Genomic DNA, 64,085 nt, shown 5'->3' with positions numbered 1-64,085 from the left:
TTAAGTCACATTTCAAATTACAAATATATGCATATTTTATATATATACGTGATGCATACATGTATGTGTACGTACATTGTTTTATAATTGATATCTTCGTTCTGTAACCGATACACTATTGGATTCGTCATAATAAATGTATACGTATATGTACATTCATTTATTCTTGATACTTTCCTATAATTAATATATTTACTTGATTCGTTGTAACATACATATATGAGTATTTTCATGTACATTATATTTATATTTGTACATTGAAATACAATTAAAATTTGTTAAGTTCATTTATATCCCATTCAACGGATTATGTATATATACGTATGTACGTTCATAAACAGGAAAGCATGCAGAACGAAAAAAAAAACGAGTAAGACCAACTGCATTCGGCTGCAAGCGGAGTTTGAAGAGGGGAGAAGCACGCGTCCGCCACGCTCCCCGTGTACACACCTGGGACCAGTTGGCTAGCGAGAGGAATCTCTTCCACCCTAGACACAAACAATGTCCAATTATTAACAAATTATGATCGCGAAATTGGAAATCTTCTGGAAATACAAAAACTCTCTTATTTCGGATGGACCCGTGTCATCCAATCTACTGCATCTCCTTCGTGTTTTTAAGTTCCTTTATTTAACAGAATCATGGAAAGCTTCTCAAACATTGAATATTAGTTGGAAAATTAATACTGATGTTATTAACAGAGTTTAAATTTGTTTCTTCTTCTTGCTCCTTGTGGAAAGCTTGTTAAATCGAACATCGAGTATTAGTTGGAAAATTAATACTGATGATAGTAGAAAAGTTTAAATCTGTTCCTTCTTCTTACTTCTTGTAGAAAGCTTCTTATTGTTAGATCAAATATCGAATATTAGTTGGAACACTTAATACCGAATATTATTAGAAAAGTTTAGATTGGTTCCTTCTTCATGTTTCTTATGAGACAGATTTAAATTTTGCATGAGTGTTGAATAGATCAATTGATATTTATTCGAGTTAATCTTCGGCAACCTGTAGTGATAAATATACTATAAGTTTAAAAGTCTTCTAGAATTTACTTTTTAACTAAGGATCAGCTTAAAATGACATCAGAAAGTTTTTCCTCTTAAAGAAGTTTATAGTTGAAGCCACTGGTAAAAAAAATGTTAAGTTTGAGAGATATTTTAAGCAATAGTCTGTAATGAAGAAGATGCTCAAATTATTAATTTTGTTACCACTTTATCCTGACACTTTCCTAAGCAGGATTGCGAAAGGGATCAAAATATGTAAACAAAATATACATTTCCCGTAACAAAAAAATAAATGAATTTGCATAAACATCCGCAGGCTAGACGAAGTGTCATCTTTAACACGTAGACACCTTGCAATCGCATTCGGTTTATTCGTTTAATTACTTCTTCTCGCGGAAGTAATTACACGTAACACAGTTATTGAATTACGAATGTGGCGAGGCGTTTTACCGTTTTATTTGTATATGTATTTAATAAGGCTTGAGAGAACTCGTACGAGGTCGGCGGAAGGGAAGTAAAATTACTCGAGCGCATGTCCCTTCAGCTTCGTTCAAAAAGCAACCATTCGAAGTTCCTTCCTCGCAACAGGTTTCGAGACTATTAAGTTTAATTATTACTGTCCTCCGAAGATATATTTCGTCAAAAAATACCGTACGATAGTGACAATGTACGATGATAAATTACGCGTACTTTCGCCAAATGACAACTTTCACGTGAATGAATTCTCAGTAACTCTACGATGATGCTTATATTCGAGTAACAATTTTTTCCAACGCTCGCGATGTCCAAACTATACTATTAAGGCAGGTATTCTAAACGATTATAATTAAGTAGGGACATCTGATTTTTTTGAATAATAGGTGTGTACTCGTCGATGGTCGATTCTTTCGAAAATATGCTATTTATGGAACATAATTATCACTAGTGCGTTAGAATGAAATATATAAGATTAAATAAAGGATTAGTTCTATAAAATATTCTGTCGAAGAAGTAAACAAAATATAAACATTTAAGATTATAATACATTACAAAATACAGCTAAGAAATGTGAATCTCTGAAATGTGTTTTTTAAGAAAGGTGAAGCAACATGTAGTAGTTCTAAAAATTAAGAGAAACATACAACACCATAAATTGACAGTGTACCTGTGTTTTTTAATGTTGCATATATCATACAATTCGAAGTTACATGTACCATATATGACGTTTAATTATTTAATTATCATTAATTAAAATATATCATAAATCAATTTTCTGGATATAATACATATGGACTTATTTATTTAAGGAATGAACATTTTACTACTTGAAATTTTATCTTACTATTTTTTAAATCAAATGTTAAACTAACAGTCTTTAGTTTCATCAAAATCCTGTTTGTATGTTGAAATGTAATTTAAACTTCATATCAAATTATTATATAATTATTTTTAATTAATATATATATGTGTGCGCGTGTGTAAATAAATTTAAAAAATTCAAATCATTATCATATGTATATACATGAAATAATTTTAATAAAATTCGTTCATACATATAAAACGAATCAAGTGAATATATTAATTATAAAAGAAAGATATTAAGAATAAATTAATGTATATACGTATACATTAATGTATATTGAAATATGATATAAAATGCCAACAAATATATATAACCGGTTGATTCACATTGTCATTTTGATATATTAAGAACAAGAATGAAAATAAAACGCATATATTTGCTTGTTTATCAATGTCCCTAAAGTGAAGTGCAAAAGGTAATCAATTTGGCGTGAAAGTACCTCATAAAATAAGTGGTACCTTGCCACAATGTATGTAAACGAGCGTCCTCATTTCGGTGGCTGTATCAAGAAGAGAAATCGACAAATGGACCGATAATTGAACGTCTAACTAAACCAAAAGCCGACAGGAAACTGGGACAAAGTGAAAAAGATCGAATGTCGTTAAAGTCGCATTAGCCATGGGTCTTCCGGTCCATTTGTTTGAGAATACACATTATGTACATGTATGCGCTTATTTTCGATGAATAGCGGTGTTGAACGTAGTCATTGAATTACGTCGAACAACCGTATAAACATTTTAGAACACTTAGGCGAAAATATAATTTTACCGATACAATTTGTGCTGGCACAATTTAGTAATACATAGTAATTTAAAAAAAAAATTAATACATTTTTAACAAAGCGACGTTTTAGAAATTTAAATAATAAACAATTTAAGACATCACGTAATTCAGATTCGAATAAGTTCTATCGCTTAATTTTGTTCTAATCCCATCTAAAAACTTTATGTAGTTTTGTAAAGTTATTATCGAAGTCTTTCTCGACCAAGCAGCTACGTTGAAAAATGAACAAAAATAAGCGGCAGCCTGGTGCCGGTTTTGGCGCTCTCTAAAACGCCTGTGCCGATGATCGTATTCGAGATAACCCGGTTAACCCCTCTAGCCCATTATTATAATATTTGCCAAACCAAAATATAATAATTGCTTATTTACTCAAACCCAATTACCACAACATCCATGCAACACCCATGGGTTTCTCGTACTACGTGACGAGAGATATCTACAGACTTATTACCATCTATAACACTCAGGTACCAAGCCAGCCACCCATCCCAGCATCCTACACCCTTTATCTTACATATACATGTGCGTATCTACCCAGACACCTTCAACACCGCGCTGGAGACCATAACATTTGATTAGGTTTAAATAATCAGGGAAAATAAATCCGGAGTTAAATATTCTTCCAGTGAATAAGTAACTCGATAATTTCCACTAAACAATCATTGCTAAATAAACTGTTCCAGATAGTGCAGTGAAATAAATGTTATCGGTACCACAGGTTTATTACATCATAATAAAAATTTTACATGATAAAATTGTTGTTATAAGATTATGGATAAAAATTACTTTTTATGATTGGAGATGATTAAACGTAGAACATATAAGAATTGTATTACAAAATAAATATTGTTACATGTGTTACAGAAAAGCATTTGAGCTTGAATTGATTTTTTTTTTTAACAGTCTTATGGTTTCCACAATTTTAGAAGACCATCTTCGCTATAAGAACATAAAAGGTTCTGGTGAGGATGATGCGTCAAACCTATTACATCTTTCTCATGTATCTGAAACATACAAACTATACAATAACACCAAAACGATATAGAGTAAATTGTTCTACATACAAAGAATAGAATCGCTTGGAAACAATATTTGTTTCACTTACAATTCGTTTTATATTAGTATGCGAATGAAAACAATTTTTAATAACTTTTAAATTAAAAATTAGTTGAACATAACGTGTACAAATATGAAATTCTTACATTAAGAGTTCTTTCAAGTTTTCCTGATGATGTAGAAAAACAATAAAGCACGAGATCTTCGCCAACGCAGTAAATAAATTCACCGCGTGGACTTACTACTGTACACACAAAGTCACCTCCCTCTCGTTTACCGCTAGAAAACGATCTTACAATTTGTCCTTGCATATTCATAATAACGACTGTATTTGAACGATTACACACGACGAAATGTTCAGGATTGCGAGGCAGAAGATGTATACTATTTACAGTTAAATCTGCGGCTCCTAAAGATTTATACGTGCCTATGCATTCTGTTGTTTTCAAACTCCAAACTTTTACAGTCCCATCCGAAGATGCGCTAATCAATATAATTAACAAATTTAATACAGGCTTCTAAAATGAAATTATTCAAACATTAAATTCGTAACTGTGTGTACCTTATTATATTATGTCCATCTGGTGCAAAGACTACTTCGTTTACAAAAGAAGCATGCCCTCGAAATTCTTTTAACGTTTTTCCAGATTTAAGTCCATGTATCCTATGTTATAAATGTGGCGTATAATATAACACTGATGAAAACAGATCTTTATTGTAATTATTATTTTCACATACCGTATAGTGGTATCAAACGATGTGGACAGAATTTGACTATTATCTCTACTAAACTGAAGACATGTAACACCTTTTGAATGTGCTTTCTCAAATCTTCTCAAACATTGTCCACTTTGTACTCTCCACACTTTTATTTTTCCATCTTGTCCACCACCAGCTAACATTTCACTGTCACGGCTAAAAGCCATCGATAATACTGCTTGTTCCATCATCATAAAATTATCTTGAGCTTGATATTTTAGATCTTTCCTAATTTTACCAGTTGTAAAATTCCAGACTTCGATAAATCCATCTACAGAACCGGTAACTAAATATTGACCATCCGGCGAGAAACGTGCACATTCTACATGCGACTTTTGTCCAAATTTAATTTGTTTCGAAAGTTGTGTAGGATATTTCTCATCTTCCTGATCTCGCACTGCTGCTTTTCCTCTAAACAAATCTATCGTAGTACCAGGTGGCAATAAACCCTGATGTTGTTGCCATTTTAATGCCTGTCCTAATAGCGCAAGTAACCTACTAGAAGGTACTACAGACACTTCACCGGCAAGAGCTGTAGCTATATAAGCCCTTCGCTTTTCCTTTGTGCTTCCATCAGGATATGCTTCGCGAGGGTCAAAATATGAGCGTGCAAGTAAATTTTCTAAATGAATATATCTTTCAGGTTCTTGTTGTTTCATCATAATCATGGGGTCTGTTTGACGCAATAATGAACGGGCTGCTCCTAATTCTCGTAATTCAATTAATTCCAAAACGACCTACAAACCATTAGAGGTATAATATACCATGAAATCTGAACAAATTTTAAAAAGTAAAATATATTACTTTGCGTAAATTCTTATCATGGTACACATTTTGTAAATACAATAGCAAACCTGTTCATACAAATCGATAAGCTTTTTATCTGGTAATTTTAATGATTGTATAGCCTTTAATACAGTATCCCAATGTCCATTATTTATATCCGCTACAAAACCATCTACACTGTCCACTGTATTCAACGACACCCCTGTCTCTTCCTTTAAATATAAACATTGATTGATTTTAATTATAAAACAAAACAAACATTACATACTATTTCTAATTCAACAGTTATATACATACAAATTGCTAAAAATTACCTGTAATGTTTGTAATGTTTTAACGAGATTCGATTCTTTGAGATACTGTTGTATTAAACGAATTACACTGAAAACAAATGGTACAATATGACTAATGAGAATTAATATAACTAATTTTATTTATAAATATAAAGTAATTACTCAGCAGATTCAATTTCAATCGACATTTTTTATAATATCCAGGATGGTAAAGCGTACGAAGGTAAATATTTATATTTAAGAGAGAAATAACATTTGCTAAGGTTATGTCGACAAACGATGAAGTATTATCATTTTCATCACAGTGAGGGTGCTGATAATGGTTTTAAAAACTAGTGATTTATCTAGTGACATGATATAGTAACTTTCATAAAGTTTGTTCTAAATCCGCCAAAAGGCGATAAAAATAATGTTATAAATTTTACTGATACATAAGTTTTGAACACTATAAATATATAACACTTATTTAATTAACTACATCTTTTTAAATTTTTGATTACAATTTTTCATAAAATATAATTTTGAAAACGCTACTCTATTATATAGGTTATAGCATTTGGTTATGTCAGTTATATTTAATTTATTCAAATCTCCATACCTACATATATTTTGTATACAAATTATTTGCATATTTCATAAAGATTTATTTTTTACAATAATTCAAATTTGTACGCTTACAGAAGTTTGTCTAAAGTTAATATTGTTCTAAGACAAAACTATTACATTTGTATTCATTTAAAAATTGTTATGTACAAAATGTCTTCAGCCTAATTACTGTATAATCGAATTGTATAATAAAGAAAACTGTTTACGATTGGTTTAACTGATGATTACTTGAATTAAATACCTAAAGTTTCATTAATAATTATATTGAAGTATGTAAACTAAAACATAATTTCAGTATACACACTTTAACATATAAAACTAGCATTCAAATTCATAATTAAAAGAAATCGATACATGGAAGTATGAAACATTATAAGAGGGAAATGTTTATTTTTAAATTATAATTATTCATATTATGTTTGGTATGTTATTTAACCACAGAATCTATTATATTAAATATTTAGTTATAATATGCAATACATACGTACATTTTTTCTTGAAAAAATTCATTTTATTTTGTTTTCATAAAAAAAAAATATAGATAGAGATTAAAGGTGATCGACCATGAACTCCATTTGCTGAGTTATCTATATATTTCAACAATTAATAATTCAATACTTTATTAAGTGTATAATTATCATATATTTTATTGCAAATATCTGTCAATATTGAGTATTATTTTAAACAATATTATAATATTATTACGTACTTCAATTTTTTAAAAATGGAAGGGAAGATGTTTACCATTATTCTCTTTATTCTTCATATCTGCATTGCTGGTAAGATATTAAATAGCTCCAAATACAATAAAATTATTTAGTAGTAACCATTGTTAAATATCATTGTCCATTTTATGCTGTCTTCATGTCCATTGTTATATGTGTTCATTACTTATTGATAATGGTTTTCGAGTTATAGATTATGAATTCAAAATTAATTTTAGCTATAGTTGTTAAAGAAAATAACGTCTTTTTGAGAATATTTTCCTTTTTCATTAAAAGCAACATAAACATTGTGATGGAACACCTTATATAAGATAAAATTTGGTTATCCATTCTCTAAAGTACAAAATATTAATATTTATGCATACAGAGTCATTTAAAATTTACAATGCACTTATTATAAATTATTTATTATATTATAATTTATGCATGTAAACTATTAGCTTCACTATTGTTAAAGTCACTTTCACGATTTGCAGCTACAGTTGAAAATTGCCCTACAATAATTAGACGGAGCATATGGGGTAGGAGAGGAACAACAGATGTGAATTACTTGATTCTTCCCATTCCTTACGTTGTAATTCATCATACAGCTACTCCAGAATGTGACACCAAGGCTACATGTAGCGCGAGAGTTCAAGCTATTGCCTCTTATCATATGGATGATCTTGGATGGACTGACATTGGATATTCTTAAGTATCTTTTGTGATATATAGTATAAAAAAGAAACACATGTATTATTTCCTGAGATAGAGCATAATACTATTTGTATCACAATTTAAATAGTAATACATTAAAAGTAATCAATGATTAATAACTCAACTATTATGCCAATTTAATTTCAAAAAATCTTTCAGTAAATTTATGAATTATAAATGTACAAAACGATATATTTTCTTAATTCATTAAACAGATTCTTAATTGGTGGCGATGGAAACATATATGAAGGTGCTGGATGGAACCAAGAAGGAGCTCATACTTATGGATATAATAAAAGGTCCATTGGAATTGCCTTCATAGGAAATTTTCATGGTATTTCATAAAATATTTAAGGTTGGTTCTTATTTTAGGTTACTCTACTCTGTTCAATAATTTTTTTTAATTTTAGAAAAACTTGCAAGCGACAAGATGATGGAAGCAGCACACAAATTGATTCTTTGCGGCAAATCACAAGGAATACTTAGAGAAAATGTTCGTGTAATCGGAGCCAGACAAGTTGTGAACATTATAAGTCCTGGACTTGAACTCATGGGACAAATTCAAAATTGGCCAGAATGGGTTGATACACCTTAACTTAACTTTTCGTACATCACTTTTACGTACTAATTATTTATCAGTAGTAGAGTTACAATATCTTAGTACTTAGTAATGTAATAAATAAGTAGTAAAGTTACATTACATAACCTCAATTTAAGATACTTTTAAATCATTATCATTTGTTCGTAATGATCTGGTTAAGATGAGACCGGCAAATAAACAATGCTATATTCAAAGTAAATTGTAATTACGTATTATTTTCCCCTTCCAACTCCCAATTGAAAGGCTCCTAACTGTAGGCAACTTTATACTCACACGAGTTATAAGTGTTACAGTTATAACTTGTAACTGTAACTGTAAAATGTACTTTAACTCCAGGTTTCTAATAATTATATCTTGGATACTTAAAGTAAGCTCTAAGGATTATATTTTTGATCTAAAACATAATCTTTTACATTCTACACTTCGTTTCTTTTTCCCCACTTTTACTACATAATAATTCGTGATTCTGTCACATAAAAATTAACTTTTCTATGTTTACTTATTTCATATATATTTTTTTTCATCACTTTTCTAATAAAAGTAATAAAATGTTCTTTTCCCGTTAAAATCACGATTAAAATGTACGTAATTTTGATTGACTTTGTAGAACTCAGAAATTTTCTATTTTTACTTAGGACGAACAAACTATGATAACTATTTGACTTATTAAAAAATAATAATGAAATATACGCGATAGTTATTGGGATCGAAAAAATCCAGTTTGCCATTTCTGTTTAGAACGTAAGTTATAATGAATGAATAAATGAATGAAGGCAAATAGGTAGCCAGTTCGAACACTCAGTCTCCAGACATAGACCATTGTATTAGGTTGTCCCGAAAGTTTCTTTCGCGAGTTGCACTCAATTATTTTATGTGGTCGTGTTTCTATAAATAGACAATCTAATTTCATAGATATTCGTGATGTAACAGTAATGGAGCAAAATGAATCGTGCACAATTCAGTAATGTAACATAAAATATTAAATATTGTGCATATATTACTTATTAATAAAGCGAAAGAAACTTTTGGGACAACCTAATACTTGGGCCCATACGTGTGGCATTATACTATGTGAGATGGAGATAGGCCGGCCTCATTCGCAAAACGTAATAATCTGCCTACCCCTAACTCGACTAAATTAGTAGATTCCAGGTGTTGGGCCCTGAAAATCTCTAATCTGGTGTCCTCTAGCTCCTTGCACCGTCTTATCACATGCAGCGGGGTTTCATATTCCTCCCCGCACCTAAAGCAGGTTGGGTTAACCCGTAGTCCTAATCTTGTATCTTCTAAGTATCTTTCGGTGTGTGACCCCTCTATAACTTTTATTAGGTCATATAGGACCGTTTCACGTAAATTATAATACTCGTTCGATTTTTTGTTATAAAATAATAATAAAGTACATATAACTTTCATTAATTTTGAAATAATATATTTAGGAATAGAAAATGCTTCGTTCTAAACAAGACTGTGCGTCATTTTTGCACGAGCACAAACAAATAAATTCTTGCAGTTATTCTCTCAAAACAAAAAAGAAATAGAAAAAAGTAGCCCATCCTTCGAGATGTAAAAACGTCTATAAAAAAAAATTTATTGGAATACGTTCTCGAGATACGACGAAACAAACATTCTAGAAATACTTAATTCGATTTAGATACTTTATAAGCTACACATCGAAAACGAAATCACCTAATCATTTGTTACAGTAATTAACAATATATATATATATATATTGTATATATATTGTATATATATTGTATATATTTCAATTAACAATATATATATTGTTAATTGAAATTAAAAATATTCTCAATCCCCCATTTCAAATATGTCTTTATTTTCCCTCGATTTTAAAATGTGGGCCGAATGTTCGGAAGCAATAAATTTCTTTGAATCCAGAGTATATTTTATGCAAAATCAGAATCCAGCAGTGCTAGCACGCTGATAAAAAAAGAGGATGACGATATTTATCTCTGCCCTCAGAAAAACGCAAACCAGTTGTGTTTTAAGAGACCTGGAATGTAACTGGCCTACCTTGAAAACTGACGCGTATTCGTTTAAATATATTGACCCCTGCTTTGTTCCAAATTAATTGGAATAATGTTATATTAAATGAAACTAGTATTTCCCATTATCTACGTCGCGTTCGAAATCCCATATAAATTAGTAAACGTTTATTTACACGTACATGTATATATGTATATGTATACAGGGTGTCCCAAAAATGTTGTAACACCTTGAAAGAGGTGATTCGGGAGGTGATTTGAAACAACTTTTTCCTTAGCGAAAATGTTGTCTGAGGTTTCGTTAAGGAGATATTAACAGAAAACGTCGACCAATCAGAGCGCGCGTATGCCGTTAGAGCGGCCGCGGTAGCGAAGGCTACGCGCTGAGCGGCCGCGCTCGTACGTGAACAAGTGACTCGACGTGCATCGAAGGACATTGACGCGGCCGCTCAGCGCGTAGCCGTCGCTACCGCGGCCGTTCCAACGGTATACGCGCCCTCTGATTGGTCGACGTTTTTCGTTAATATCTCCTTAACGAAGCCTCGAACAACATTTTCGCTAAGGAAAAAGTTGTTCCAAATCACCTCCCGAACCACCCGTTTCAATGTTACAACATTATTGGGACACCCTGTACATGCCTATGGACACATACCTCACGGATACACAGGACAAAGCTCTTGAAACTGCACACCTGAATTACTCTATTTTTACAGACAACAAAGATGCACGTATATATGTCGAGAAGTGCATCACGCGTTACGATTCCTGTGGCTTCATGTGCCAGCCTCAAGGGCATTTCAAAGTTACCAACTTCTTCTCAGTGAAAGAGTACGTGTGTTTATTTGTCCTTTCATGAAAATTCGTAAAGCAAATGTAATGACCTATGAGCAACAATTCAGATATGTTATTTTAAGTATCTCGCCCCTTATATGTACATAATGAACTGTGTTTAAAAAGAACTGAAATAATGAAATAAGCAAAGTATTTTTAAACATCGTTTAAAAAATAATTGCTTATTAAATTACGAAATAGAAATATTCCAAGCGGAAAGGACTCTGAATGTTGGTTAAATATGTATGATGAATATGTATCGAGCAGGCTATATAAAATTACCAAATTTTATTCTTTAATCGATTCTGTTAATCTAACTGATTTAAGTACTTTTAGTAAATTACTAGTCTACGTCGTGGTACTCAAGAGTCTTCTACTTGTCTCCAACAACTTTGCAATGTATTTGAGGCTTCCACTTAAAACAAAAACAGATGTTTTTTTTTTAATATTTAATGTCTTTAATAGCTATAAACGAGTAATTTAGGTATGCTGTTTCAAGTACCTCGGATTGTGTATAAGCATAATGGACACTATTTAAAAAGAAATTAAATAATGAAATAAATAAAATGTAGCCAACATTAAAATCACACCTTAATTTTCAATTTGTATTGGAATAATCTTTAAACAATTTTTTTGTGGCATATAATAGACCTAACTAACTTGTCTACTGTGGGGCATGTGTTCAGGACAATATGGCATGCACAAAATTTGTTATACGAAGAATAGAAAACGATTTAATTGTGTTTGAGAACTTAAAGAAATAATTTTTAATTAAATTAGGAAATATTGCAAGTAAAAAGTGATTTGAATGTTCGCTAAATGTTTCATAAATGTTGTTGAGCTGCCCATATAGAATTTCCAAATTTTATTCTTTTATCTGTTTTTTTGTTGTTGTTATTCCAATTGATTCTTAAGCTGCGTGGTCTCGGCGCTTCTTTGTCATTTTTTGTGCTTGAAGACGCGTATATAAACCCCATCCCGACCGATCAGATCTCAGTTTTCACAGTCACCATGCTACGACCAGTGCACTTGGTGAGTTTGGGTTTGTTTAAATAATCTGAACGTAATAACGTCGTGAAGCCTTTTTCTTTTCTTAAATATTTTATTAGATCGAAATGTTATTATTGTGAAAATGTATTTATCCTGCCATTCTTTTTAATATTATTTATTTTTATGCTGTTAAAACGACTGTGAAATGTTAGACAAGCTAACTATTTCTTAGGCATTCGATCTTGAAAATTGTGGATTAAATGAACTGTACAATAATATAAATATTCAAACTTAGAAAATCGAACAAGGAAATATATTGAAAATATGGAAAACGCGATTACATATAATATATATAACCATCCTACGACCGCCATATTTGAAAAATTCCACGTATGAAATATAGTTTTGTCCAGGGACAAATTTGCAGCATAGCCTGTATGAATAGTAAATTAGTTGTTTGATATAAAATTAAGAAAAATTTAGAACTTCACAGAATAATTAAAATTTTGTTGTATAATTCAGATAAAATTATTAAAAGAAATTATTATTGTTCTTTTTTAGAGCGCCCAAGATTTCTACTAACCGAAATTAATCAAATATTTTCTTAAGAGGGATTTTAAAATGTATTAAAAAATAGTTTTCCCATTTCCATAATTGTGTAAAGATATTTTACCCATTTCTACAAGTATTTTTTAATTGCTCTAAAAAGTTAAATAATAATTACAGTAAAATATTATAATGTAACTACTCAAGTCATACAATTTTCTATTGGACAATTCAAAAATTAAGAAACGAGTTTTTGGGACCTAAAGCGTCATTAGTTCTACTAGGATAGAACGACCCAGTTGTATTACGCGAATTTTGTTTTGTGATATCTACTATTTACTACACGGATAAGTTTCAAAAAGTGTAAAAAGTAATGGAAAAGTACTTTACAAAAAGTACATTTTGGAGAAAAATGTGTGCTACAATGTACCAAAATACTGTTTCATTTCGTTATACAAAGTGTCGATAAATGTAGTTCAAGTTATTAATATAAATCAACAATACTAACGAAACAAATTTTAAAGTTTGAGTTGACTTCAGCGACAGTTGCGGAAAAAGTAGGAAGCTCCGGGACAAGGGTAGATAGATCGAGATAGATCTTGTCTCTGAAGTCAACTCGGAGTTTTGCTCGGTCTCCTACGCACCCTTAAAGAGAATGTTGAAGAACGTAAATTTTTATTTTAAATTACAGTAAATTCTAGTTTTGTATCGAGTTTGAATTGATAATACTCTAATGTGAATGTGCCTGGCAGTGTACCTTTTTGTTTTGTGTGTTAACTGTGGTTTTGAATTCTGGGGTTTATTATAGTCTGATCAGCAGCAGCTCACGCAGCAATTCTCAAAGCCTCCATGTAAATGGAAACGCACAAATAAATAACGAGAATGTTTGCTTGTAAGAAAGATGATTCGAACTCTAACGCGACGCGATTCAAACACATGTGGTGCCGTCGAAGCGAGACTAGCGAATGAAAGAGGGAGAAATGGAGCTAGGGTGACGCCACCATGGCGGGGATGGTTCCCCGCTCCGTGAACGCAAACTTTGTTTGCACTTTTAGCGCGATAATTTGAAAGCTGTTTCAAAATACATGTGTTTTAATAATTAATATATAAAATTGTTTTTGTCTCTGTTTTTCTTACTTAGGCTCTTCTCCTCCTGATGGTGGTGTTGGTAGCAACATTGGAGGAAAAACCTAACAATGAGCCCGCTCAAGCGGAAATTGAACCACCCGCAAACAAGGTCAACGATTTAGATGCTGATGCGAGCGGCTGGGGGTAAATCTAAATAAAATAATTTAACAAAAAGTCATAGAAGTTTTTAATTTCAATAAATATGATAATAATTGTAAAAGGAAATCTGCGTATTTTAATTCGTGTCAATTAATACTCTCTTAAAATAAATAATACATATACTTTAGTAGACTCTTTTAGCAAACAAAAATTATGATTGGAATTAAAATTTATTTAAATAGTTTTTCTTTTAATTTAGAACAGAATTTGTTTATTCATGCACTTATTAACAATTTGTTTAAGATATTCCACACCGTGGCGTTATGGATGGAGAAATGGTGGCTGGGGTGGATGGAGAAGCGGTTGGGGCTTGGGAGGAAGAGTATGGACTGGAAGAGGTGGTTGGTGGTAAAACCATACCAAATTTACAAATCCATCAACAAACATCTAAAAATTATCATGTTTTATAACTTTTGTGTGTTTTAACAACCATGTACTTCATTTTGTGATTCGTCATTGTAAATCAATTTGATTGAAAAATTCATTTCTATACAATACTTAAAACAGATAATTTGAATAATCTTGTTTTGAAGCTAAATAAAATTACATTATTCAGAAAAACAAAAATAACGACCAAAATATAATTCTTCCTTCTCCTATACTTAGTTCTTAGAAATAGTCCTATGTACAAAAAGTAACGACATTGAAAGCCTATTACGTCTACATAAGCGAAATAAAAACTATTATTATTATACACAACAATTTTATACAAATTCTGTTATTTCAGAAGTTCTATCTTAAACATACAACTACTAGAATGAGTAATTGAATGAATCTTCATGCAGATGACATTAAGGCACAAAACATCAGAGTCATGGCGGCTGCACTACCGGCATTCGTAGACATTGCGCGAGGTGCGGATCACTATTTCAACTCAGACCCACACATAGTATACTTTCAGAGCGACCACATTGACTCATCTTGGACCGCCATACCAGTTACTTCTCATATGTTAGGGATGCCATGGCTTCTTGAATATATTATGATGTATTTACCAACCACGGTATGGGCAGGTCGATCGAATTATGTATGGAAGTCTAAGTACTTTCACTACTCTACAAAAACTTTCAAGAATAGACTAGCCGTGCAGCCATCAGCAATACCTGCAGCACACAATGTACACGTTGGGGGTTGCCTCAATATTATGTTGGTGTGTGTGGACGAAACAGCATCGCACAATGACGAGTACATTACCATACCTAATGCCACATTCATACCAGTTTACCTTGGAAATAAAAAGAGATACCATTGTTACGAGTCGAGAGGCTTGTTTCGGCCGCGTTGCCGAGGATAGTTATCGTTTGGACAATTTTGTTAACAGGGATGTGCTTTCGTGGACCCACCAACGTATAGCTAACGTAGGGTTGCCACTAGGAGGTTGGAAAGTTGTCGTGGACGCGCCAGCGTATGGTTAACGAAGGGTTGCCACTAGGAGGTTGGATGTCGTGGACGCGCCTACGTATGGCTAACGTAGGGTTGCCACTAGGATTCGTTAGTTGGGGCCTCGTAACTTCTACTATGCAATACACCACGAGCGGTAAAGGTGTATTGCTGTGGGTCTTCTTAATTTAATAATTCAATAGGATAGGTACTCAACGAAAATAGTTAGGATTAGTAAGTAACCTAGTTTCTTAGTAAAAACTTTATCGAAGGGCCGCGGCCACATCCGCTCGAAAGGGCAAATGTCACGGAGGAGAGGTTTGATGAAAATAACGAAACAGAGTGAAGTCTCTGTACGTAACACCATACAGAGGCTCAAGTCTTGGCTCATATAGTAAACTTTACACAATACATCTTAGCTAGGACTACAACACAGGTGTATGCTGAATCCGCTCGGTTGATGTGTAACGCGGTTGACAGTATGGGAAAACTCCTATCACAAGACGAAGCAATGAGGAATGAAGCAATGGCTGCATCTCTATCTGCGGAACTTAGTTCGATGATATATAAGTCCACTTCTAAACGTTAATACAGACACTCCGAAATATCAAAATGATTTAATAGGAGCATGGACATTCGGTGCTTCCACCATGCCCGATAGCAATTTGTCAACAAGGGATGCTTGGGAGGGAACAGAAGAGGACAGAACTGCACGGATACAGTCTCTTTTTAATGGGTTCAATTTTTCAGCCCTTTCTCCCCATAGGTACTTAACATCCATAACTCCGGATTCTTTGGCTGGACAACATCTAGCATCTGGGACACTGGACTATAAGTCGATTAATCGATTAATCAGCCAAGACTATAATTCTGTGATTTTTTTTAAATTTTGTTTATTAATTAGTAACGTATAAAGTTTAAGTTTAAGTTACGTTTACGAACATTAAATTCCGTTGTTACAACCGAAACATTCAGTGTTACGATTATTTCGTTTACGCCAACTACTCTTCCCGACAGATCTTCTTCGGACAAGAAGAACCAACTTAATTTTTACATTTTTCAATCCGAACTCCAAACAGAATGAGTATGTCTAATCTTAATTAAAACATGTCGTTAATTTATTTCTCCTAAAATTATAATACCATGTTTGAGATAAAATATTTTGTTTGTATGATTATTAACGCCCATTATTGTAAACGACCACGAATATTAGTAAGAAAAAATATATAAACTACAAAATACGAAATTGAGCAAAATTTATTATTTTCTTAACTGAACAATTTCAGTGTACTTTATACAAAGCTCCTGTATAATGTAATAAATATATACTAAACAATATTTTGCTTACAATAATGTCGAGTACTAATTAAGGAATGAAATAGAATGTTCATGGCTTTAAATTCAGTTTAACTGCTTCCTGGCGTATAACTGAAATAAGTTCCTGATTTATTAAAAATATAAACCTGAGACCTGCAATCTAAAAATGAAGATATAAAAATTTGTCCTGTTAAAGAAGCGCTATCATGATTAATATATATTAATCTCTTATTGAAAAATAAAATTTTAATACCTCGATTACACTATTATTGTTAAGCTTCATTTTATTTCCGGCAAGAATTGGCCTACTGTCTACAAAAATTGGTCGCTTTCCTTCCGAAGAAAGAAAAAAGTCCCCATTATTTCTTAGACGAATAGTTCCTTGTCTGCGTGAAACTTTCCAGGCTGGTCCTTCTAATGTCAAATCTACATCCACATTGTGGTCTTTTGTCGAACGACCTACAGTAATCTAAACGAATAAATAAATACTTAAACATAGAAATACTGAAAACGGAAATTTCATTTAGTATACATTATTCTACTTAATAATTATCTACAAAATTACCTCTCGTGATCTCATTAAATATCGAACAAGTCTTCCTCTAAGTATTGCCAAGGTTTGATTATCAAAATCTGGTGGATTCACTCCTGTTACACTATCAACTAGAACCTGCCATCTACACAATTCATTTTCCAACACTTTTATCTCTCTCTTATTTCTTCTATCTACTGTAACAAGTTCTGCATCTACAAACTCATCTTTTTGTTCGAGTAACTCTGTATCATTGATCATTTCTTCTGCATCAGAAAAATTAAGAACATGTTCACCGCGCGGCAAACTTTGCGCAGTTTGATCAGGAAGAAGATGATACTGTTTCATTAATTGCCAATGACTTAACAAAGCTTTCGCAGTTCTAGCAGAATAAAATGTATGTGCATTTGCTTCAAACAGTTCCTGAAATACTTCCAAAGTTGGTTGAGAAGTCTGCAAAGAAATGAAAAATACCATGTATAACAAAATAAAAGAAGAGTTAAAATATTATAATGACAATAATAATCAAATAGAGTATATATTGTGATTATTAATAAAGAAAATTTTCTTAATTTAATTACCGATTTTATAGTGCCAAGGAGATCTTCTTCTGCTTTGCTATATAAAGTTCTGGCTTGTACACTCGCAATCAATTCTGGATGTAAATTACGCATAGCTTGCACTGCTACTCTCGAAACTGCACTATCATATAGTAAAGCATACCATCTTTGTTGTATTTCTTGTAATGTAAAACGGCAAGAGAATTTTGTACCTCTGTGGACCTATACCATACCAATATGTTTTGTATACTATTATAACATTATACACAGAATTAATATAAAAAGTAACTCTGACCAATGTCTGATCAAAGTAAATAGTTCAAATTTGTTTAATTATTCAAATTCTTCTAATTTAATGAACCAGTATTTATCATACTTCTGCAATTTGTCTTTAATTTTAATACTACCAAATCATTTTAAAGAGCTAAATTGCTATTCTAGACATTTGTAAGAAAATTCTAACAAATACCATTCTTAAATCGTTTGTTTGTTGTACACCAGTGATTAATGCTAAATCATCTGTAGGTTTCCACCTTCCCAGATCTTTTGTAGCATTTACAGAATGCGAATGGTTTTTATTCTTCTTGTTTTTTCTTCCTGGTGCATTTGATCCACCAGGTCTACTTGTTCGTCGATTACATCTATCCGATTGAGAGACATTTGCAGAAATTGGTATAGGACTTGGAACATTTTGTTGCGGAACACATTCCATTGGAGTGGTAGAAATTGAAATAGTTCTAGATCTAGAGGCAGACTTTGCACTTGTAGCTGGCGGTTGTAAGTTAAATGTTGTTTCAACAAGCTCATCGTCAAATTTCCTACGTTTAATTGTGCGTGAAGAGCTACAATTATAATAATAATTAAATATAATTGTAAATCTTGATAACTTTACATTCCATTACATTTAGAATTAGAATTAGATTTTCATGGAAGTTTCCTCTTTTACAAACATTGCTATTGAAAATAACAGCGTTACTGATTTCTTAATATTAATAAACTAACTCGCACCACTATATATAGTTCGAAAACAGTTATTCTATTTGTATACAATAACGTACAATGTGAAAAAATAATTTATTTACAAAAAACTAATAAAGATTGATAAGCACCTTCTACGTTTTGTCGATAACGCATCCAAATTTGTGGATTCAATGGGTATGTTTAAAAATCCATCATTACCGTGAGGAAATCCATGATTTAGACTCGAAGGAGTTGGAATATCCATACTTTTATAGGTTAGCTGAACGCAAATAAAAAATTACAACCCTGCATAAGTAATTCACGTCATTATACAGTCAATTGTAGAATAATTACAATAATTTAACAAACATAAATTCTCAACCGAATTTTATTAATACTTGAATTCAGTTTAAATAAACAAATATTTCGACACTTAATGCATTCCAAACCATGCATACAGTATAATCATCATAGATACGTTTCTCTCTAAATTTTAATGGACCTTCAACAAAGTGCCTAGTGGCGTGAATCAGAATTAAATAATGGCGTTCAAATAAGAGGGATATTCAAAGAGAACATTTGGATCAATTTGAATAGATAACTGTTAACCAAATATTAAAACAAATCAAACAACATGTTAAAATTGTAAATATTATGGTTAACATTTTCAAGGCATTGATTCACTTGTGACTTCATAAATTGCATTGAGTTAATAATTTATTAATACAACATTCTTTATTCAAAGTTTTAATTATGTAAAATGTAAATAAGGTTAGATCAAAAGAAAATAAATATATTTCAAAATTACTCTGACTTTATTCTTTTAATACTAAAAAGTCATGAAAATCGTAGCTATTACCAAATATTATTACCATGGTTACAGTTTTGTTTGTCTGTATTACATTTCTTACTTTGTAATATTAACCATACTCTGCATAGTTTCCTTTAAACAAAGGTAATGTATTTATGTAAAAAATAGATCATACTTTGCATATTAAGATTTACTGATTTGTCAAAATAAAATATTTCCTAACAAAACAATGTGTGATATGATTTATATTAATTCCATTTCAATCATAATTTAATAAGTAAAAATAGTACTTTTGTTTATATATAGTATATAGTAGAAAAAGAATTATTATTAGTGTTTATAATGAAATAGTTTTATGAATATAATGATTAATAAACAAAACGAGCTAGCATTTTATTATATAAAATCATTTTCTGTAAAGAAATGTTAATGTATCTTATCGATTTACTACCATAATTTATGCCATTATTATGTATTGTATACAATGTATCTAATATTCTTTATATGTTGATTTGTAGAATCATGAATATAAAGAAACATGATAAAGATTTTACTCAAATACCATGGATACCAACAGTCAAATCTGTACAGGAATCATCAGAATTATTACCTTGTCAACAAGTAACAAAAAAGCAGAAATGTTCAAGAGATCATTCATGGACAAAAATCACATCAAAGAAACATTTAAATAGATATATAAAATTGTCAGAAGATGTTGGAAGTACATTTACATCTACAATATACCAACTTCAGAAAAAGAATTCAATAAAACAAAAAAAGCTCTTAAAGGAGAGGTCTTTTACATTTGAACACAATCTTACATACCCACCTTGGGAATATTATAAAAATTATAAAGAAAATGTACAACGAAGAACTACAAAAGAGAGTATGCAATGGTTACCAAATAATATTGTTAGTTTGAGAGATTTAGCTGATGGTACATGGCTATGGAAAAAAGCTCAAGAACAAGTTACTAAAATTTTTAAAAAAGATGGGAAGCTTAAAAAATTGAAGGAAATGAAGCAAGAAAGAGGCTTTTTACCAGAAAAGAGGGTAATGTATTTTTATTATTCATATAAACAAAATTTTAAAAAAGTATCCTATTTGAAGTACTATTGAAGTACTACAAAGGCAGAAACAATATAAAGAAGTAACAAGGTTCTATATCATTGTGTTTCTATTACAATAAATTGTAGTTTTGTATTGAGTTTAAGTTGGTTATATTGTAATGCCAATATGGCTGGTAATACTGATCTAAAAGAAATAAAATTTATGTTATCTTGTTTTATAAATATGTATTTTTTTACAACATCAGTTGGAATTCAAATTACAGATTTATCGACAAATTGAAGCAGAAATTCCGATATCGATAGAGGAACAAAGAGATATTTTATTTAAAGAAATTAATGAAAGACAAAAACTATTAGCTACAAGAGAAGATAATGAGATAATTTGTTTAAGTAACGGGGGAATTACCGACGATGAATTAAGTTATTATGACATTAATCAACTTGAAAAAGCAAAGAAATATATTACTGGTAGATTGCGAAATCGAGAAAAGTAAATATACAAATAATCATGCTACTTTTAAATATCTTCTACTTACTATGTAGTCTTACTGTTGTATTAAAAATGTCTATTTTCAGTTTTGATGAACACATAGAACAGTTGAAATTAGAAATTATTGATATTTATAAACAATATCTTCAGTATACTATACTTGATTGTATTATTTTGGATATTGATGAAGGAAGAAGGTTACGCATTGAACAATCACCTGTGGAATACCCAGTTTTAATTATACGTGCACCTCTTCCTTGGCATCAATCTAAATTATTAGCTGAACATTTCATGCTACATAATCTATTTATTGGGAATGAAATACTGATAGATATTCAAGATTTATATTTCTTTAAGTAAGATATGTATTCTACCGTCAATTATCTCTAAAGAACTAATTTTCAACACTACTTTCAAAAAGCAAAGTACAGTGATATCATAAGTTGCAGCAATTTGTGTTCATTGAGTTGCAGGAAGATTACCTCCATCATTTTCTGGAATTATTGGCATGGAGCAGCTATTGTGGCAACAGTGATTTGTGTGATAAAGATATGAAAGTAAAATTTGTATATCCTTTACTTTATCATTATAAGGCTACTCTAATCGGATTTATGAGGACCTTACAGTGACATTGACACTCAACATAACATACTTTAATGCTTTTAAGATAGGTGAGGAATATACAAAGTAAATTATATATTATTTTCTATTTCTTCTCTTTCAAGTTGCAAGAGTTGAGTTCCAATTGTTATATAACTTTACAGACATCACTGTACTTTGGAAAAAAAATAGTACTATATCTCACTTCCTCAAAAATTTCAATATTAAGATATTTTTTAATGAAAGAAGACTACAGTCTTTAATTTTCCAGATATCAAGATATGATGATATTCAGCATTGAAGACATAGGAAATCTTCCTATTTCAGCATTTGACATAGAAAGTAAAGTAAATTTATTATGCGATAAAGCAATGAATAAACTTATTAAAGAATGGTTGGCTGATATTGCTGAAATTTTTCTGGAAAAAAAGTGTACTTGGTCTTGCTTAGTTGAGGAGCACTATAATGCATCTACAGCATTGATCGAAAGATACTTTTTAAGTGTAAATACTCTTTTATCTAAACAATTACGAATGATAGTAATGAAGACACTGAATCATATCAGAGAATTTTTTATGGAATACAGCAATGGAAATAATTTCGAAGGTGATTATAAAGATCTCATGTTCTTCAAGTAAGTGATTTCTTGTCTTTAGTTGGCCTTCACTTTTTTTCCAAATGATATTTACTACCGGCATATTGCAGGCCACCTTTTCTAACAATAATAGTTGAACCAGAACTTGGTACACCTTATTTACATTGCAAACCAAGTATTCCAGAAGTACGTATGATAATTTCCCAATGCATTGATAAAATCATCACAGTTGCAACATTAATTCCAAAAATTGAGACTATGTTATTTCCTGAATTAGAGAAGAAGGATTTCTTGTTTTCTGTATCACGGAATGAACAGGAGGTGAAAACAATATTAATATAAGTGTTAATATACCTATTAGTTATTCTTAATGTAAATAATATGATTTGATAAATAGTATAGTGTAATTAAACACTAAAAGTAGTTATGAAGAAAATAATTTGCAATACTTTAATATGTAATTCCCCAATTACTTTAATAAATGTCACAGGTTTTACGGATAATCACTGATATATTAGATGTTATCAGTGCTCATATCATGGGTCCACAAATTTATTTAAAGTGTTATGAAAATTTATTGTACATTATAGACGGACAAGCAAAAAAAAGTTTAGATAAATTTTTTATGACGGAACCAATGCCATTTCTACGCGAATTCGAGCAAAAAATAAAGGGTTACGATATGCTTAGAAAAGAAATTACTATATTTCGTAATAAGGTAAGTGTACAAATGAAAACTGTTTGGGTTACTGTGTCATATGTTGATTAGAATGGTTTATTTTAGGTTCCTCTCAATATGATAGAAATCGATTGTACATTTGTAAACGATGCGCTAAGACAAGTTCTTTATGATCTTCGCACGCAAATTTGTGATTTCTTTGCAAATGAGTTGCGTTCAAATAATCGTGATTTGTGCTCAAACTTTGACACGATAGCAGAAAATATTTCAAAAATGCCCGAAAAAACGCAAGAAGTCGTCGAATTGTATAGCTACTTATGCGAAAGTCGAGATTCGACTATGTTCAATATGAAGAGACAATTGGCACGTTCTATCGAATTACTGTTATTCCTTTTTGATTACCAACCACCGACGAACGAGGACATTCAATTAAACTCTCGCACCATTACATGGCCGAAAGAAATGGAAACTGTTATGGAGTTAGCCAATACGAGACTAAATATGAGAAAAGAATTCCTTGAAGAACTCCTGCGTATAAAGAAAGACACTTTCGAACAAAAAATACACAACATGCAATTAGCAATCGATCAATTTAAAAAGAAGGATCCACCGGTGTTAACAATCGAAGAGATGACGGAAGTGACAAAGGAAGCCGAGGAACTTTCTAAAGGAATGGAGGAAATCAGGAAGGAAGCCGAAGAGATTAACGAAGAAGAGTCTTTATTAGATATTGAATTAAGCCCGTATTTACCTTTGCCCGCCATGTCTGCTATGGTTAATATGTTAGATACCGTTTGGCATACCGCGTTAGATTTTCATACCAATTTCGATAAATGGTACTACGGTCCTTTCGCGGGCCTTAATGCGGAGGAAATCAACGAAACAACTGAAAATACTTGGCGAACTTTGTATAGATTGTCACGGCAACTAACCGATGTTCCTGGCGCAAGACGAATCGTAGAAATGGTTCGTGGGAAGGTAGAAAAGTTCAAGCAACTTGTACCAGTGTTACAAATCATATGTACACCTGGATTGCAAAAACGCCATTGGGAACAAATCGGTAAAATAGTTAACGTGGACATAGTGCTTACGGATACCAGCAACCTTTCCGACATGATAGAGTTTGGGTTACCGATTCATATAAATAAACTCGAAGAAATAGCATCTGCTGCCGTCAAAGAACACGCTCTGCAGCAAAATTTAATAAAGATGAAGGAAGAGTGGTCTGAGATAGCGTTCGAATTAACGCCGTACCGCGAGACAGGCGTCTTCATTTTAACAGCTGTGGACGACATTCAAGTGTTACTGGACGATCATACTTTGAAGGCTCAGACCATGCGAAGCTCCCCTTTTGTGAAAGCTTTCGATTGGGAAATGCAAGAATGGGAAGACAAGTTACTATTGATGCAGGACATTATTGATCAATGGCTTACGTGTCAAGCAACGTGGATGTACTTAGAGCCGATTTTTAGTAGCGAAGATATTATGCGTCAAATGCCAACCGAAGCAAATAATTTCCGAAGAATGGACAAGATTTGGCGTGCCATTATGACATACGTCGTCAATAACAAACGGGTACTCGATGCAACTTCTCTGCCAAAGATGCTGGAGCAGTTTAAGCTTTGCAATACATTGTTAGACGAAATTCAGAAAGGTTTGAACGATTATCTTGAGAAGAAACGCTTGTTCTTCCCAAGATTCTTTTTCTTGTCAAACGACGAACTTCTTGAGATACTCTCTGAAACTAAAGATCCTCAAAGGGTGCAACCACACTTGAAGAAATGTTTCGAAGGAATAAACAAATTACGGTTTACCAGCGAAGAAGAAATTATTGGAATGTTGTCAGACCAAGATGAATACGTTCCTTTCAGTGGAAAGATCTATCCAGCCGATGCTAAAGGTATGGTCGAAAGATGGTTGAGCCAAGTTGAGAAACTTATGGTGACTTCTCTTCGCGATATCGCTGAGGAAAGCATCATTGCATATTTCACGACTGTTAGAGAAGAATGGATATTCTCTTGGCCTAGTCAAATAGTCATTTGTGGTAGTCAGACCCACTGGACTAGCGAAGTTTGCGAGTCGTTCGAAAATCATTCTACTTCAGAATATTTGGAAAAGTGCAATTCTCAAATAGAGAATGCTGTTACCCTGGTAAGAGGTAAATTAGACCCAGGTGCAAGAATAACGATAAATGCTTTGATCGTAATGGATGTGCATGCACGAGACGTCGTTCGGTTACTCATCGATAAGAAGGTGACCAACGTAATGGATTTCGATTGGATATCACAGCTAAGATATTATTGGTTGGATAATAGCATTACCGTGTCAATTATTACAACAAACGTAGCATATGCTTTTGAATATCTTGGAAATACGGCAAGACTGGTGATAACACCGTTGACCGATCGATGTTACAGAACTTTAATGGGTGCATTAAAATTAAATTTTGGTGGTTCACCCGAGGGTCCAGCAGGGACTGGTAAAACAGAAACTGCAAAAGATCTTGCGAAAGCTGTTGCCAAGCAATGTGTAGTATTTAACTGCTCGGACGGCCTCGACTACTTGGCGATGGGTAAATTTTTCAAAGGCCTCGCACAGTCTGGTGCCTGGTCTTGCTTCGACGAGTTTAATAGAATAGAATTAGAAGTACTTTCTGTAATTGCCCAGCAGATTTTATCAATACAGATGGCTATAAGCATGAAATTAGAGAAATTCCTGTTCGAAGGCACAGAAATAAAATTGGACCCCACGTGCTATATTATTATAACGATGAATCCCGGTTACGCTGGTCGTCAAGAACTACCCGATAATTTGAAAGTTTTGTTTCGTTCCGTAGCAATGATGGTACCGGACTACGCAATGATAGGAGAAATCACTTTATATTCCTATGGATTCATAGACGCCAAAAATTTAGCTGAAAAAATAGTTCATACATATAAACTGTGCTCCGAACAATTAAGCTCGCAGAATCATTACGATTATGGTATGCGAGCTGTGAAGACTGTACTGGTTGCCGCTGGAAATTTGAAATTAAAGTATCCAACGCAAAACGAGTCTATGTTAGTTCTTCGAGCTATCATCGATGTGAATCTTCCGAAATTCTTGGCGCAGGACGTTCCCCTGTTCAATGGAATCTACACAGACCTTTTCCCGGGTATTGAATTACCACAACCGGATCGCGATGAACTGATAGATTTGCTAAAGATTGTTTTAGAAAAACGAAATCTAATAGCTACAGATTGGTATATAGAGAAGATAGTTCAAATTTATGAGATGCTATTGGTACGCCACGGATTGATGATCGTTGGACGCACGTTAAGTGGAAAAACGCAGGCGTATCAAGTTTTAGCGGATTCGCTGGGCGATTTAGCTGGCAAAAGACGAGCTGTTATGAGAGAGTTTCATACTGTTTATAAAATAATCAATCCGAAAGCTATCACTCTGGATCAGCTTTATGGTAATTTCGATCCAGTGTCCCACGAATGGAGCGATGGTGTTTTGGCTAATATTTTCCGAGAATTTGCACAATCTTTCTCGGTAGATCGTAAATGGATTGTGTTTGATGGCCCTGTTGACGCAATATGGATTGAGAGTATGAATACCGTGCTCGATGACAATAAAAAACTTTGTTTGATGTCAGGAGAAATTATATCAATGTCAAACAAAATGAATATGATATTTGAACCGGCTGACTTAGAGCATGCTTCGCCAGCTACTGTTAGCAGATGTGGAATGATTTATATGGAACCATCTCAGCTTGGCTGGAATCCATTATTTGAAGCCTATAAAAGATATCTTAAAAACAAGTTACTTTTCGAGCAGTGTGAACTTGTCATAGAATTGGTCGACTGGTTAACAGAGGCAGTTCTGTTTTTCATGAAACGCTATTGTAAAACATTCATAGAAATGTCTGAGCTTCATATGTTTCTGGTAAATAAGTAATACATTTTTAGTATCATTCTTAAGTAATTATTACACATATTATCGATTCTTTTTCAATTCTTTTTTTATTTTTTGTTTTTTAGATAAAAGTTTAATTTAATAATTGTTACTTGAACTTGTTATTTTAGTCTTTTACAAGACTTCTCACAACAATGTTGGATGAAGAGACACAAGTCAGTACGGTATGGCTTCAATGCATTTTGCTATTCAGTATAGTTTGGGGGATGTGCTCAACATTAACGGGTGAGAGCAGAAAGATTTTCGATGTTTATTTAAGAAAATTATTACTTGGTAACGATGATGAACATCCCAGACCGAAAGCATTTAAATTGTCAAAACAACAGCTTTTCCCTGATAAGGGTACTGTCTATGATTACGTATATGACAAAAGAAATAATGGTTGTTGGATATCGTGGACAGACCCAACCCTACAGGTATTATTTAGGAATTTCAAAAATATTGTAATCTTTTGATCTAAACCAAATGTCAGTAATGAAAGTGCTTAATGATTAATTTTATAATATTAACATACTCTTCTATCGAATATGATGAAGAACAAAAGTTTAAAAAATCATTTTTGTTATTCTATTTATTATTTTCTATTATTATTATAAATTACATTTTTCTTGATATATCTTTTTATTCCTTAATAAAATAATAATATATCACTGTACATTTATGTACTTACGTGTTTGTATTATTGTAAACTTAAAATAACACAGGTTTGGCATTTGTTTTCATGTTTTAGATGTCTTTATTAAGTGACGTGAAATCTAGCCGACTGATCATACCAACTACCGAAGTAATCATCCAGAATTTCTTCTTAACGAACCTGCTTTATAGAACGATACCTGTCTTATTTGTGGGACCTACCGGTACTGGGAAGTCCGTTGTCATTTTAGATTATCTGGAATCATTAAACAGAGACAAATACATAGAAAATGTTATAAACTTCAGTGCTTGTACTACTGCTTTTCAAACTCAAGAAATGGTGATGTCCAGATTGGATCGTAGAAGGAAGGGGGTTTACGGTCCGCCGATGGGGAAGAAATGTATACTTTTCGTCGATGACCTAAGCGTGCCACAGAAAGAAATCTACGGCGCTCAGCCACCAATAGAACTTATTCGTCAATGGATTGACCATGGGCATTGGTTCGACATACACGACACGACAATGTTACACTTGGTGGACATGTTCTTAATTTGTGCCATGCTGCCACCCGGAGGAAGTTCGAACGAAGTCACACCTAGGTTGACTCGACACATGCATATAATTGGCATCGATTTGTTTCAAGAAACGACAATGATGCAAATTTTCTCCGCGATCCTCGAATCGCATTTTGCGAAAGGTTTTCTTCCAGAAGTCTCGAGATTGGGAAAAATGGTCGTGCAAGCTACCATGGACATATATTTTGCTGCTATTAAAAATTTTTTGCCTACCCCAGCGAAAAGTCATTATACCTTCAATTTACGCGATTTTAATCGTGTTATCAAAGGTATACTTCTGGTGCCAGCTTCCAGAATGCAGGATCCGGACAAGTTGATCAGACTATGGATTCATGAAGTATATAGAGTGTTCCATGATAGATTAGTGGATGACATCGATCAGGAGGTTTTATTTAAAATGGTCCAGTTCACGTGCTACGATCAATTGCGACAACCATTGGAAAAAGTACTCGCTCGACTGTTAAAAGACGGAGAGAAAGAAATCAACAGTTCTCATATTCACGATTTGTTCTTTGGTAATTATATTGAGCCCGATGCTGACCCGAAAATATATGATGAAGTGACAGATCTAGAAGATTTAAGACAAAAAATGGATTATTACTTAATGGAGTATAACATGCTCTCAAAGACACCGATGTCTTTAGTCCTGTTTAGATATGCCGTCGATCATATTTCTCGTATTTCGCGAATACTGTTACAAGAAAGTGGTCACGCGCTTCTAGTAGGGATAGGCGGATCGGGTAGAAGCTCTTGCGCCAAGTTAGCAACCAGTATGTGCGAATATCTGATTTATCAAATAGAAATGACGAGAACCTATGGATTCACCGAATGGCGAGAAGACATGAAGAATTTATTGCTACGCGTAGGTTGCGATGGAAAGTCCACTGTCTTTCTTTTCGGCGATCATCAGATCAAACAAGAAACTTTCGTCGAAGATGTAAATATGATTCTAAACACTGCTGACATACCTAATTTATACAACACCGAGGAGATGGCTGAGATTTTAGATAAAATGACGAATCTTGGACGCGAGGCTGGTGGGAAAAGAGGTGAAATCACGCCAATGATTCTTTATAGCTTATTTCTCGAAAGAATCGTAAAGAATTTACACTTGATTATAACTATGTCACCAATAGGGAACGCGTTCAGAAATCGTTTGAGAATGTTCCCTTCTCTAATTAATTGTTGTACCATTGATTGGTACACCGTCTGGCCAGAAGACGCTTTAGAAAGGGTAGCACGAACGTCGTTACAAAATTTAAACATCGATCTGGACTTACGAGAAAAATGTGTCCATATTTCTAAGAACTTCCACACAAGCATTACTCGGGCTAGCGACGATTATTTTAAGACTCAAGGTAGGAGATATTATACGACACCAACCAGTTTCTTGCAGCTAATCAAATTGCTGTGTACATTGTACGATCAGAAAATTGATGAAATTACTTTGCAGCAAAATCGATACGAGACAGGTTTAGAGAAATTAGATTTCGCAGCAGGTGAGATAGCTGTAATGAAAGAAGAATTGCAAGCGTTACAACCGAAATTGTTGGCCCAATCCGAATTGAGTAATAAACTGATGATCAAGATAGAACAGGACACCATTAACATAGAAGCAAGGAAAGAAGTCGTCGCCGCCGAAGAAGCTTTAGCAAATGAAGCGGCAGCTGCCGCGCAAGCTATAAAAGACGACTGTGAAAGTGACTTGGCTGAGGCTACACCCGCATTGGAAGCTGCTTTAGCGGCACTGGACACCTTGAAACCAGCTGACATCACTATCGTACGGTCCATGAAAAGTCCACCAGCGGGCGTGAGATTGGTAATGGAAGCTGTTTGCGTTTTGAAAGGAGTGAAACCTGAGAAAGTCCAAGACCCAGCAACTGGTCAGGTTACGGAAGACTATTGGCCGGCCTCCATAAGAGTGCTTGGCGACATGAAATTCCTCGAGAGTTTGAAAAACTTCGATAAAGACAACATACCGCCGGCATACATGAAACGGATCCGCGAAAAATTTATAAACGACAGAAGTTTCCAGCCTGAAGCCATTAAAAAGGTTTCCACTGCTTGCGAGGGTCTCTGCAAGTGGGTGCGAGCCATCGAGGTGTACGATCGCGTGATTAAAGTTGTCAAACCGAAACAAGCGATGCTCGCGGAAGCGGAAGCTGCTCTCGCCGCGCAAATGGAAGCGCTGAACGCTAAAAGAGCCCTTCTTCAGGAAGTTACTCAGAAGTTGCAGTCTCTGAATGACGAATTCGCTGAATGCATGAGGGAAAAGAAGAAACTCGAAGACCAGATCGCCTATTGCATGCAGAAACTGGAAAGAGCGGAAAAGCTGCTAGGTGGCTTAAGCGGAGAAAAAAATAGATGGAGTAATACGGCCGTTGCACTAGGCGAAAGTCTATATAACGTTATCGGAGACGTTTTATTGTCTTCGGGTGTGGTTGCTTATTTGGGAGCTTTCACTATAGAATATAGAAATAGTTTAATCGCACAATGGCATTCCTCTTGTATGAAAGCTGGGATCCCCTGTGGAGCAAAATTTAGTTTGATAGATGTTTTAGGGAGACAAGTGGAAATCAGAGCGTGGACGATTTATGGTTTACCAGCGGATAATTATTCCGTGGAGAATGGCATAATCGTGAAAAACGCTGAGCGATGGCCGCTTATGATCGATCCGCAAAATCAGGCAAATAAGTGGGTGAAGAATATGGAAAGGGAAAACAAGTTGATAGTCATTAAGCTCTCTGATCCAAATTACGTGAAAATTGTGGAGACTTCCATACAGCTCGGTATTCCTATTTTGTTGGAAAATATTTTGGAAGAAATAGATGCGATATTAGAACCCGTGCTTCTCAAAAACGTCTACAAGGAACGTGGTATTTTGTATATGAAATTCGGAGAAAATGTCATTGAATACAATTCCGATTTTCGATTCTATATCACGACACGTTTACGAAATCCACATTATTTGCCAGAGGTAGTGGTGAAAGTGACGTTGCTGAATTTTATGATTACTCCCCAAGGACTCGAAGATCAGTTATTAGGTATCGTTGTTGCCAAAGAATTACCTGTTCTCGAGGAAAGGAAAAATCAATTGATCGTCGAAGAAGCGAACAACAGGAAGGTACTAGAAGAAATCGAAAATAAAATTTTGGAGGTTTTATCCGCATCAGAAGGTAACATTCTCGAGGATGAAACGGCGATTACAATATTATCGACTTCGAAGATACTATCAGAAGATATTCAGGCAAAGCAAAAGATAGCTGCTAAAACAGCGATAGAAATTGATCACGCTCGTAATGGATATAAACCTGTCTCGGAGCATGGTTCTGTTCTTTTCTTTTGCATTTCCGAATTGACAAATATCGATCCTATGTATCAATATTCTTTAGTATGGTTCATTCACCTTTATGTAATGGCGATAGCCAATAGCGAACAGTCTAAAGTTCTAACGAGTCGAATAAAAAGCTTGAACGAGTATTTTACCGCTAGTATTTACAGAAATGTATGCCGTTCTTTATTCGAGAAGGACAAACTAATATTTTCTTTCGTTTTGTGCATTGGTTTATTACGCGCTGCTGCAAAAGTAGACGAAGATCTTTGGACATTTTTATTAACAGGCGGTGTAGCTTTGGAAAATCCATATCCCAATCCTGACCCGTCTTGGTTGACGGAGAGGTCTTGGTCTGACGTAGTTAAAGCTACCAACTTGCGTGGACTTGAGAAATTGAAAGAATCCTTTCAGATGCGCACGTCACAGTGGAAGACCTATTATGACTTGTCGAATCCTCAAGAAAATCCTTTTCCGCACCCGTTTGAGCAGGAAACCGAAAGTCTAAAGAAGCTTGTAATACTCAAGTGTATAAGGCCGGACAAAATCGTGGTTGCTGTGCGGATGTTCGTTATACATCATATTGGAAAATTTTTCGTAGAACCTCCAACGTTTGATCTTCAAGCGTCTTACAACGATTCCAGCAATGTAACCCCTCTCATTTTTATTCTTTCACCTGGGTCCGACCCAATGGCAGGATTAATAAGATTCGCAGAGAATTACGGAATATCCAAAAAGAATCTCATGACAATATCGCTTGGACAAGGCCAGGGTCCTATAGCAGCAAATATGATAAACACAGGAATTGCAAGCGGCGAGTGGGTGGTACTTCAGAATTGTCATTTGGCGGTTTCCTGGATGAATGAACTAGATAGAATCTGTGACGAAATTATCTTACCGGAAACTACGCATCTTAAATTCCGATTATGGTTGACCAGTTATCCATCGAATGACTTTCCAATTTCCATTTTGCAAAATGGAGTGAAGATGACCAACGAGCCTCCGAAGGGGTTGAAGAATAATTTATTAAGAAGCTATCTAAACGATCCAATATCAGACACGACATTCTATAACAGCTGCAGCAAGATATTTGCTTGGAGAAGCCTCCTTTTTTCTTTATGCTTCTTTCATGCAGTCATTCAAGAGAGACGGAATTTCGGACCATTAGGTTGGAACATACCTTATGAATTTAATGAATCAGACTTGCGCATAAGTATTTTACAATTGCAGGTAATACTCGACAAACAAATTATTAGTTTGCTATTCATATTTAAATACATGTAACGAAAGCATATAATTCTATATTTAAGTAGATTCCATAAAATAGCTTTTATAACATTATTAAATAATAATATCTTTCTTAACATTAAATAAATTATGTCTTTAGCTTTTCTTAAATGAGTATGAAGAAGTACCTTTTGATGCTCTTCTCTATTTGACGGGCGAATGCAATTACGGCGGTCGTGTAACCGATGACAAAGACAGACGTTTGTTAAATTCATTGCTTCAACAATTTTACAATCCTGATGTTATCACCAACCCAGAGTAAGTTTTAATCAATTCTACTACATTAATTAGTGAAATATGTATTTGTGTGTTTGAAGCATCTAATTTCTAATTTTTATATTAATAATATTGTTTAATATAGGTACTGTTTTTCACCAAGTTGTACGTATCGCATGCCACCAAGTACAAATCACCAAGGGTGTTTAGAATATATTCGTAGCTTGCCAATGGACCAGCTACCGGAGGTTTATGGTTTGCATGAAAACGCAGATATAACAAAAGATAATCAAGAATCAATGCAATTACTCGAAGGTGCTCTGGTGACTCAAACGCATATCATTGGAGTTGGAGTTGAGAAAGACATTGATGCGGTGGTCTTTAATTTATGCGATGATATTTCGTCAAAAATGCGGCCAGCGTTTAATGTTTTAGAAGTATCCAAGAAGTATCCAGTACTTTATATGAATAGTATGAACACAGTCCTTCGACAAGAACTTATTAGATTTAACGAGCTTATTAAAGTAATCAAGGATACTCTAGCAAATGTACAAAAAGCCATCAAGGGTTTAGTTCTAATGTCTCCTGAATTAGAAGAAGTATTCTTGAGCATGAGTATTGGCAAAGTACCTGAGGCTTGGAATAAAAAATCGTATCCCTCGTTAAAGCCATTAGGAAGCTACGTTAATGATTTAATAGATAGGCTGGAATTTTTCCAAAATTGGATAGATAATGATGCGCCAAATGTGTTTTGGATATCTGGCTTCTTTTTTACTCAATCTTTTCTTACGGGTGTTTTACAAAACTATGCACGCAAACAAAGGATTCCAATTGACCATTTAGATTTCGAATTCGAGCTAACTGCATTTGAAACTAATGTTAATACTGCCCCATCCCATGGAGTATATATAAAGGTAATTTCTGCGGTATGTTCTTTTATGTTACTATGAAGAATAACTATATTTTATCCATTAATCCAAAGCCATTAGAAAAAATAGATGATCTTTAAAAACTCTCTTCTACCTTCAATAACAGATATTTAAGATATTAATATTTACAGTTCCATAATCCTGTTTATCTGGTCGATAAGATATCGTTCTAATCAAATCCCACAATAATCTTTTGCATCAATTTTACTTTCCTTTATATAGGTTTCTCACTTAACTTAAGCACGATAAATATGTGGTGCTTTTAACGTTTTCAACAAATTTTTTAGGAGAAATTATATATTTTGACGGGACATTGTAACCTGAAACATAAGTAATGTGTTTTACAGTTATTGTTTAACATTAATTTTTTAATGTTTGGTAGGAAGGGCTTAAGTAAGCATTAGCTTTTTCTCGAGGGAAGCAACAAATATTACTAAAATTTCAACAAATCCTGTAATCTATGAAATATAATAAAATAAATTGTTAACATTGTAAATTTATAAAATGAACTATTTTTCATATGTAGTTGTGGTCATCTTAAAATCACTGATTTATTTTTATTTAATTCCGTTTTATCAAACATCAAAGAAGTACAATTAGCTAGATCAGTGGGAAAATGTTATTTTAACAAGAGCTGACGCGAACAAAATATGGTTTCAAAGTTCCACGAGAAAAGTAAAAATACCACGCATTAAATACAACAAATGCAATATTCACGATAAATGTAATATATGTAAACAGTTTTTTTTTAATATTATATTAACACAAATTATTGTATAAACAGCAGTAAAAAATATTCTTTTTAAATTTCAGGGTTTATTTTTGGAAGGCGCACGATGGAATAGAGAATTGAAACGAATCGACGAATCGAAACCAAAAATAATGTTTGATGTTCTACCTGTAATATGGCTGCAGCCAGGTATAAAAACTGAGTTTGTTGTTAAACTCGTATATCATTGTCCTGTATATAAGACAAGCGCAAGACGTGGTGTTTTGGCAACAACCGGTCATTCTTCAAATTTTGTATTATACATTATGCTTCCGACGCACATTGACGAATCCCATTGGATCAAGAGAGGAACAGCATCCTTGTGTCAACTAGATGATTAAACTATTGGAATATATTGCGATGATTACGGTAGACGTAAATTCAGCAGGCCATTGAAAGCTATCGAGGCAGTAACCCCTCATACCGGTTATCTACTCTGATACTCTATTTCCCGTCTCTTCAGACAAACTTGCGAACACGCGTTCTCTATCTCTTAAGTATATCAATACTTAATAAAACTCCGGCCCATATCAAGTTAATCAAACATTAACACACTCTTGATTCCTGGTGCAAAAGATCTTTTGTCCTAATTTAGTATGAATATATTTTCTACGCAATTTTATTATTTTGTATTACTTTTAACAAAAATTGTATAAAAAAATAATGATTATATTAAAAATACAAAGCGGTATTAATAAAACTTTATAAAAAACTGGATGATTGTAAATTTAGTGATGTAGGCGCTGAGCGAGGCACGTTTAGGTTTGACGCTACAAAATTGTACTCTCGACTTAAATGAAATTAATGGAAAAAATCCTTGTTCGAGCAAGTACATGTGTACAAAAGGTTATTAAAAACTGTAAGACCTTACTATTAGAAGCATTTTAATTCTTCGTTTGCATAATATGCTTCTTTTGCCTTTTAAGAGTTCACGGACCCCCGGGTGCCCGAGGTCCTTGCGTGAATAGGCTGAAAAGTAATGCACACGGTCGAATATCTTGAAAATGAGAAACAAAAAAAGAATGAAAATCAACTGATTGACTGTAAAACGGTATATTTATTTTTTTACATGACCTCCTTTCGATTCAGTACATTTTCCCTATATTGGAAACAGGACTAGGAAAGAAGACAAAGTTACATATTGTCAAATGTGTATTTACATTGTTATGGCTATTATTTAAGAAGTCTTCGTTTCATTTCTTTATCAGCGTTGGGTTAAGATCTCTTAGACCTCTAAACTACAAATTTTATTCAAACAATAGGTAACAAATATAACCAACGTATAACCATTTTTTTCATAACCCTTATTGATTTTTATTTAACGAATAACGAATAAACAGTTCTTTGACTTTTATTCGTTGGTCGAAAGTTGTATCAAGATACAACAAAGGAAAAGAAGTTCAAGAAGATTTAATTTGTTTTTACAAGCATTAATATTTAAACATTTGTTGTGCATAATTTCTTGGAGATAAGTCTAAAACATCAGTAAATTTTATGTTTTCGAAAACATCCTGTTCAGTTACCATGAGTAGTATTGATGAAATACCTTAAAAATGTATTCGTGTAAAAATCTAACACAAACGACGTTTTGAAACATTTTAATACCCGTTGGAACTCGTAAGGAATTGATTTCATCATAGGTCAAACTGACTCTGCGTTCGCATTTGTATTTAAGTATCGTAGTCAACATTTCGAGACGTAATGTTTGGGGGCCACTTGTCTTAAAATCAGGACTTTAATCCATCCTTGTTTTCGAGCTATTCGAGCGAATGCACTACTTTTACTTTCCGTAAGAGTTGGTCTCACTTGGTCTTTGAAGAGGAATGATCAGGACCATAAGTGCCATAACACTCATCAGGACTGAAGCCTGCATTCCCCTCAGGAGGATCGCTTCTGAGACCAATTCTTCAAAGTAGTATGATACAGTATGATACATTGCATTGCACTAATGTTTCTTGTCAACTTATTGTAATATAATACTTAATCTTTCGGTTTCGATCACATTTCATTATCAACATTATATTTTAAGAAATTGGAACAACATATAACACTTTCACGTAACCGAAGAGCTTAAAATACATATTTTCGTAGAAAAGATATAAAAATATGTCTTCTCGACAACGAGACGAGCATTTTCTATTTCTTCACGCGTCGAGCATACAAATACTGAGCAATATTAAAGCTCCTTGTACTTTATAATTTTGAATTTATTATATATCGGAATATTTTTTTAGAAGGACAAATATCACAATTAGTTTGACAATATTTTAGTTTCTATTGCTCTTTCGTTTCGTTATTTTAATACACATATGTACAATAATAACACTCTCATTATTTTAAACAATATTACCTTTAGTACCTCTCCCTTAATGAATGAAGTAAATTCTACATAGTATTGAGTATTTTACTCTAACCCTTGATTTACGCGGTGCTTGTTCTACACGATATCGCTTTTTCGCGGTTTTTTAAAAATAAAAACTGTCAAAAACGAAAATTTACGCCGCGCGCATATTTGTTCAGTGAATTCTTATGACATCATGTTCTGAGGAACTAATCTTCCGTGTAAATCCGGGGATAGGTGATCAATTTGATAAATTGTTTTCCGGCGTAATCGGCAAATTTCGTTGCTTAATCCGCAACAAGCGTTGGATCGACTTCCGACGGTGTTTCAGTTCGTTCTTTTTTCATGAGATATTGAACAAAACAAAACGCAACCGTACCGATAACGATCGCTATCGTCAATATAAGAAGCTGTATGTAAAGGCTCGCCTCGCTACTGTAAGCAAAACTTACCGCAGCTGCCACCGATTGGCAAAATTTAAACAGTGCAAAAGCTGAAGCGCTCCTTTTTACAAACAGTGATCCTAGTACCGCGTACACTTGAGTATTAAAGCAAGCATCACCGAAACCTAATGCGAGACTTCCGGCCATTGCTAAAATTGGCGAAGGTTGGATATATCCTAAATTGTCGGTGTCCTTAAATGGCGAGTCGTTCGGTAAATTTAAAAATATGGTGATAAAGGCAAACAAATGTACGCAGAAACCTATGATCACGACTGTCCATGTGCCGAACAGACGAGACACTTTAGACGCAAAAATACCAAACAGAGCGCCGCCGAAGACTTCTCCAATTCCAATGAAAATTCCAGAAAGGCCAACTAACCCTTTACGCGGTTTACCCATTGCTGTAGTGAATCCGATACACGACGAGTAGACCCCCGAATAAAACGTTAATACGAGACCAGTGTACACGAACGTCAAAGACAATAAAAGCATCTTCGACGTGAGGAAGAGACTAAATGCATCGGTGAACGCATGCCAAGCGACTAGCAACGGTTTCTCTTTTGTCGGTTCAGGCATGTGAAGTTCCTTGTCAGCGCTGGAAACACCTTCAGCTTCTCCCAATTCTAGCCTCTGAGGTATCCTCCTCAGAACAGCCAGAACGCATGTGCCTCCAATTGATAAACCGGTAAGTACACCGAAGACAATTCTTCTCGTCGAGCGATCGATTTCGGACTCGGTAAACATAAAGTAGACGAAAAGGTTACCGATGAACATCGAGGTCTGAAAAATCGCCCAAAATATTCCTGCGTTCCTGGACATCGTCTCGGAGTTACTGTTCTCGGTTAAATATTGTCCGTGTCCTGTCCATATTAAAGCGGCACCGAGACCTAGAAGACATGATGTGCCGTAGAGGAGAGCATTGTGTGGCCAGAGGAAAGACGCTATGAAAATGACGTAGCAGACAGCGCCAGTAAGTATGGCAACCCGTGGTCCTGTCACGGAGATGTAAGACGGTGCTAACCAGTTGCAAGAGGCAAACACGGCATAAACTATCGCTAAGCTAGTGTAAGCCTCGCCGGTGAAATTTGGATCTTCGTTCCGAATACTTTGCAGCACGGTTTTCTACACAGAGAAGAAATCTAATGTAATATTAAATTAAATACCCAATAAAAATGATTGTTAGATTGGATGCATCCAGAAGTGCACCGCTCCCGAAGCCACTTTGTGAGCGCTCACAAAGCTGCTAAGGAAGCACTGATCTTCTGAATGCATCCATTACGCATTGAGCTCTATCCTAACTGGAGTGCGAACTGTGAGATAGAAGCCGGTCCGAGAGAGATGCAAGATGAGTGGTTCCAGTGGTACTATCCTATAGCAAATTTATGTGTGGAGGGAGAACAGACTCCTCTTTGTTTGAATTTCGTGGCACTAGGAATTATTTACAGATTAATTATGTACAGATTTGAACTTTATTTCCTTTTTATTTATATATAAAACAATAGAAACATTAATAATAATGACATAATAAGGAAATAGTATACATAATTTACATACCATAATTTAGATCATACAAATACAGAGTGTCCCAAAAATGTGTAACACCTTGAAAGGGGTAGTTCAGGAGGTGATTTGAAACAACTTTTTCCTTAGCGAAAATGTTGTCCAAGGTTTCGTTAAGGAAATATTAAGCGAAACCCCCTGACCAATCAGAACGCGAGTATGCCGGTTGAGCGTAGGCTATGCGTTAGGCGGCCGCGCTCAACGCTACCACGGCCGCTCCAACGGTATACGCGCGCTCTGATTGGTCGGTGTTTTTTAATAATATCTGCTTAACGAAGTCTCGGACAACATTTTCGCTAAGGAAAAAGTTGTTTGAAATCACCTTCCGAACACTTCCTGGGACACTCTGTATATACAATTTGGTACAGAGCTAAATTTTATTATTTGTCACAATTCAATTTATATTGTATTTATCCAATTTTATGCGGAAAAGAATCTGAAAATAGAATTATTACAGCTATGTAATGCTCAGCGATGCTCGGGTAGGTTATGTTACGGCGTACGTTTGTTCCCCCTCTACAAATAAATTTGCTATAGGATAATACAGGAACCACCCATTTTGCATTTCTCTCGGACCTCCGTCGCCTCTACTTCTTCCTACAGGAGTTCACACTCCAGTTAGGATAGAGCTCAATGCCATTACGCACCATTACGCTTCTAAGCACTTCGCTGCGAAGCAGTGATGACCAAGACCCTAGGTTTCGAATAAATCTGAAGTTTGCCGATATGTTTATCTCGTTTCCTCTTTCAAACATTTTCCAAAGAAGGAAACTAGACAAACACATCGGCAAATTTCAAATTTATTCGAAGCCTAGGGTTTTGCCCATCTCTGTTGCGAAGCATATATAAGATTGTCTCAAAAGTTTCTTTCGTGATTTACACTCGGTTGTTTTGTAGGCATTGTTTATAGGCATAACTCATTAATTATTTTGTATGAGGGCAATTACTTAACAAGATTACAATAAATCACATTAACGCAGAAACACCTTGGGCAGGGCGCCATTAGAAAACCATTTCTTTAATTTGTTTAGAACCACCCCTAATCTGAAAATACAGGGAGACGAACATCAAAGATTCCGAGAAGAGTTTCCCCTGTCTAAAATTACTCTGTCTTCGTCGTTTCTCAAAGAATGTTTTAGAGATCGTTTAATTTTATCCGAAATAGATCAAGAAGTGTTAGTGAATAACAAAGTTGAGCCAACTGCTACGCTTTCTAATCACTTTCTATTCATGTGTACTTCTTATTTTACGATATTCCTAATGATAAACGTTATTCAGAGTTTACAAAGACTTATATTATTGTTGACACACAGTGGATAAAAAATTAAAAATAGAATTCTAAACATCAAATATTTTCAGATACAATATAGAACTCGAGATCATCAACGAAGGACTCAATCATCCACAATTATTACATATTATTAAACATGTAGGAAAACAATTTGACACTGAATTCGTTATATAATAATTAATTCGAAACGAATATATATTTTTAATAGTTCTGTGATGTATTGACAATGTGATATAGATATCAAGCGATATAAAATCTACTTTCAGTATTTTCGTAATTGATATTTCAGTAGTTGTTTCATTATCTGGAATAGATCTTTAATTTTATGTCTTGACGTAACGTATTTCGATATATATATATATATGTCGTATTTGGTTAGGATGGGTTTGTAAATAGAGATAAAATAATTACTTTTCAAGGTTAATTTTATTAGAATAATTGTCCAAAATGCTCTCACATTGCTGCATAACACAACTCTGCTGTAAACTGCACTAGTCAAGTGTATGTATGTCCGACAGGATTTTCGAATTTGTTTCTCTCGATAACGGAAGATGATACAATAAAATTTTGTTGTATATTTTCGATTTGTTTTTGCACGAAGAACTACCATCTGACAGGTATATAACTTGAGAAAACAGAATTGATAGATAACTCTTTAGTGGTGAGTAAGTCACCAATTTTAATTAACTGGATTTTATCAAAAATTACATTATATATTAATTATTCGTTTACGGTAAATAAAAAAATTAACCACGTTTATTAGAGAGATAAATAACTTTGATAAAACCTAAATAACAAGCAATGAAAGACCATTGAATTCTTTGTATCGATTGATATTCATATACAAAGGGAGAAAACTATCTTTAAAATTGTGGACGAAATTATTTAACTAATTTAATGTGCAATAACTAACAAGGGAACATCGCGAACTGATACATCCGATTTTTATGAAACTTTGCATAAATGTTTAATAGATCTATGTCAGAAGACAGGTGTAATTCGTTCGTGCCAGTTTTTCATTTTGTAAGTTCCCTTGTAAGAGATGTAAACAAATATTATGAATATGAAAAAAATAGTTGGTTTTAACAAATTTTTTAACGAACTCTTGTAATCTATTGCTAGGGTCTGAAGAAAAATTTATAAAATTATAGATGATGCCATTATAGCCAAATGGATCGCTTTTTTCTAAATATTTTTTTATAAAACACGCTTTTAGTGGTTGAAAAATAGGAAATCTAAACAATAAATTAGATTAATAAAGACACAGTTTCCCAAGTTTTTGATTTGTTTAAGTATGATAAAGAATAAACTTTTCTTAGCACTTTGCTAACCACATAATTTTCATGAACTATAGACAATAACATAGATTAACTTAATGGTATCTTGAAAATCCATTGTATCCATGTAATTGTAATTAAATGAAGCAAAACTTAAAATACATTTCTTATTGTTTCTAGAATAATGTTTGTGACATTGATGTACAAGTTTTCACATCAACATATCAACAGGCCCAGCAAATAAACCATGCTGTGTACAGGCATTTAATAACACATATCTTAGTAATGTTTATTAGAGTATCCAAAGCATAGTAATTCGTAATATATATTTCAAATGTCTCAACCCACTTTCTGGGTTTTCTTCGGGAACTCAACAGAAACAATGTATATAAACCATAATATTAAAAACACTAATGGATAAACAATATTGATAACAACATGGTTAGAGACAGTATTTTATATTCAACTCTTGTAATCTATTGTATAATTAGTCTATTTGAGTCACTACATATAAACTCTTTGTTCAACTAAGGTCATCCTTGGTGTTGAAATATTCATGATTTACTACAAGCGTTTTGATTCCTTGTATCTAATTATCAAGCAACCAAATAACATGATATAAAAATGTAAAATATTTGTACATAAACATCACATACATTATTATAAAGATAATAAAGAATATACTTTGAGTTTGATTATATAGCATTAGATGAATATGCAATAATTTGAAAAACATTCTTAGAATGTTTAAGCTTGTCCTTTTCCTTCACACGGAAGTGGGAGTTTTGGGAAATACTTTTATAAATTCTATCGAAGGATCATTATTGTCTATAGCTACTTATTTCTGTACATGCTATGAACTAATTCAAGGAGCAGATTAAAAATTACAAGCCACCTCAATATTATAGGAGAATAACAATTTTTAATATTCATTTCATCTTCAACAACTGCAACTAACAATTTTTAATATTCATTTAATCTTAAATGGCTGCAAATTTATTTTATAGAAACATGTTCAAATTAATTAAAACAAGGAATGTTTAGTATATTTTCAATATGAAAGTATTTTCTATTAAATTTGTTATCTTTTTAGATGTTCCTTTGATATTTGTACATATTCTGAAACAAAATATTAAACTTAAAGTTTACTATAATAAGTTTAGATAATATTTATCTTATATGTTTTATAATTTTATTTCCAATATACATAAACAATTAATGTACAACACAATTAAATATTATATACATACAATAGTATACTTAATTTGTTTCGTTTTCACTGAAATTCATTTAATATTAAAACACGTAATATATGTAAATATGTAGACATGTGCGTAAAAGAATCCAACCAATATATCATATGCGTATCTTATCGGGAAAAAATTTGAATAAAATTTCGTAGATCGGTAAAAAGCAGAAAAAGTTAAACTTTTACATTTTAAACATTTTTAATTATTAAGTGTTCACACAAACTGTCGAACAGGTGTTCGATATTTCTCGATTCCCTACTTATCTACGAAATTATTCAAAATCAGTGCCTGACATTTCACGTGGATTGTTTGTCAAAAACTCGTATCAGTGTAGTGTTGTCCTCGCACTCACCTCAATATTGCCCATTGTCTGAAATGCTGTAAATACCAGCATGAAGCCCCAACTCAATATTAACACATTTACCATATTCCTATCTATCGTCATGATGAGTACGTTAAATAATATATTTCTATCGGCAAAAATAATAAGAACGTTACAGTGTCGTCTTTCGCGCGCACATTTATGTATGTCACTATTCACAATCGTGTGTTTTCAATGAACAGATGGTAACTATATGAGTAAAACTAAAAACATCAAGTGATAGTAATTGCCAACAGTGCATAATGCCTCCTTCCCTCCCTCTCTTATCACTTCTTACACATACAGGATTCCATGATTTGAAGTCATCGTCGAAACCTAGAAAATAGACATCGATTATGAGATACATTGCGATAGAATTAATATCGAAAATCGATATGTGTTATCTGCTTTATTTGTGGGTAAAATTAAATACTTATATACACATATGCACATAAACACACAACATATCCCACTGGAAACAAATCACCTTGATATCTATTCTTTTTTAAATAATAGAAAAAACATGTTGCATGATTTCGAGGTAGGACATAACATGGTGGCGATACTTTCTTTCTAATTAAAGTCGTTGAAGGAATTTGGAAGTCACTTTGAGTTTTTTAAATGGAAGTTAAACATCTTTCTATTTTTAAAGGTCTTCCAATCTGTATACGGGGTTGAAAGTGTATCGTGCGATTCCTTTCGACGAAAACGTTCAATATATGTATAGAAATCATTGCATATTTTAGAACAAAAATACCCTATGTTGTTCGTCGATAACCAACTTCTAGCGCGCGCTATTTAAACACTAAGATGTAACGCATATACACGTTACCAGAGGTGAACAAATTTTTACTAGATAAAAAGGTTCGAATGACAAACAAAAGATAAACAAAGTTGAACAAAGATAAATTAGTTCCCATACATAAAACTTCTGTATGGAAGAAGCTATTTCAGACATATCATTTAGGCATTTATAATAATAAATGTATTAGAAGTTTTTTATTCAATTATTATTCATTTCTGTTATTTTTAAAATACTAACTAACATAGAAATAATTTAACTGAGAAAGTAAAAATAATTGAAATGATAACGTATAGTTATTTGACTATAAGAATAATTCCCTTACTATTAATTAAAAGTTTATAATAACTCCTATATATGTTGCTATATGTTTAAGTTGAATTGTACATTTTTTATTCTTGAAGAAGCCTGTATATACAATGTGTATATTACACACAACTGAAAAGTTGAATAAAATTTCAATTAACTTATCGTAATTGCTTTTATGGCTAACTAACTATGGTTATCCCAATTATTCCAATACATACAAGAATAAAAAAGCTAAACACAATTTAATTTATCAAAATATAATAATTGAATTCATTGTTTAAAGTGCTTCGAGAGATATCACTGCCATCGTTGATATTACAGAAGCCAAGAAGCGTCGGTTTGAATGTCCCGCCCTCAAAACGATTACTCGTTCTAAAACGAATCTTGTAGAGAAATGAAAATGGTTGACTGCGGCCAGTAAAAACTCGTTGATTATCCCGTTATCGAATGCCTCGATAAAAGTCTGAAGGCTAGTAAAACACCGTGAACTTGTGAAAGATAAAATCAACTGGAAAAAATTATGCGAGGCGTGGACATTATTTACTCGGTTTTTCAAATGTGTTCAATAGCCGACGGTGAACAAGGATGCACAATGCCGTGATTAAAATTTCTGAGGTTTTGACACGTTTACAAACTCAAAAAACGTAGCGCTGAATCCTGAAAAGTTCTTTGAGAGTGGAAACTCATTGGTATTACGCAAGGATAGACCGGTTCAGGACATAGGAGCCGTTCACAGAGGGTGTGAGATCTTTGTACAAACATTATGACGAATTGTCGTCTTTGGAGCGATACGAGGAATCTCTTCTTTTTCTGTCAAGTCTGTGTATTTTTAGTGTCGCATGATCGTGTTAAAAATGTATACCTGTGAACAGTAAAGTAAACAAGTGACAAACATTCGTAGGAGCCACCTACTAGATTGAACTATTATTTTATTTACATAATAAGCGTTAGATGAACGCTTATTAATCATGAAGAAACAGTTCTTCAGAGTTAAACAGCTCGCCGATCAAACGTTTTCTAGGTAATTACTTGCAGTTTCGTACAAATATCTACAAGATCTGTAGTCTTTGTTCTATGCACTTTCTGTTAAGTCATTGATACCTGTCTTTTCTTAAAGTCTAAAGTACCTGTAGAGAATGAACTATTAGCAACTATATGTAATATAAATAAATTGAATAATCAACTTGGTACCCTAACATCTAATAAATAATATCTTATAATATCTTCTACATTGCCATACAATTTTATATGTATAAGTTTTAACAATGCATATCCAATAACACCGAACCTGGTATACCAAAATAACTTATGAATCAGACTATCTTAAAATGGATTTACTTTGCACAGTTTTTAATTGTATTTTTATTTCCATTTACCGATATATGAGATGTTAGTAAACATAATCATTTTTTATAGAGCTGGTAAAACAGAAGTCCTCACAGATGATTTACAAGCTGCAGACAAACATGTCGAGCAAATTAGGATGGCTCTCATTGGATTAAGCAAGAGACTTGCTAATCCTCTAAATCAAGCTGTGACACAGGATGTTGCATTTAAAGACAAACGGCGGGTAATGTATAATCATATAAATTTTCTTTCTACACACTTATAATAAGTTCATATTGTGACTTCTATAAGGTAGAAGTACTAAATTTACAGTGTCAAATACGAATATAGGTGTTTGAAATTGTATATAAATATTTAATAGCTTGCATTAGTGCTATATTCAACACATTGATTGTTATAGTGGTGTGTGATGGAGTGATTCATGATCTTATCTTTTATATAAGTGTTGAGTCCTTATTAACTATGGAAAGCTTTAGTAGTTGGCACTCAATGAGCTAAATATATCAAATTGAATAAAAAATGTTGTCATTATATATTCTGTAATATATACTTTACTTTTAGAAAAAATGTCCAGAATATATATTAGGGCAAACAATGTTAGAAAATGCTCCTGAAGATGGTCTCGTGAGTTTTACCCTTATGGAATGTGGTCATGCACAAATACATTTAGCAGATGAAATAATTGAACATGAAGCAAAAGTTGAACAATATGTAGCAAGTCCTCTTCAACATATTTTAGATACAGATGTACCAAATATATTAAAGCACAAAAGGAATTTAGCTCGGTTAATCTTGGATATGGATAGCGTGAGGACACGATACCAACAAGCCAGCAAACATAGTGCCAGTAATGGAAATATTTAATGTTACATATATGAACTGTGTATTCAAAGAATTATGTTAATATTTTCTAAGTAATATTTTAATTCAAAAGGTACAGGCGCAGCAAAAATAGATAGCTTAAGAGAAGAATTAGAAGAGACTGAATCTAAAGTTGAACAATGTAGAGATCAGTTAGCTGCAGAAATGTTTCAACTTATGTCGAGAGAAACGGAGTTGGCTCACATTATTATCCAATATGTAAAACTTCAAAGAGCTTACCATGAAAGTGCACTACATTGTCTTGAAGAACTTATTCCTAGACTTGAATGTTACATAAGTGAGTAATTTCTACCTTTCATTTTTGCATTAATTTTAGCCTCACTGATGCTTTATGCATAAACCTCAACTAATCATCTCGAATATGTAATAAAAACGAAATCAGAAATAGCATATACATGTGTATATACATATATGTTAACTCACTCTTAATCCAAAATTTTTCCCACAGAAAGCATTATACTCTAATGCAATTTTTGGGATTTTTTTACTAAAGTTCATTTTATAATTGCAGATGATAATGAAATGAAACCAGTCTATGGTCATCCACTTGAAGAGCATCTCAGAGTAACTAATAGAAAAATAGCATTACCTATTCAATTATGTGTATCTGCTTTATTACGATTAGGTATGGAGGAAGAAGGTCTTTTTAGAATAGCTGGTGCTGCATCAAAATCACGACGAATTAAATTAAGTCTTGATGCTTGTTGCCTTACATTGCCAACCGCTCTGGAATATAAGGATCCACACGTAATTGCTGGTGCATTGAAATCTTATTTACGAGAACTTCCCGAGCCTCTTCTAACATACAAGTAAACACATGCTTAATAGTTTTTTTCTTTCTATTATTACCAATAAAATGAAGGAAGATAAATCTATATCCAAATGTATTATTTTAAAGATTGTATTCTGAATGGATGACAGCTGCAAAGATAACACAAAATGAAGCAAGATTGAGAGCTCTTTGGGAAGTGTTACATAAATTGCCTCCTGCAAATTTAGAAAATTTACGGTTCCTAATCAAATTTTTAGCTGTACTCACAAAAAATCAAGATATAAATAAAATGTCACCGCAAAATATTGCAATTGTTATTGCGCCTAATTTAATATGGAGTCCGCAGGAGGATATAAACACAATGGTGTAAGAACATGTTCTTTTTTTAACAACAATCACAAAAGAGATTAATTGCTTATGTGCACTCAATTTCTAATTCTTTATAATGAAACAACATATATGATAATATATATGTGTATATATATGTTATTTTTTCAGAATGAATATGAGCACAGCTAACAATTCTAGTCTTATAGTAGATCAGTTGATTACATACGCAAATTGGTTTTTTCCTGGTGAAATAGATTTTGATCGTGATTTAGAAGTCGGTATTATAAACGGTTTAGAAAATCAAACTGCAGGTATGCGCCGTTGCATTTCTAATAGCAGTCTTAGTGACCACGGTGAGAGTCCTCCACAGGGTAGTCCTAAACCTGCAGCTCGTAGAAAAAATAAACCAGCTCCAACACCACCAAATAGTACTACACCAGACAAACATGATAGAAAACCTGATGATAAGCCACCACCGACTCCTGACAAACCACCCAGGCCTTTGACATCTGCAACCCTTAATCGTGTAACGTATAAAGCTCAAAAACATGACGTAAATACCGAATTACCAGTTAAACACGAAAATAATATCGAAAAGCAAGACGGAAATACGGAGATCGAAATCAAACAACAAAACTGTGAAATAAATATAATTACGGATTCTCCATCTATTAGCTGCTCAGAACGTATTAATGAAGTACAAGATGAAGTACATCATACGGACACAGAACTAGAAAAGAGTAATCAAGAACCGCAAAAACATGAACAAAAATTAAATACTTCTGTTACTGTTGAAAAAACCACTGTAGAAAATGCACTATGCAACAAATTGATTACAGAGACTGAAAATTCTGAAGCTTCTGTACACAGACCAAAACCAATACCTACGGAAAAACCACATCCTTCTACATTAGAACGACGAAGACCGGTGGCTGCTCCAAGAAGTATAACCAATGTGCTGCATAACACTGGTAAACATTATCATAATTATTTATTAATAAAAATAGTATTTGAGTTTTTATATTCCTTTAACATATTAGATGAAACAGTTGAGTTACGTAGAAAGGCAGATGGGAGTAATTCTACAACTATAAGCACACTCGACAGAACTAGTAAACCAGCCATACCGGAACGACCTGCTGGATTAGTTCGACCTTCAAGTCTTATCAGACAACATCCGCGTCACAGTAATGAAAACTTAGATACCGAAGCAGGGGTGAGTATCAAAACTTTTAAAGCAATATTCAATTTCGGTTTTATATGTGAGATAACCCTTTAAAATAAATGTAGTTACTGCCAGTGGACTCAACAAATATCACTGCCTGGATATTACATTTTGAAATACAATAACGTAAGCTACAAATAAAGTGAAAAACAAACGTATTAACAATTACTTTTATTCGAAATGTGAAAATCCACGGTAGCTTTCAGAATTGTTAATTTTTTTTTTTTTTTTAATAACCTGTAGCCTTTAACTTTGGAAAGAGCTCATGTATATTCGGTGGACAAACAACAGGTCAGTATAATACAAGTGCGTGGGAATGGCAATGTGTTCTGCTCATCGGGCGACAACAATGGCAACACAGCTTCGAACTTGCAGAGAAGCCCCAGTGTAGGTAGTCGACCTTCATCTATGTCCTTGTACGGTGAACGGCCAGAAAAGCCGGCAAAACTAAATGCTCCAGAACAAACAAAAGCTCACGTGCGAACCAGATCGGAAGGAAATATTATCGATGTTCAAACACAGACTGAAACAGTAGTAGTTAAATCACCACAACAACCCGTTCCGGCTTCTCCAAGGTTTCATCAGAGACCTCCAAGGCCACAACCACCACCACCACCTCCGCCTACTACGCGAGTTAAATCGGAACATGAAAGTACCAATCTTTGAGATCAACTGTATAAAATGTGATTATTACATTCATAAGTGAACTTTTAAAGAATCACGAATATTTTTTAAAACGAAGGCACTATTTCTTACAAGATAATTTGGCATTGCGGAAAATGACTACAAAGAACTTCTAACTGAGCAATGTAAGTTTTGTAGATTTTCTCAGTTCAATATACGTTCAAGTATCAATGTTTTGATATTTAGAGAATTGCATTCAAATTGATATCGTAATTATACAAAATAACTTAGTAATTTTTTGTTTTTGTTTACTATGGTACGTATAGGAAATAATTAAAAATACAATGTTAAATTATTTAGTAATCTCGAGCGACGAAGCTTTAGTATTAATCGTTGTTTATAATAAAACAACGGTCGAAACGTTGCTTCTATGACAAATAATAGAGGTTCTGATGCTTGAAATTATCAAATAATTTACAGCGTAATTACAGCATATACAAAGTTTTTAATTCATCTTCAAAGATTTTATAAAAAGTATTTTACGTTTCCAATACACTAGTAACAAACAGCAAAAACAACAAATGGATTTAAAGTGTTAATATTAAACATTTGTAAGCATTTGTAATCTATACCAATATTATAAAAAAGAAAGATAGTTTATATGTAGCGAGTAATCTCTGGAACTACTGAACCGATTCTTAAAATGTTTTCTACGATATCCCTGAGTAACATAGGCTATATTTTATTTTGATAAAAATAAATGTTCAATTACAAATCGCAATATTTGTAAAAGTTGTGGCAACATGAAGTATCAATTGAAACATCTTGGCTACGGAAAACGAAATAGACTCAAGTACCAATTCATGGACGAACACGTGGATGAACAATCAATTGAACAAGAATGATAAAATAAAGGTCCTTTTAGACAGTCACATCTGTTCTCAGTTCAGTTTCAGTTTCAATGGAACTGTCAGTTTTTCCTATGCGTAAAAGAAAGAAAAACTGAAACGGAGATGAAACGATAGTGGAAACTGAAACTAAACTGAGAACAGATATGACCGTCTAGAAGGACCTTAACAATATTTTCAATAGAACTTTTTCATTATAACTCAGTTTAAAAATAATCCATATTACACTTATAATTACGGCATAAACATAAATTTAAAAAATGAGTAAATTATACTTTTCTTTGAAACTTTATTACATCTATGCTTTAAATGAACTCTACAATATTGATACTGATATTTATTTAATTTTTTGAAACATCTTTATCCTACACAACCAATCATCGTGACTATAGAATTCAGTATTCGATTACTCAACATTATCGAATGCAGACACATAAATGCTATGAAACAACATAATTTCAACCAGCATTGACACACGTGACAAACCTTTCTTTTAGCCTTTAACAGTTATTAAATTTAAATTTCATTACACGTGTTATTATGTCCATTTGTATTGTTAAAATCCGTTTTATTGCTTAAATATGACATATTTAACTGTAAAATATAACACTATGGTTAGGTCCTCATGAATTATATTTCTGTAAAAATTTAAATTTTTAGGCGTGTGAATTGCCGAACATCCCTTGCGAGTCGAACGCGAACGACATAGAATAAGAATAGTATTTCACACGGGTGAAACAGTGGGGCGCAGTTAGTTGTATATTAAAAATAACTTAAGAAGTTATGCCTAAGTTTCATATTTAACTCTGATATTTTTGCAACTTACCAATTTTTATACCTGTTACAATAATGATTAAAAAAGTATTATAAAAATAAGACACTAATTTGGCATTTTGATCTCTAGTTTGACATAACGTTTAAGTTTGCAAAATAACAAATATTTAATTTGACATTGACTTTAATGTATTCGTTTTATTTATTTATGATACGAATTTATTTGTACATACAAAATTTCCGCTAAATCGTAATGTAACCGATGAGAAAATTACTCTTAAAAAAAAAAAACGAAAAAGATGTATTATAAATTTTTTAATTGGTTTTGTAGTTTAAGACGCATGATTTTGTTCATAAAATTAGTTCACCTAAACGCGTCATTTGTATATATTTATTTAAATAATAACAATATGAAAATTCAATAATAAAAAAGAAAGATGATTCTATTTTTATTATATTTATTAAAAAAGTCGTTTTAATACGACTTTAAATATAAAATTTATTTGGTGTTAGGTACGAGCATAGTGATACGCTTAGTTCCAATCCTTTAAGTTGATAATGAAATATCTTTTGATAACAATTGCAAATTATTTTGTAGATCAAAACAATGTACATTGTATATCATAATAATGTACGATAACTCGAATATTTAATATCAAAATGTATTCTACATTTATAACCTTCTCCAAGTGAAATCACTTGTTTGATGTTTATATTACGATTTAGCAGACATTTTATATGTACGTGGATGTAACTGAAGAAAAGTTTAACTTCTCAGATATTACTACGTCAGTGAAGCAATGGATTAAACAAAATTATCTTATTACTTATAATTTTGACAAAGATAATTTAACTAATTTCTGTTATTGAGTAACATAATATTCTTTCATTAAGAAGGTGTATAATAAACATGCGTCTGATTTGTTTTTGCGTTAAATAATTATTAGTATTTAAGAACATCAAGAATACACCTACTTCGTGTAACAACTATAAACAGCGATTATGTATTTTTATAACACATTATTCACCATCTAGGTAAATTATATCACCTTTTTAAAGTACCAGAAATCTGCTAAATAACCACATAAATTAAAAACTCCTAATATTTATACAAAATATATTATTTACAGCTTCTATTTAGTTATATTACATATTAAATAATTTTCAAATATTTAGATAGAAGTAAAGTGTCAAAAATAATGTTTTTCAATTGCAGACATAGATGGTAAATAATATGCTACAATGATTTACATGGTGAACATTTTATTTGAAAATGAAAAGATTTATATTCTTGTTTATGTTACAAATCTTTATTTTATTCTGTATATGTAAAATGAAATTGTCCATATGTATATATATATGTATATACATATATATTATATATGACCAATTCAAATAAATTGTACTATTAAGGGAAATGTCGCCTAACTTAAATAGACGCTTATGGCTAATTGCTTGGTGATATGAATCGAATATGTACAGATTCATATATTTTATCAATATCACTATCACCACTAATTGTGGTGAATAAAAAACAAAACTCTTTTAATATCAGAATTATATATGCAATGTTATACATTATTAAATTGAAAACAAATTTTGAAACGCTTAATTATTTCCATTAATTATAATAAACATAAATTTCATTAAGCAATAGCATAGTACAATTTTTTATGAGAAATAAATATATAAAATGTAAATGTATTTTTGTGAGGATATATAGATTACTTTATAAAATTTATAACTTTTACTTATAAATATTTCCTAAAATTCCAATTGCACTATGCCATTGAGAACTCAATTGGACACTATTAATTCCTTTAAAATTATTAGCTGATTGACTTTTTATCATATTTTTTTCAACTGTATTTTTTAATTTTTTAAATAATTTGCAACTCTTTATAATATATTGCATTGAATTATTATGAAATTATTTGAAAAATATTTGTTTTATTTTATTGAAAAATTCATTAAGTAGATTTAGTAGACAATATTCAAATCACCAAGCACATAAGCTGGCTAAACATTAAAAAACACCAGAAACAAGTTTTTTTCTTATAATTTCTCTTTGTTATGGTATGTTTTGTTGCAGCTACCATATATTTATAAGTAGTTCCTTATAGTATGCAAATAACAAATACGAGAAGTATTTATTACTTTCTTTGTTTTATTTTTAATAGTAATTTAAATGCATTCATAAATATTTCTTGTTATTATGGGAAAGTTAGATATTTTACATCTTGCATTTGTTAACTTGAAAATATTTGTAAAAAAAATACAGTATTCTCCATGCATTCAGTTACATTAAACAGATAGTATTTATATCTTGTAATAGGTAACAACTCTGATATGTAAAGATTTTTTAAATTAACTTTGTGACAAGTTGCGCATTTACCTAAGGAGTGCTTAGGCTGTGAATGTAATGAAAACTGTTGGAAAATCTATTTGTATATAAATAAAGAATTTATAAAAACAATGAAGTTTTAATAAAATACATACCATAAATTCCATTAAAAAATTGTCAATTCAATTTATTAATATACACAAATAAATTTAGCTAGTACTATTACATACTGAGTAAATATGTTAGTGTACTAACATCAGCAACATTTTCGGGTTTCATACCATTATTATCTTCTATAGATAGAGCTCCATTAGAAAGTAAATATTTTACAACATCAATATGCCCGCATGATGCTGCATAATGTAATGGGGTTTGTCCATCTGCATCTTGTGAATTTACATCTGCTCCTTTCTTAATTAAGAGTTCTATGATTTTTGCATAACCACGATCCGCAGCCCAATGTATCGGTAATAAACCTTCTGTATCTGTTACATTTACAAGTTTTGCTTCTTTGTCCAACAATTCTTGCACTTTTTCTTCATGACCTTCTTTTATCCAATCCAACAAGGTTTTGTCAATATCATTTATTTCTTCTTCTGTGTTTATTAAACGACTAATAGCAACCCAACCATGTGTTTCAGACTTTGCATCTTCTTCCCAGGTAGGACTTATGTTGGTTAACTCTAGTATATAATTATTCATAGCATCGTCATGACTCATATCATTAAGATTTTTCCATGCTTCCCATTTTTGTCTAGCTTGCACTTGATACCAAGTAGGCTTTGGAATGTTACAAGGTCCAACTGTAGCCTGCTTGTATAAAGCATAGAATCTAAGGAGTTCATTTGTATTTAATTCTGATGCCAATGTTTGTAAATAACTTGCAGCTTTATTGAATGTTTCTTCAAGACACATTGTGAAGGTTTTTTTTACCTTACTCTGAGTATCGACTAATGGAACTTTTTATAACATACAGTTTGTTGCTTTCCAAAATATGAGTTTTACTAACTACGTTGTTTACTGTAATTGTATCTTTGAATTCTACAACTCCACATCCTGTGCTGATACCATTATTGTTAAATGTGACTTTTGCTTTTGTCACATCACCAAACATTGAAAAATATTTCTGAAGATCAAAATGAGAAACAGTCCAAGGAATATTACGTATATAGATTAAATATCCAGAACCCATGACAATTTGAACCTATTCAAGTTGCACGTTGTATACTTAATAAATGAATAGTATGATCTTGCATTAAATCATATATGTTTATGTCAGAATCACTGCCAAGTCCAGCCAACGATATATGAGTGCAAGTGAGATTCCATTTATTTAACAGATGTTCTATGGACCAATCTGCGCTTCGTTCCTGATACGTACAAAGAAATTTTGCATTCGGATTTCTCTCCAATAAGAAAGCTATTGTAACAACTATGTCCTCAAATACTGTTGGTTCATAGAAACAATCAGATCCAAGAATTAAATCCAACGGACCAATGGTAAATAAACTAGACAAAAATAATCCCCATGTAATACCGACAATTTGAACTTGAGACAAAACACCATTTAATTCGCAACTTCTTCTTATATGTTGTAGACTTCGAGGAAGACTAGCAGAATCGCTTAAAGTTACAATGGCACCACATTTACTAGCTAAAATCCCAGGAAGAGCTGTACCCGATCCAAGTTCTAAAACTCTTTTTCCAACAAGTTCTTCTTTGTGTTCCCAAAGAAACCAAGCTAATACAGGTGCAGATGGCCAAGTATAAAAACTATAACTAGCTTGAAGTAACTGCAATTAAAAATGCATTATGAAAAACAATTGCATTTCTTTCTAGAAGTTGAAATTCAAAACCTCTGTATAGTAGCAAAAAATGTTCAATCGAGGATATAAAATATTCTTTTCTTTTATTTAATAAATGTAAATTACTTATATGAAAAATGTTTTGAAAAAAGTACATAACCAAACACTGCGTAACACCGGTAGTACGAATGAAAGTAGAATTAACCACTGTCCATTAATATAAAATATAAATAAAGATTGTATTACCTCTGGAATATAAATCTCTAAGGTATCGTTACACTGCACGTTATCCTGGGTTTTACGAGATGTGAACAAAAATTTTTTCACTTGCTCGGATATAATTCCATCGGACATTAGGCTCTCTGTGGGTGGACTGGTGTCGTGTGAAATACTTTCTTCTAAACCTGGCATGACTAATTTTCAAATCATTTGTACTAATGCTTTCCCATTTGAATTATCAAGTTTGAAATAGAAACCATAAACTTGAAATTTTCATCGCCAACAAATAAAATCTGTAGAAAATACAATCACTATTTTGTCCAGAGTTGTCGTCGATACACTCTACAATAGAACATATAGATAATGTTTAAACTTCTAAATGGCGGGAACGTGTTTAGAAAATATTTTGCTACATATTTATTTGTAATATACGAACCATTATTGTTATAATTATAAATGTAATACTCTTTAATTAATTTGTTTGCGTGTGAACATTTCTATTTTTAACAGGAACTGTGTAGGAACTGAATATTCACTTTACTTTCACGATGGTACTTTATGAGTTTTTATATATAAAAAAGGAGAATAGAAATCTATACAATACCTTTTGTCCATTGATATTATTTTTGTATAAAGTCTAATGAACAATACATTCAAAATATAACTTATTCAAATTGTTAACAAATTATTGGACATTAATTTAAAATAAAAAAACATCATTATTACTATAATAGATATTCAAACAATATTGATGGTTGATGATTTATTATTCATTTTTCGTTATATTAATTAATAAAAATTAAATTGGGTACTGATATTATTGTAATCTACAATTTACTATTAAAAAAAACTACTTATAGATCTACTATCTTATGCCTTACAAAAAGTCATATTTAATCTAAAAAAGTTATACTAATTAGTCCACCTATTTTCTACGTACTTTCATTTATGATTGAAGGGAATATGTAATAAAATACGATATGCTTGTGACATTTATATCGTTTAGTAACACTTACATGATGCTATGTGATACTGTGTGTTAGTCGTCTTGATTAAACATGGAGGAGACTGGCAACGAGAAGTTCCTATCAAGAAGGCGTTCTGCTGCCCTTAAAGCTTTTAAAGTTAAAGATGAACGAGTAGCAACTTTTAAGAAAGTACGTACGTAATTTTTAATATGTTCTAATTAAATGCAATTATTTTGTTGCAATCTTTATTCAAAGTTTTAGCATATTTCCCGGCATTATTCCTGAAATTGATATGTTGTAAACAACTCTTACGGCAACACTACATCGTTTGTCTTTTCAAGGTAACTGCGATTTTACAAAAAACTGAAACCGCCAGAACTGCAGAGGAAACGGAGATTCTTCTTTCGTGCAGTGACGTCGTGAAAGAGGTTAATTTAAGGTATAGCCATTTTGAAAACCATTGATTGTACATTTATGAGCATTTCAATTTATTTTAAGCCTTACTATCATCGTACAAAGTGTCGATTACTAACTTTAATCATTATCACAAATTGTGGATGTAGGTTTTAGCAATAAATTCCTTATCAAGTAATGATAAAAATTTTATTAATTGATTTGTCAGGCAAGAGAAAAGACACAGGGTGAAAGCAAGATTAGAAGAAGTAGAAGATGCACCAGAAATTTTAGAAGAAAAATGCATGCGATTAGCTGCAGCAATAAGCAGAGCAACATCTCTCGCTGTTTATACTGGTGCAGGCATCAGTACAGCTGCTTCTATCCCAGATTATAGAGGAACAAATGGTGTTTGGACTCGTTTACAACAAGGAAAAGACATTGGGTAATGTTGAAATTATTTATAATCATAAATGGCTTATTTGTCATTGTTATTGCTGGTATTATTATTGATAGCATTTTAAATTCATTTGCTGTATATTTCCAGAAATCATGATCTAAGTCAAGCAGAACCAACAACAACGCATATGGCTCTTTATGCCTTATATAAGGCACGGGTTTTAAAGCATGTAGTTTCCCAGAATTGTGATGGACTTCATTTACGCAGTGGGATACCTCGCACATTTTTATCCGAAGTTCATGGGAACATGTATGTGGAAGTTTGTAGAACATGTAAACCATTTAGAGAATATTGGAGATTATTTGATGTTACAGAAAAAACAGCTCGGTATTCTCATGGCACTGGTAGATTATGTCACAGATGTAACTCTATCTTGCAAGATTCAATTGTTCATTTTGGTGAAAGAGGCAATCTTCCATGGCCAATTAATTGGAATGGTGCAACAAGAGCAGCAAAACAGGCAGACGTTATATTATGTTTGGGTTCTAGTTTAAAAGTTTTGAAGAAATATCCATGGTTGTGGCAAATGGACAGGCCGATTCACAAACGTCCATCACTATATATTGTAAATTTGCAGTGGACTCCAAAAGATGAAAATGCAGTCTTAAAAGTAAATGGAAAATGTGACGATGTTATGAAAAGGGTTATGACTCATCTCGGGTTGGAAATACCACAATATAATCGTGCTAAGGATCCAATATTTTTTCATGCAGTACAACTTGGAAATAATGAACAGTGTACAACAAGTCAACCTTGTCTAGAAGAGCCATGTAATATTGCTCACAAGGAGTTAAGTAAAATCAGTGATAACTTTTGTGAAGATATTACACCCCAAACGAAAGAGGAAGAAGATTGCATCTCACCCAAAAAAATAACTGAATCAGTGTCCACTTATCCAGCGCCATTTTTTACTGCATTACCATTCTTGTCCATGGGTTTGCCATTTCCACCAATGTACATGTGCCCTCAATTAACACCACTTTTCTATTATCCATTTATACAAATACCAAATATGACCATGGAAACGCCAAAACCCAAGCCAGCTTGTACTTTTTGCATGGAAAATGAAGGTTCGCTCACTTGCCTTTATTATCAACGAGACACGGATGTTTCCTTAATAGGAGCTGAAAGCAAACAGATAGAAGATACAAAGACATTAGTAATTCATGCAGATTCTCCGATAGTACCTCCTAAAAATCCTGGATGGTTAGGCAAAGGATATCGCAAAGGCATGAAGAAGAAGCGGTAGCATTTACTCTGTATAACATGGTATATGACTTTCTCTTTCTCTGTTATTATGTGAATGTATAACATATAGTATATGATATTGTACGTAAATGCCTCCATATCACGATGAAACCGGTGTACACAATTTACGAATGTATAGCGACTTACTTCCAGTATCCAAAATTTGAATAATCAAATTAAATTATGACAATAGCTCTTAAGCTTTAAAGTATAGGCAATCTATTCTTATCCATGAAACTTTCAAAATTAAAATTTTATAGCAAGCAAATTAATTCGATGTATATTTGTATCTGATAAGTTTGATTTTAAAATGATTACTTTGTAAATTTTACTATTATTGTTTTTCTGTGAAACATGCTTGATTCGCAATTATTATTGTTATTTTATAAGTCATTATGTTGTGATTTTTAATTATAAGGTTTTATTTAAGCAGATGAGTGTTGTGCAGATCACGATAAATTCCTAGTGACCAAAGTGATATTTTTCAAATATGTTTTGATTTTTTTTTTTATTAGTTGCTTTGTATCTGTATAGTTGAATGTATCATAACTTTTTTTTAAAAAAGAAAATTGGTTTATGAGTATCGCATGCATGAAGCTTCCTTATATTTTTTACTGTACTGATTTATCATTCCAGTTTTGTAAATATGAAGTAAGTAAACATACAACAAGATTCATTCTATGAACATAGTGGACTGTTTATATCAGATCTCAAACTGAGGTTATTAGTTATTATTGTGCAGTGTTAACAGATAGAATAAAATGAAAAGAATCATTTCATATAAAATTTAATTTCCATTTTTTACTTTTGTTCTTTATTTATTACATCACTGAATCGTTTTATATACACTAAAAAGAAACTTACATATATAGAGATACATTTATTCTAATATTTTTTTCTGCTCTTCTCGGTCGCAGTTTGTTAAACATTAGTTAGTCTGCTGATATTATAGACTAATCTGTTAGATCAGAATATAATTCTTAATGTTAATAAAATTCTAAACATGGTACGTTATCTTCTAAAAATATTAACGTACCATGTATTATTATTATTTTACTATACATTAATTGTTATTTTTATTTATATATTTTATTTACACGATTCAATAAATTTATGCTATAACGAGATACAATAATTATCATTTCTATTTTATAATAAGTTTTACTTATAATTTTAGCAGTGCTATCATTGTTATTTTAGGCGCTTCCTAATAACTACATAAATAGTTAATCATTGCATGTAAATTGTATGTTTAAAAATTGGGCATGATTTAATAACCAGATCATATGCGTTAATATATAAAATGAAATTTCTAATGTTGTAATTCCAAAAAATTCCGTTTCACCTTTCTTATTTTTTATTTTCGAGATCATATTTTCCGAAATTTATTTTAATTGGTATTGAGTTAAATTCAACGGTCGGTCAATAACATGATTTTCAAATACTCTCTATTATGAAAATGTTATATAAATTTTGAAAAATATAACAATAATTATAAATAATTCTGTAATGTATAATAATATCTTTTGAAACTAAACAATTTCTTTTTCAAGCAGACTTTTGTATTGCCAACAGAAACGGAGATTTTTGGAATTATAATTTTTTTTAATAAGTTAAATTTGATACTGCGTAAAGTATCTTAAGTGGTTTGTTTCATTATGAAAATAGATTTCCTTGACGATTCACGTTTTAATTAATGCATATTAATGCAAAAAACTAAACAAACATTGTAGTGTACTCGGCAATATTATTAGAAAGTATACTGTCTTCATCCAATATAAAAATGTAATAATTTACTATATGATACATTTAATTACTTAAGAAATAAAAAGAATATATTAATACATGTATCTTGTCGACATCAAAACTATTGTATGTTAACGTACAGGCTCAATTACAAAGAAATAGATGCAGATCTGCAAATATTTCGGATCGACTATTAAATATAAGATTTTTCTGCAAATATTAATACGTGATAACTATAACAATTTTCGATATGTTTAGCAATTTACATGTTTATCCCATTTGAATCGTGAGAAAGTGCAATAGACAGTGACGGATCTAGAAAATTTCTTAAAGGGTAGCGTCGGAAGGTTAACAAAAAATCATACAAAAATTCGAGATTTTGAAAATTCAAAAGTCCCATCTTTCGGAATAATAAAAATGAATTCGGAATTATGATTTTATTGTTAAACCTTTGTCCGAGATTATAGAAATTGCTTGACGCAACTAACATTTAGGTAATTAATAGATTTTTTTGGTTAGTGAGAGGGATGAGGGGTAGTCTCTGTAGTCCCTCCTCCCTCTTGTGTGTCCGATTGGAAATAGGTGTTTTCAAAATACGAGCCTAACTATACAAATTTACGGATCTGTCACTTGCAAAATTGACTAACAATAAGAGAAAAAGAAGCAAAGATATACATGAAAGATCCATGTAGTGCAATAAATGAGATAAAGAGAATCCGTAATTTAAGAAAAAAAAAAATAAGGAAAGGGCGTTTTGAGCATTTTAAGGGCATTTTGAACGTTTAAAGTAATAGTAGAAAAAAGTAAGAGAGAAAGAGTTAGAAAGAGAGGTACGTAGAAAAAAGAAAGGAGAGGCGAGTTGTGAACTCGTGTGCATACACATTGGCGTAGGCGAGGTCTCTCCATTTCTCTTTTTTTTCTTTCTTATGTAGAAACTAGTTTGCTGTAGATAATTTTTAGTACCTGAATCGCCATTCAACGGTTTCCTCGTATAAAGCGAAACCCGACGTTGTTAAGGGTAGATTTCGCGTAACAATACTTTTATGTGGATTCGTTACGGGAGTGTAAATCTGGTTTCGAAAGTGAGAGTAAATGAAGAAGAAAACGACAGCGAGATCGTGGAACACGCGCGTATGTTGCCAGCGATATAATTTGCTTCTCCCTGTGAAAGACGTATTCAGATGAGTGCTCCGTATCAAGCAAGAATCGGTCTTTCAACAGAAATCAGCGGAACTTGCATAGTGGTGAGTGAACATTGTCGAGAGCCATGAAAGATACACACAGAATGAGGTGCACCAGCGGGTGGGACGGGAGGGGCGGAGAGGAGGGGGGGGGGGGGGAGAGAAGAAACGAAAACGACAGGGACACAAAGAGAGGGAGAACTACAAGGGCTAATGCTGCCAGAAGGGGAGACATTGGAAAAGCCTACAGTCTGTTGCTATGGTAACCCTCTAGAGCGTCACCCTTATCACACAGACTTCATAGTGGTAAGGCTTACCGTAGTATGTACTTGGCTGACATTACAATAGTATACGTCGACCGCTCATTAACTTCTTGGCTCTATATGTATCCGCAACGAGACCTTGTTCTGAAGCACGTGGCGTTCCTTCTATTCAGTCACCGGAAACAGCGTAAAAATACTAACGGTGAACTCTCTTCGTTTCAGACATGAAATCATCTTTCCTTCTCGCATTTTATTAAACGTTCGACCTTCGAAAGAAATTATCCTGAATATATTCTTACGAGATTTTAAAAATCGTAAACGTTATTAGACTTTAACCTCTGATGACATGCCGTGCTCGTCGAGAGATTTTTCTCCCAAAGTTAAAAATTTTGCAAAAATTATTAATGCATAGAATTATTATACATATATGTTTAATATAATATAATAAGTCGATATAATTAGAAACATAATATTTAGTTATCGCAGTTAAAACATGATCTGTGTTAATATGATCTAGCCTTATCATAGGGGGAGGAAGCATGGCCTCACACCAGACATGAGGAAAATTCATAACTAGATAAAAATATCGAACAACGAATAGAACATAAACAATTATCTATCCATTACTTGTCAAATTGAAATTAGAATTTAATTTATTGTATATAATGAAATATTTCACAATGAAGAAATGACAAATTAATTGTTTATGTCATTTGATTTATTCGTTATCTATTATTCGAATAAAATACTAACATTCACACTTATAGATGCCTCAAATTAAACGCAAACGATAATCAAGAAATTTATGTGTTCTATTAAAAATTAGGTGTCCTTGAAAGTAATGCGCATTTTAGTCACGCGATAGAAATAATTCTTTAAATAAGAATATTATTAAAGTTCAATATTAATTAATTTGTGAATATTTAATTGTCTAAAAAATAATTTTTTTTCGGAAGACAAAATAATTTGTGAATATTTAATTATCTAAAAAATTACCTAAATAATTTTTTTTCGAAAGATAAAATAATATCCATGTAATTTGAGGGTTAAAACTATGACACACGCAGTGTATGTATAGTTCAGGCTTTGAAACACGTTTCCCTAGCAATGATGCATTTTTTGAACGGGGAATGATTCAACAATAATGATGACATAGACATGGATGTACGTACATACTTCTTTTTTTTGCATTCAAAGAACCAGTATGGCGTTGCGGAGGAATGCAATAATGGCTGAATAATGACAGCAGACCATAGATCATTATGTTTGAAATTGTGTTTCAATGCGATTATCAGTTAATAAATGAAGGTTTCGAAATGCGCAATATTCCGTCCGAGACACTTTAATAATATTTAATTTGTGACTTAGTAATAGTAAGTAACATTCCTAGTACAATGATCAATTCCACTGCATTTTCTCCTAGATCCAGGTAAATAGCTAGATTCATCGCTAGACTGCGGATGTTTATGCATTTACGAAAAATTGTAAATATACAAAAATGTTCAAGGATATGCACAACTGAAAAAAACATCTAAAACAAAGCATACGTCACAACATTTAGAAGAGAAGCCATAGTTTTATTCAAAATTTTGTATATGTGTTTGAACAAATATGAATATGGATAAATATTCACCGATTATAGATCATTAATTCTGTTCTTGTTATAGGTGTGACACTACCTGTCGTTTGAACAGTCTGTACAAACTAATTGTGTTCTAACAAACTATCGATAAATTGGAAACTGTTCAAATGATTAATTACGCCACGGGTAAGGCAGGATATTTGTTAGATAAACCTTACCGATATGTTCAACTTGTATTTAGTAGATCCAGGACAAAATGAATAATATTGCTCTATGTCCCAAAAATATTAATTATTAGTCTCTTCGCTACATAGTGGATTTTACGCATCTATAGTTTACGTTAATATGGAAAACATATATAGAATTCCCCTTCGAAT

General features: G+C 32.5%; 10 protein-coding genes across 15 annotated transcripts; 5 read left to right on the top strand and 5 right to left on the bottom strand.

Annotated features, from left to right (window-relative positions):
* Positions 1–3,812: 3,812 nt before the first annotated feature.
* Positions 3,813–6,339, bottom strand: LOC128874530 (WD40 repeat-containing protein SMU1). The gene is made up of 7 exons (XM_054119344.1): positions 6,186–6,339; positions 6,045–6,111; positions 5,799–5,942; positions 4,924–5,681; positions 4,748–4,849; positions 4,332–4,668; positions 3,813–4,133 (listed from the first exon to the last, which is right to left on the bottom strand). Exons 1-7 carry the CDS (start codon positions 6,209–6,211, stop codon positions 4,035–4,037), a joined length of 1,533 nt encoding a protein of 510 aa, XP_053975319.1. The 5' UTR covers positions 6,212–6,339; the 3' UTR covers positions 3,813–4,034.
* Positions 6,340–7,159: 820 nt separating this feature from the next.
* On the top strand, positions 7,160–8,850 carry LOC128874533 (peptidoglycan-recognition protein SA-like). The gene is made up of 4 exons (XM_054119349.1): positions 7,160–7,408; positions 7,831–8,044; positions 8,266–8,384; positions 8,461–8,850. The coding sequence occupies exons 1-4, from the start codon at positions 7,354–7,356 to the stop codon at positions 8,643–8,645; spliced, it is 573 nt and encodes a 190-aa protein (XP_053975324.1). The 5' UTR covers positions 7,160–7,353; the 3' UTR covers positions 8,646–8,850.
* A 3,097-nt stretch (positions 8,851–11,947) lies between these two features.
* LOC128874534 (uncharacterized) lies at positions 11,948–16,775 on the top strand. Of its 2 annotated transcripts, none has more exons than XM_054119350.1 (3): positions 11,948–12,517; positions 14,163–14,293; positions 14,552–16,775. In XM_054119350.1, the coding sequence occupies exons 1-3, from the start codon at positions 12,497–12,499 to the stop codon at positions 14,658–14,660; spliced, it is 261 nt and encodes an 86-aa protein (XP_053975325.1). In that variant the 5' UTR covers positions 11,948–12,496; the 3' UTR covers positions 14,661–16,775. The 2 variants fall into 2 exon arrangements, with proteins under 2 accessions (XP_053975325.1, XP_053975326.1); XM_054119351.1 differs by lacking the exon at positions 11,948–12,517 and adding an exon at positions 13,589–13,688.
* Positions 16,776–16,927: 152 nt separating this feature from the next.
* On the bottom strand, positions 16,928–34,370 carry LOC128874531 (microspherule protein 1). Of its 2 annotated transcripts, none has more exons than XM_054119346.1 (7): positions 34,364–34,370; positions 19,207–19,337; positions 18,567–18,939; positions 18,119–18,319; positions 17,571–17,990; positions 17,259–17,474; positions 16,928–17,165 (listed from the first exon to the last, which is right to left on the bottom strand). In XM_054119346.1, exons 2-7 carry the CDS (start codon positions 19,320–19,322, stop codon positions 17,076–17,078), a joined length of 1,416 nt encoding a protein of 471 aa, XP_053975321.1. In that variant the 5' UTR covers positions 19,323–19,337; positions 34,364–34,370; the 3' UTR covers positions 16,928–17,075. The 2 variants fall into 2 exon arrangements, with proteins under 2 accessions (XP_053975321.1, XP_053975320.1); XM_054119345.1 differs by lacking the exon at positions 34,364–34,370 and adding an exon at positions 19,412–19,531.
* LOC128874535 (dynein axonemal heavy chain 3) lies at positions 20,327–36,166 on the top strand. Its single transcript, XM_054119353.1, has 12 exons — positions 20,327–20,921; positions 21,202–21,428; positions 21,515–21,784; positions 22,300–22,662; positions 22,734–22,944; positions 23,114–23,341; positions 23,408–27,232; positions 27,373–27,678; positions 27,993–33,032; positions 33,190–33,347; positions 33,451–34,219; positions 35,048–36,166. Exons 1-12 carry the CDS (start codon positions 20,328–20,330, stop codon positions 35,342–35,344), a joined length of 12,288 nt encoding a protein of 4,095 aa, XP_053975328.1. The 5' UTR covers position 20,327; the 3' UTR covers positions 35,345–36,166.
* Positions 36,167–36,304: 138 nt separating this feature from the next.
* Positions 36,305–44,251, bottom strand: LOC128874532 (UNC93-like protein MFSD11). 2 transcript variants are annotated; one of them, XM_054119348.1, is made up of 3 exons: positions 44,014–44,251; positions 43,518–43,862; positions 36,305–38,909 (listed from the first exon to the last, which is right to left on the bottom strand). In XM_054119348.1, the coding sequence occupies exons 2-3, from the start codon at positions 43,608–43,610 to the stop codon at positions 37,632–37,634; spliced, it is 1,371 nt and encodes a 456-aa protein (XP_053975323.1). In that variant the 5' UTR covers positions 43,611–43,862; positions 44,014–44,251; the 3' UTR covers positions 36,305–37,631. The 2 variants fall into 2 exon arrangements, with proteins under 2 accessions (XP_053975323.1, XP_053975322.1); XM_054119347.1 differs by having other exon boundaries at positions 43,518–44,251.
* Positions 44,252–44,744: 493 nt separating this feature from the next.
* On the top strand, positions 44,745–51,599 carry LOC128874653 (rho GTPase-activating protein 44-like). Of its 3 annotated transcripts, XM_054119580.1 has the most exons (10): positions 44,754–45,376; positions 45,456–45,658; positions 46,054–46,207; positions 46,546–46,831; positions 46,919–47,143; positions 47,378–47,675; positions 47,765–48,004; positions 48,137–48,939; positions 49,009–49,184; positions 49,437–51,599. In XM_054119580.1, the coding sequence occupies exons 2-10, from the start codon at positions 45,606–45,608 to the stop codon at positions 49,857–49,859; spliced, it is 2,658 nt and encodes an 885-aa protein (XP_053975555.1). In that variant the 5' UTR covers positions 44,754–45,376; positions 45,456–45,605; the 3' UTR covers positions 49,860–51,599. The 3 variants fall into 3 exon arrangements, with proteins under 3 accessions (XP_053975557.1, XP_053975555.1, XP_053975556.1); XM_054119582.1 differs by having other exon boundaries at positions 44,745–45,658; positions 49,259–49,577; XM_054119581.1 differs by having other exon boundaries at positions 44,754–45,658; positions 49,485–51,599.
* LOC128874657 (acyl-CoA-binding domain-containing protein 6-like) lies at positions 49,957–54,899 on the bottom strand. The gene has a single exon (XM_054119585.1). It carries the CDS (start codon positions 54,756–54,758, stop codon positions 54,066–54,068), a length of 693 nt encoding a protein of 230 aa, XP_053975560.1. The 5' UTR covers positions 54,759–54,899; the 3' UTR covers positions 49,957–54,065.
* Positions 54,900–54,915: 16 nt separating this feature from the next.
* On the bottom strand, positions 54,916–56,197 carry LOC128874655 (histone-arginine methyltransferase METTL23). Its single transcript, XM_054119584.1, has 2 exons — positions 55,895–56,197; positions 54,916–55,636 (listed from the first exon to the last, which is right to left on the bottom strand). Exons 1-2 carry the CDS (start codon positions 56,057–56,059, stop codon positions 55,052–55,054), a joined length of 750 nt encoding a protein of 249 aa, XP_053975559.1. The 5' UTR covers positions 56,060–56,197; the 3' UTR covers positions 54,916–55,051.
* A 687-nt stretch (positions 56,198–56,884) lies between these two features.
* LOC128874654 (NAD-dependent protein deacetylase sirtuin-7) lies at positions 56,885–59,521 on the top strand. Its single transcript, XM_054119583.1, has 4 exons — positions 56,885–57,024; positions 57,177–57,274; positions 57,458–57,673; positions 57,776–59,521. Exons 1-4 carry the CDS (start codon positions 56,926–56,928, stop codon positions 58,935–58,937), a joined length of 1,575 nt encoding a protein of 524 aa, XP_053975558.1. The 5' UTR covers positions 56,885–56,925; the 3' UTR covers positions 58,938–59,521.
* The last annotated feature ends 4,564 nt before the right edge of the window (positions 59,522–64,085 follow it).

Source organism: Hylaeus volcanicus, chromosome 4 (genome assembly GCF_026283585.1).
Source record: "Hylaeus volcanicus isolate JK05 chromosome 4, UHH_iyHylVolc1.0_haploid, whole genome shotgun sequence".
Lineage (NCBI taxonomy): Eukaryota > Metazoa > Arthropoda > Insecta > Hymenoptera > Colletidae > Hylaeus > Hylaeus volcanicus.
Note: the sequence above shows the minus strand (reverse complement) of the source record. Positions and strands in the feature narration are given on the sequence as shown.

Excerpts from the sequence above, each read along its gene's own strand:
- LOC128874530 (XM_054119344.1), bottom strand. The coding sequence starts at position 6,211 with ATGTCGATTGAAATTGAATCTGCTGA. Across the intron at positions 4,669-4,747 it reads GATGGACATAATATAATAAG|CGCATCTTCGGATGGGACTG; the intron begins GTACACACAGTT and ends TATATTGATTAG. Across the intron at positions 4,134-4,331 it reads AACTTGAAAGAACTCTTAAT|ATACATGAGAAAGATGTAAT; the intron begins GTAAGAATTTCA and ends TGTATGTTTCAG.
- LOC128874533 (XM_054119349.1), top strand. The coding sequence starts at position 7,354 with ATGGAAGGGAAGATGTTTACCATTATTCTCTTTATTCTTCATATCTGC. Across the intron at positions 7,409-7,830 it reads TCTTCATATCTGCATTGCTG|CTACAGTTGAAAATTGCCCT; the intron begins GTAAGATATTAA and ends CACGATTTGCAG. Across the intron at positions 8,385-8,460 it reads CTTCATAGGAAATTTTCATG|AAAAACTTGCAAGCGACAAG; the intron begins GTATTTCATAAA and ends TTTTAATTTTAG.
- LOC128874534 (XM_054119350.1), top strand. The coding sequence starts at position 12,497 with ATGCTACGACCAGTGCACTTG. Across the intron at positions 12,518-14,162 it reads TGCTACGACCAGTGCACTTG|GCTCTTCTCCTCCTGATGGT; the intron begins GTGAGTTTGGGT and ends TTTCTTACTTAG. Across the intron at positions 14,294-14,551 it reads GCTGATGCGAGCGGCTGGGG|ATATTCCACACCGTGGCGTT; the intron begins GTAAATCTAAAT and ends AATTTGTTTAAG.
- LOC128874531 (XM_054119346.1), bottom strand. The coding sequence starts at position 19,322 with ATGGATATTCCAACTCCTTCGAGTCTAAATCATGGATTTCCTCACGGT. Across the intron at positions 18,940-19,206 it reads TTATCGACAAAACGTAGAAG|CTCTTCACGCACAATTAAAC; the intron begins GTGCTTATCAAT and ends TTATAATTGTAG. Across the intron at positions 17,991-18,118 it reads TCCTTGGCACTATAAAATCG|ACTTCTCAACCAACTTTGGA; the intron begins GTAATTAAATTA and ends ATTTCTTTGCAG.
- LOC128874535 (XM_054119353.1), top strand. The coding sequence starts at position 20,328 with ATGCCATTATTATGTATTGTATACAATGTATCTAATATTCTTTATATG. Across the intron at positions 22,945-23,113 it reads TATCACGGAATGAACAGGAG|GTTTTACGGATAATCACTGA; the intron begins GTGAAAACAATA and ends TAAATGTCACAG. Across the intron at positions 23,342-23,407 it reads TTACTATATTTCGTAATAAG|GTTCCTCTCAATATGATAGA; the intron begins GTAAGTGTACAA and ends GGTTTATTTTAG.
- LOC128874532 (XM_054119347.1), bottom strand. The coding sequence starts at position 43,610 with ATGACGATAGATAGGAATATGGTAAATGTGTTAATATTGAGTTGGGGC. Across the intron at positions 38,910-43,517 it reads AGACAATGGGCAATATTGAG|AAAACCGTGCTGCAAAGTAT; the intron begins GTGAGTGCGAGG and ends TTCTCTGTGTAG.
- LOC128874653 (XM_054119580.1), top strand. The coding sequence starts at position 45,606 with ATGAAGAAACAGTTCTTCAGAGTTAAACAGCTCGCCGATCAAACGTTT. Across the intron at positions 45,659-46,053 it reads GCCGATCAAACGTTTTCTAG|AGCTGGTAAAACAGAAGTCC; the intron begins GTAATTACTTGC and ends CATTTTTTATAG. Across the intron at positions 47,144-47,377 it reads TAGACTTGAATGTTACATAA|ATGATAATGAAATGAAACCA; the intron begins GTGAGTAATTTC and ends TTATAATTGCAG.
- LOC128874657 (XM_054119585.1), bottom strand. The coding sequence starts at position 54,758 with ATGTGTCTTGAAGAAACATTCAATAAAGCTGCAAGTTATTTACAAACA.
- LOC128874655 (XM_054119584.1), bottom strand. The coding sequence starts at position 56,059 with ATGCCAGGTTTAGAAGAAAGTATTTCACACGACACCAGTCCACCCACA. Across the intron at positions 55,637-55,894 it reads TAGAGATTTATATTCCAGAG|TTACTTCAAGCTAGTTATAG; the intron begins GTAATACAATCT and ends TTTTAATTGCAG.
- LOC128874654 (XM_054119583.1), top strand. The coding sequence starts at position 56,926 with ATGGAGGAGACTGGCAACGAGAAGTTCCTATCAAGAAGGCGTTCTGCT. Across the intron at positions 57,275-57,457 it reads GTGAAAGAGGTTAATTTAAG|GCAAGAGAAAAGACACAGGG; the intron begins GTATAGCCATTT and ends TTGATTTGTCAG. Across the intron at positions 57,674-57,775 it reads CAACAAGGAAAAGACATTGG|AAATCATGATCTAAGTCAAG; the intron begins GTAATGTTGAAA and ends GTATATTTCCAG.